This window comes from Rhincodon typus, chromosome 7, assembly GCF_021869965.1.
Source record: "Rhincodon typus isolate 14 chromosome 7, sRhiTyp1.1, whole genome shotgun sequence".
NCBI lineage: Eukaryota > Metazoa > Chordata > Chondrichthyes > Orectolobiformes > Rhincodontidae > Rhincodon > Rhincodon typus.
This window is the reverse complement of record NC_063338.1, coordinates 10035634-10097814: the sequence shown is the minus strand read 5'-3', so window position 1 is coordinate 10097814 and position 62181 is coordinate 10035634. Positions and strand designations below refer to the sequence as shown.

Below are 62181 nucleotides of genomic sequence, written 5' to 3'. Positions count from 1 at the left end.
CTGCTGTGTTCATCCAGCTCTACACCTTGTTATCTCAGATTCTCCAGCATCTGCAGTTCCTACTATCTCTGAAACAATGCTATATTGGAATTGGGCTAACTATCATAGCATGGTTTTCCTTCTCTGCTCGTAGAGGAAAAAACGGAGGCAGAACACTGCAAAGGGTGTCCATCAGTAGAACACGATGTCAGGCCAAGCCACAAATAGCTCTTGGGTCTCACCTCACTCCTGGGTTTGCCACTTTCCAGCCAGAGGATTGAGAACCAGAAGACATAAGATTTAAGAACGAAAAAAAAAATGGTGCCACGAGGAAAGAAATTTTACATAAAGAAGTGCTCGAGAGAGTGTGACGGCTTTCAAAAAAAAGGGAATTAGATAGAGAGAAAAATAAATAAACAGAACTGTGGGAAAGGATTGAGACTGGTTAAATTACTTTGGCAGAGAGCCAGCATGAACTCAATGGGCCGAATGGTGATATGATAACATCATTTTATGCAACCTCTAGAGCAATTGCAGTGCAGACCCTGCTGCTAATTATAGCAGTTTTTGAGGTGGAAGGCCATGTAGTCATGGAGCTGGGCCAGAGTAAGCAAGATGCTGCAACTGTAGAACTCTTTTGAATCACAGCCGACCTTGCATGGGGGAGCTAGTGGCAGACTAACACAGGCGTCTCCCACACTTCTTCACTTCCCATATGCCAGTGGCTGTCTGTGAAGGGCCAGAAATCAGCCCCGAAGATTGTCTGAGGAGGGGAAAGGGAACTTCAGAGCCTTCTCGAAGGGCTCAGAACTCGAGTGTCCACCATTGAATCAAGCAGCTCAGATTGGCTGCCCATCAGTGATGGCGCAAGTGCTTGGGGGCATCCTAACACGTCTCATCCCAGAGTCGGGCAGGGACACTGAATACCGGCTTACTATCCTATGTCTGAACCATAAAAAGAAATAGGTAGTTGGAGACCTGTATGCACTATGGATGGGCACTCTCTCAACTCTGGTGAACTGAGGGACATAGGAACAAGAGACCATTCAGTCCCTCAAGTATACTCTACCCTTATTCAATTAGATCTGAATCTTAACTTCATTTACTGACCTTGGTTCTCTTAGCATCCTTGCCTAACATAAATCCAACAATCTAATTTCCAAAGTGTTCAACTGATGCCCTCAATTGCTTTCCTGGGGGGGGTTGGGGGGGCTTCAAATTTCAGTTTCCCATTGAAGAAATATGAAGTTGTGCTTCCTGATAATATCCACTTGCCGTTGGTGACGCCCCCACCACCCTCGCTATCCTACAAACTCCTTGGATCCTCTTAAACGCCCCAGTTTGATCCTTGCTACACCTCCTTACCCAAACCTACACAAGCTTAGTCCATGCAACCTGTTGTCATAATTTAACCCTTTTAACCCTGATACAATTCTGATATATCCTTCCAGGGGTACAGTGCTCAGAACTGACTGCAGAACTGCGTCAGAGTCTCACCAGATGCAACTTTAAAATTACGTTCTGCAAAGAAGTTGCAAGTTGAGTAACTTGCGACACCCCACATGGGGATAACAGTCAGTGAGGGGTACTGTGGCGGAGCCTTATCCAGCCCCCACTGTTTGGGGCTCTCTTAGTGAAGCGCCTGACGGAGAAGCCCAGCTGTCTCAATACTATGAGCCTAAGAGTTTACCTTGGTCTGAGCAGGTTTCTGGTGAGCCAGCAGCTTGTAGATATTCCAGTTATTCTCGAAGCTCCTGTAGCAAGAGGGGAGAGGAGAGTCCTCTGTTAGGAATGATGGTCCACCGAGATGGTGCTCACAGGCTAGCTGTGATTCATTAACTCACTGGGGAAAGTGGGGGTAGCTTAGCCCTTCTGGTGCATGTCTGAATGTTCACATCTATAGACAACCTCATTTTATTTTTGTTGATGGTCGTTATCAATTGACAGCACAGATTTTTCATGGCAATGTCATGCGGGTATCTGGCCTATAGTATAGCTGGATACAGAACACATCACCCTGTATATTTCTGCATTAGGGACAATCCAGAGCTGCAGCAGAAAATATAGCCACGTTTTTGCACAAAATCCCAGAAATAGCTGTGATCAGTAGCTGAGGGGGTAAATATTAGCCAGCACAGTGGACAGTATATTCCCGCTCCTTCTCAAAGAAGCCCCAAACGATGCCTGACGTTTCGGGTCAGGACACTTCTTCAGAAATGGGGGAGGGGGAAGGGGGCTCTGAAATAAGTAGAGGGTGGAGGGGTGGGACTGGGGAAGGTAGGTGGTTTGGTGATAGGTGGGTGCAGGTAGGCAGTGGTGGGGATTGGTAAGCTTGGTGGGAGGAGCGGATAGGTGGGAGAGAAGACGGACAGGTTGTGTCAGGTCAAGGAGGCAGGGATGAGAGGGAGGGTTGGTCATGGGATGAGGCTGGGGTGGGGAGATTTTGAAACTAGTAAAGTCCACATTGAGACCATTGGGTTGTAGGCGCCCAGGCCCATAGCCCAGTGGTCTCAATGTGGACTTTACCAGTTTCAAAATCTTACCCTGCCCCGGCTCAACCCATGACCAACCCTCCCTCTCATCCCTGCCTCCTTGACCTGATACAACCTGTCATCCACTCTCCTACCTATCTGCCCCACCCACTTCACTGACCAATCCCCACCACTCCCTACCTGCACTCACCTATCACCATCCCACCTACCTTCCCCAGCCCCAGCCCTCCTCTGTCTATTTATTTCAGAGCTCCCCTTCCCCCTCCCCCATTTCTGAAGGGTCCCGACCCGAAATGTCAGCTTTCCCGCTCCTCTGATGCTGCCTGGCCTGCTGTGTTCCTCCAGCTCCACACGGTGTTATTTCTGACTCCAGCATCAGCAGTTCTTACTATCACATACGATGTCTTGTGTCCACTCGAGGGGCCAACAGAGCAGGTTACTTTAAATCTGAAAGATGGTATTTCTGATAGTACGGCACTCCCTCATTACCGCACTGAGCGTTAGCCCGGATTTTTGCTCAAGGGACTGGAACCCAGAGTGGGGAGGCTGGAGTGCTATCCACTAAACCACGGTGAGACGTGGAGTGAAGCTCTTTTCCCAGTCACTAAAGGAACACAGTCTTTTCCATTCATCATAAAAACCGAAAGAACTGCGGATGCTGCAAATCAGGAACAAAAACAGAAGTCGCTGGAAAAGCTCAGCAGGTCTGCCTGCGTCTGTGAAGAAAATATAAATCAGAGTTAATGTTTCGGGTCCGGTGACCCTTCCTCAGTCCTTGTTGTTGTTCTTTTCCACTCATCGGTCCCTGAAGTGTTCATTAGAATGGCAACTGCTGGCTCACGCTGCTTAAAAAAGGAACCTTAATCCCCCATTATCCGATCACCTCTGTAAACCTCCTGTCACTGACAAAGCTGGGAGAAATGACCGAGTTGGGTTGACTGCAGCAGTATCTGCGTCACCTCAGCTTCCTCACACCACTCCGATCGGAATTTGACTTGGCCCTTGTCGATGGCAGACAGGCTTTGGGAGTCCAGGAGTTATTTTAACCGCAGAATTCCCGGCCTCTAACCGACGGTGACTCTCACTTCACCTTTGGAATTCGACCCTTCTGTCTAAGATGAAAGGGCCCCCTAGCACCAGGGATGAAGGCGAAGGCGTTCACTGGAGAGAGGTAAAGTAGCATTGATATACGAGGAGGAAGACTTTCACACGGCGAGTCCCAAGTTTGTGGCGCTCACTCCGCAAATACGAGCGCACAAAAAAAAAACTAAAATCGACCCTCCCTAGTGCAGTACTGGGTTGGGAGTGCTGCACTGTCAGACATTCTGTGTACCAGACGAGATACTAACTTTGCCTGCCCTCCCAGGTGCATATACATATTAAAAAAAAAAGTCCCAACACTTATCCTGAAGAAACGTTGGGAATTTTCCCCCAGGTAAAACGACCAACATGTATCCTTCGACCGACACCATTAAAACAGATTACTAGTCCACAATCACATTGATGTGCAGACGGGCTGCCATGTGAATGGATTTCTAAAGCACTGCACCTCACTGGCTTTGGGAGATCCCGGGTTTAATCACTACAGAAAAGCAAGCATGTTTTAATCTGTTGGAAGGCATCCAGGCTACAGATAAGAGAACTCCGAACTGGAATCCTTACCTGCCACGAAGAACGATGGCTTCGTCAAACCTCTTCTCGTCCATTGCTTTCTGAACGTCCTTGGTCTTCAAATGAAACAAAAAGGAATCCTTGAGAAATGGCCCCCATCTTTAGCCAAAACATTCAAAGTTAAACGTGCTGTTGAATTGTCGAACATGTCGATTCTCCCCTCCCCCAACCTGCTCTGCTGGAGATATCGACTCTTGTTGGCGAAGTTTCACAGATAATCAGCCACTTAAGTGGTATTGGACAAAAAAGAAAATATGGAGGGCACCGTAGACATGGACATCGACATGGCCTTCCCCCTTGAATGGCAAAGGAGGAAGCAAGCAATTCCTCGGTGAACTAAAACCCACATTTGCAGCAAAATTTTAAACCATATTCATCATACGCTGTACCCATTCGTTATCATCAACTCTGAAATCTGCAGGCCAGAGGCCCATAATGTTCGATCACAAACAGGATTGCTCCCCCGACACCCTATCCCCCGAGCTACTGACTTTCCCCTCACTAGCTCGAGAGAGTCAAGGTCACCAGAAACTCTGGAGTCCAGCCTCGAACCCTGAACTGTAGCTTATTACCACACCACTTCAAGTCACTTCAAGATGAGGATTTTAAAATAAAAATTATGTTCAAATCCATGCCCTCTCCGTCCATTCTCCATGACCTCCCGCAGCCCTACATCCTTCAACATTAATTCATTTTTGGCCTTTAATGCATTTTTGAATTTTTCACTCCGTCATCGACAGCCTTCAGCTCCCTTAGCCCTAAGCCTCAGAATACCTTATTTGAAACTCTGTCCTCCTTTAAAACTCTCCTTAAAACCTACCTGCTTGACCAGGCTTTTTGATCACTTAACCCTAAATATCTCCTTGTAGTTCAGTGTCCAGGTTTTGTCTAGCAACACTCCTCTAAAGCGCCTTGGGATGTTTTACTGTGCTAAAAATAGGTGCTATATAAATGCAACTGTTAATAAACAGGATATCATGGGAGCTTGGCTTCGTTTGTTTATAAACATAACAAAAAAGAACCCTTTAAACACAACTGCTTAATCCCACCACCTACCAAGATGACACATTGCGAGCACGAGGCCATTCAGCCCCTTGAACCCGATCTGCCATTCAATTTGACTGTGACTGCTCTGTAGATCAACCTTAATTATGCAACTTGTTACATTTTCTGTATTATTAAATGCCATCAAAAAAGTAATGCTTCTAACTTATATCATTAAGAAGAGAGGCATGTTATCAAAGCTGCTCAAAATCAAAATAATCGCAAGAACTCATACTGGAGAGCACCGCTGTTGGGTGACTGCTTGGAATTTGGCATTTTTGCTCTCATCCTGATGAGGAACAAGACACAAAACTTTGGCAAAAATCTCTTCTTTCAACAACACTCTAAGTTCTGCACTACCAAGCACTAATACCATGCTTGAAATTTTCAATGCCCCCACAATCTCAACAGCTTGTGGAGCGCAGAGTTTCAGGTTTCTGTAGCCCACGTGTGAAGAAATATTCCCCCGATATCACCGCTGAATGGCCCTAGGTTTAAATTTAAGAGGTCATGTACCCTTGCTTTGGATTTCCCCACCAAACATACTGGTTTTCTTCTACCTTACTTATCAAAGTCTTTAAAGTATCTTAAGCAGCTCAATCTGATCCAGTTTTAATTTTCTGTCCTCAAGCCTAGTCTAAGTTACTGCTCCTCATGATTAGTCATTCTGGTGAACCTCCAGCACACATCCTCCAAGGCCAAAACCTGCTTCCTGAGGTGTAATAACCAGAACTGAGCACCATACTCCAGACAAAGTCTAGCCAGAGCTCTGTACAGCTGTGATACAACTTCCACCCCTTCGTATTCCAGCTCCTGTGCAATAAAGACTACCATTCCTTGATGCCTACACAGAAGCAAAATACTGTGGACGCTGAAAGGAGATCAAAAATGCTGCAAATAACTCAGCAGGGTTAACGTTTCGTGTCAATAACTCTTCCTCAGAACAGTTCTGGTGAACGCTCAGCGATCTGAAACATTAACTCTTTCTCTCCTGAGCTGCTCAGCTTTTCCAACATCATCTTGTCCTTATTTAGTTGTGCCAGTCCACTGGCTGGAAGTGACGGACCGCGCCCCCCCCCCTCACCACCCTCAGTCTCCATGCTCCTCTACAGTTATAAGTTTCGGACTAGAAAATAATCCGATCTCCCTTCCCTGTGGTCAAAACATTGGCGGTGTCACTAGGTAAGTGGAACAGAGATTTATCAAGACAATGACTGGGAGGCCGGGGGAAGGAGGTAGCATCAGGTTAAAACACAATTTGCAATAGGAGACAGGAACTTGCACGTCAGCTGCCAGGCAGGAAACCTCAACAGGGATATGCCCGAATACCTACCAGCTGCACACACTCCATCAGTGGCAGCCGTAAGGCCTGGTTACCGGAGAGGCTGACGACACAGGATGACGTCTCCGGCGAGGCATCCAGGAGTGTGAGTACAGCTTCCATTCCCATCTTGCTGCTCTGAGAACGGGACAAAGAGAGAAAAGGACAAGATTAATCAGACAGTGAAGGGGAAATAAGCAAAGCAAGGAAGGTACAGGAGGACACGTTGACAGGGAGGGAACATTTCTGTGGAGCAGGAATGGCAGAAGGGGTCCAATGCCACGTCCTTGGGCTGCACATTTTATAGAAAGAAGCAGAAATGCTGAGTCCGCAGATAGTCTGCAAAACAGAACCAAGTATACCTGAAGAGCCTTGGCAATGACAGCGACGCTATTTAGAAATAAAAGGGACACATCACGCACTGTGGTTGCAACATACTGCAAGTTATTCAGCATTACATTTCAATTTTTTTTTTTTTTAATTCTTCAGTCAGAATTTAGAAATATTTGTGTCTGACCACACTAGCGGTTGGGTGTTAGTGGGGGGGAAAAGGAAAACTGTCCGATCTCATTCCATAACTTTGGCAGAAATCTTGGGGAAGGAAATCAAGTAGTTTGTTCCGTTAAACAAACCTCCTCCCACAATTAGCCCCATCCCAGGAAATTTTACACCCAACACTTTCCTTGACGCTGTAAAAGTTTCTTTACAGTTCACATAAGCAGCATGGGCTGAATCTGGTAACTTGGATAACACTGGAGCTTATGTTGGACCCACTTTATGCCGCACACCATCTCGAGGACAACTAGGTATGCACATTAGAGGCTGGTCCAGGAGAAACTCCCAAAATAAAAACCCTGCCTAACAGAGGCCAAAAAAACTTTCCTCTTGATTTCCTCAGGTTTTGATGCTGATGATAAAAACACAAAGGTCTGCAGAAACATCAAAAGGGACACCAATAAAACGTCCTGGAGGATTAGTCTTGCTCAACTACAATCCACCAAGGCTCCTTAGACAACAGCTTCTAAACTTTTGTCCTTCTGGATGGTAGAGGTCATGAGTAGCAGACACAGTGACACCAACATCTGCAGCTTCCCCTCCAACCTGCACACCATGCAAAATTGGATCTGTATAACTGTTCATTCAATGTCACGGGGTCAAAATCTGGGAACATCTTCCCTAACAGCATTATCCCAACATGTGTCTCTATACCACATGGACTGCAGCTGTTTATGAAGTCAGCTCACCACCACCTTCTCAAGGTTGGTTACGGATGGGCAATAAACGCAGATCTTGGCAGCAATGCTCAAATGAAATGAATACTTAGCGGAGTTGCCTTGCGTTTTTTTTTTGTTTCTTTTCTCCTTACATCCTGGTGAGGCACCCAAAATCCCACAGGTAGTTTACCTGTCCTGGAGTGGACACAAATCTCACCATGGGCCACAATTTTGAAGAGTTTTGCCATTATACCGAACACTCACCCTCAACCAACATCACTAAAGCTAATTACCTTGCCATTACTTTTAAAGGGAACTTATTGTGCATAAATTAGCTGCTATGCTTTCTGTATCACAACAGTAATTGTTTTTCCAGAAGTACTTAATTGGCTGTAAAAGCACATTGGGACATACCACAGTTGTGCAATTTGCAGTATAATTCAAGTCTTTTTTTCCTATTATGTCACTCCAGTTAAAGAAACAAAAACTTGATTTGCATATACAGTACCTATCACACTCCAGGTGCCCTCATGCATAATATTACAGCCACTGGAACTTGAGTCACTGTTGCTTGATCGGAAAACTTGGCAACTAGTTTATACCCAGGAGGATCTCACAAGCAGCAACAGAATGAATGATCTGTTTGGACCAAGGGATGAACTTTTGCCAAGATGTTCAGAGATGCCCCCCTTGCTCTTCTTCAAAATTGTGCCAGGAGGACAGGCTGGGCATTAGTTCAATAGCTTATCTTGGGAGAACAGCACATCCAACAGTGCAGCACTCTCTCAACAATGCACTGCAGTTTGGCTTAGAGTACCCACTGGACTGGCTTTGATCCATAATAGGAGAAGGTTCCTGACCAAGTTCGGCTGACAATTGCGGTTAAACTGAGCGCAGTTCCGAGCTCCAGATGGGGCACAGAGCTCTGACCATGGCACATGTTATGCCACTCAAGTTCCCAGTGACTATAATATTATGCATCAGGGCACCTGGAGTGTCATAGGTACTGTATATGCAAACCAAGTTTTTGTTTCTTTGATCATTGGAGTGACATAATAGGGGAAAAAAAAAAAAAGCCTTGAATTGTTCTGCAAATTGCACAACTGTGGTATGTCCCAATGTGCCTAGTGATATTATGGCTGGGCTGTTAATCCAGAGACCCAGCTAATGTTCCAGGAACCCGAGTTCAAATCCTGCCATGGCAGATGGTGGAATTTGAATTCAATTTAATAAAAATCTGGAATGAAGAGTCTAAGGGTGATGGTGAATCTATTGTCGATTGTTGGAAAAACCCATCTGGTCCACAAATGTCCTTTAGGGAGGGAAATTGGCATCGTTCCCTGGTCTGGTCTATATGTGACTCCAGAGCCACAGCAATGTGGTTGACGCTTAACTGCCCTCTGGGCAATTAGAGATGGGCAATAAATGCTGGGCCTAGCCAGTAACATCCTCTTCCCACAGAAAAAAAAAAAAATCATGCAGCAGTACCACAAACAAGGCCGGCATCCATGCCACCCTCTTTTCTCCTTTTCGCCACCTTCCCATAAGGCTTTGAAGTAATATTCAGAAACAGTTTCACGGGCATCTCCCACAGGCATCCATTTCTAACCTAAGTCTCAACACATCACAGCAGTCAACTATTAGGGACAGCAGAGCAGCATCTGATCCCAGCCTCAGCCACCGCCTGCTGCTGGACGCCTGGGAAATTGAGGACCCTCACGGTTTGTTTCCCTTTCCAAGCAGTGGCTCCCAAGGTGAAAATCACTGTTACACAACTATTATTGCTCCCTTGCCTGGTGTCAAGCATAGGTCGGAAGTGGAGTTGAAAACCTTTTCTCCTAGCGACTCAGTCAGCTGTTCGGGAGGGGATCACGATAGGAGGTTCCCTCCGCGGAGGGTCAGAGTAAAACCCAGGCTTACCAGAATTCGATCGAAGGCCGAGGGCGTGCCCCCTCGCTGCACGTGTCCCAGGACTGTGACGCGTGTATCAAATCCGAGACGTTTGGAAACGAGCTGGGAGAGAAAGAAAATAAAGAAAGTGGAAACGGTGATGGAGGAAAATAAGGCACAGGACTTGAGGAAATAGTAAAAAGGCATTTAGTAAACCTTGCACCTCACGCTCACTGAAATTTCATTAACACAGGAGACAAAGGAAACAAATCATGTAATCCAAGGGGGAAAGCTTACACCCAGAAAGGAGTGCTGATTTGAAATGGTAAGAAAGTCCACCATCCCTGTCTTCTCAAAGAAGGATTTATAAAAGCACATTTCTGTTCAGATCAGAGAGGGTGCGAGTGTTTAGTTAGGTAGTCTGTGCAAACCTCAGACTATGCGTTAACACGATGGGGCTCTAACCTGCACCCTGCCAGTCAATTTAGGGCTGGGAATTGTTTATGTAAGTTCCAACACTGAATTGGATCAGACAGCCCGATCTTGATTACTCCCCTCTCTGGCATTAACCTATTGCAGAGATCGCTGGATTGTTCCTGCTCCAGTTCCAGTGTCCACAGAGCTAGGATTCCAGCTTTGCATTTGCAGGTGTACACAACATAGCACTTTATTCCATCATATTTCACTGATGGAATGGATGTTACAAGTGAGCTTCTTTCAGTTAAGCAATCTGATGTGTTGACAAGGTGAGATATTAAGCCGGGAACAAAGCTCTCTTGATGGTTCTGCCACTTAAGACACAATGCATCTGTCTGCAAATTTATATACATTCTGACAATGCAAAATAATCCAAAGAAGGTGTACAGAAAATACACAAATGAATTTAAATACAGAATAGCCAAAGACTGGCATCACCGCTGTTCTTCATAGAGTCAATGATTCAATTTGCACCAAATCCAGGCTGCTTCATTTTGTCTCAATATCTACGAGAAATGATTTGTCTCATGCTTTAAATGGCTTGACTCTGGTCTCTGTTCCTAGATCTGGTATTTAAAATAACAAGTGCATACAGGAACACATCTTGGGACAGGACATACCTGATGCATGTCACCGCTGCTGTCACAATCACACATACATGCTGATTCTCTCGTACATACCTCTTTCACGTAGTTGGAGCTGATCGGATTTCCTTGCCGGTCCATTGCTCCCTCTGCGAGGATGATGATGTTCAGCCTGGAGCCTCTGCTGCGACTCTGGAACAAGGACACACGAGGTTCGGCGGTGAGTTTTCAGTACCAGCTATGGGTCAGTGGACAGCACTCTCACTTCTGTATCACAGGGGGTGAGGATTCACAACCCCCTTCCAAAGACTTGAGCAGTGGGGCCTTGCTGACCCAGTGATAGTGAAGGAGGGTTACACTGTCAGAATGGAAGCCTTCCAACCCTGTCTGCTGTCCCAAACAGATTTACAAAAATTCTGCTGAACTCTTATCGTCTGGCCAATATTTATCTTGTTTTTGTTTACAGGACCTTGCTCTGTGCAAAGTGGTTCCTGTTATCTGGCGTTCCAACAGTGATTGCACTTCAAACAGTAATTAAGTGCCTCAAGACACTTTCCAGCTTCCAAGGTCACAAAGGATGCAACATAAATGCAAGTCTTTCTTTCTTTGCTGCACTGGACCTAACCGTAGGACTGCTGCAGACTACAATTAGACCCTTTGCAAAAGCGTTTACTCCAAGATGCAAGAAGCTATATTTAATGGATTGCCCATGTCTCTAAAAATTAACCAATATCACAGGACATCATTGAGTACATTTAAGACTGAGATAGATAGATTCTTGATTATCAAGGGGATCAAGGGTTACAGGGAGAAAGCAGGAGAATGGGGTTGAGGAACTTATCAGCCATGATCGAATGGCGAAGCAGACTTGACGGGCCGAACGGCCTAATTTCTGCTGCTATGTCTTATGGTCTTATCCAGATATACCAACATTGCTGCAAGAGGACAGGATGGGAGACTGTCAAAAGGAAGTCTCTAAGTGAAGCGGTTTCTCAAAGACAAGACTGATTCCCCCTGCCAAGGGTCAGTCAGTCAGTCAGTCAATCTGATGATTGCTCCTCGGGTTTCATTAACATAAATAGTGGAAGCAGATTCAATAGTAAATTTCAAAAGGGAACTGGAGGTATAGTTGAAAAGTAAAGAGTTGCAGGAAACGAAATTATTTGGATTTTTTTTTCAAAGAGCTATAAGTCACAATGAGACAAATAGCCTTGCTCTGTGCTGTATGAAGCCATGGAAAGAATAGCAGGAAAATTCAGTTCAATACAGAAGTGAGCTTATAATCTTGTGACTACCAGCTGGGCTTGTTGCTGAAGTATTTTTCCCCCCACCAGCTTTACATTCCTTGTGTTTCACAGCACAAGAGCAACATCAAATGGCTCACCAACTTTTCACTCACTCTTTGGAGTTTGGAATTTAAATGTGAGGAAACTCACGCAGACATGGGGAGAATGCGCAAACTCCACACAGACAGTCGCCCGAGGCTGGAATTGAACCCGGGTCCCTGGTGCTGTGAGGGAGCAGGGCTAACCACTAAGCCACCGTGCAGCCTGAGTGGCAAGATACAGTAACAGCGTCAGAGAACGTAACCAACTACTGATCTGTTACTCTCTCTCAGACAGTCAGAAAAATAAATAAAAAACGACGCACCGGGACAGTCGACACAATAAGGAGCAATCCCTCCTCGTCAGTCTTTGGATAATCTCACTGAATCCTTTAAACCCACCCGAGAGGACACGGAGGGTCTAGATTTATTCCCATTTGAAAGTCAGCTCCTCGAAGAGTGCAGCACTTCCTCAGTACTACTTTGGAGTGTCAGCTAGAATCTGCACTAGTGAAAATCACTGTCTCCTAGTTACAGGCAACTGGAACTAGATCCTATGGATGATCCATTAAGCAGAAAATGATACAACATAAAACAAGAGATTCAAGGAATGGCAGCAAAGGTTTGAACCAAAAAGCAAATAAAAGTTATGGAAGTGAGGTGGATATGGCGTAGGATTTATAGAGTCATAAGGCTTTGAGACAGACCCTTTGGTCCAACTCATCAGACATCCCAATCTGACTTGGTCACATTTGCCAGCATGTGGCCTGTATCCCCCTCTATCCTTTCTAATCATTCGCCCCTCTGGTTGCCTTTTAAATGTTGTAATTGTACCAGCCTCCACCACTTCCTCTGGCAGCTCACTCCATACATGCACCACTCTGCGTGAATAAGTTACCCCTCAGGTCCTTTTCAAATCTTTCCCCTCTCACCTTAAACCTACGCCTCTAGTTTTGAACTCCCCTGTGCTAGGACAAAGATCTTGGCTATTCACCCTATCCATACCCCTCATGATTTTATAAACCTCTAAGATCATCCCTCAGCCTCCGACGCTTCAGGGAAAAATGGCCCGAGTTTATTCAGCCTCCCCCTACAACTCAAACTGTCCAACCTCAACAACGTCCATGTAAATCTTTTCTGCTCCCTCTCAAATTTAACAACATCCTTCTTATAGGAGGGCGACCAGAATTGTATGCAGTATTCTAAAAGTGACCTGCGCAGCGTCCTGTACAACTGCAACATGACATCCCAACTCCGATACTCAATGTTCTGACCAATGAAGACAAACGTGCCAAATGCCTTCTTCACCACCCTGTCTACCTGTGACTCCACTTTCAAGGAACTATGCACCTGCACGCCTAGGTCTCTTTGCTTGGCAACACTCCCACAGCCCTACCATTAATTGTCCAAGTCCTGCCCAGGTTTGCCTTACCAAAGTGCAACACCCCATATTTGACCAAATTAAACTCCATCTGCTACTCCTTGGCCCATCTGATCAAGGTCCCATTGTATGCAGCGATAATCTTGTTCACTGTCCACTACACCACCAATTCCGGTGTCATCTGCAAACTTATTAACCATACCTCCTATGTTCACATCCGAACTATTTACATAAATGACAAAAAGCAGTGGGCCCAGCACCGATACTTGTGGCCTACCACTGGTCACAGGCCTCCAGACTGAAAAGCAACCCTCTACCACCACCCTCTGTCTCCTACCTTCTCGTCAATTTTGTATCTAATTGGCTAGCTCCCCCTGGACCCCATGTGATCTAACTTTACTAACCAATTTTATCGCTTGGAACCTTCTCGAATGTCTTGCTGAAGTCCATGCAGATGACATCTACTGCTCTGCCTTCATCAATGTTCTTTGTCACCTCTTCAAAAAAAAAAACTCAATCGAGTTAGTGAGACACGATTTCCCATGGACAAAGCCATGTTGACTATCCCTAATCAGTCCTTGCCTTTTCAAATGCACGTAAATCCTGTCCCTCAGTATTCCCTCCAACATTTGCCCATCACTGATGTAAGGCTCACCGGTCTATAGTTCCCTGGCTTTTCCTTACAGCCTTTCTTAAGCAATGGCACCACATTAGCCAACTTCCAGTCTTCTGGCACCTCACCCATGGCTATTGATGATACAAATATCTCAGCGAGAGGCCCAGTAATCTCTTCCCTAGCTTCCCACAAAGTTCTCGGAAACACCTGATCAGGTCCCAGGGATTCATCTACCTTTACTCATTTTAAGACCTCCAGCACCTCCTCTTCTGTAATATGAACTCTTTTCAAGACGTCACTGTTTATTTCCCAAGTTTCCTCACTTCCATGTCCTTCTCCACAGTAAACACTGACTCAAAACATCTGTTTAATATCTCACCCATCTCGTATGGTTCCACAGACAGATGGCCACGTTGATCTTTAAAGGGACTCTATTCTCTCCCTTGTTACTCTTTGGCCTTAATGTTCTTATAGAATCTCTTTGGATTTTCCTTAACTCTACTTGCCAAAGCTATCTTGTGTCCTCTTTCTGTCCTGCTGATTTCCTTAAACGTATTCTTACTGCCCTTATACTCCTCTAGTGATTCACCCGATCCCAGCTGTCTACAGCTGATATATGCCTCCTTCTTTTTCTTGACCAGAACCCGAATTTCTCTAGTCAGCCAGCATTCCCTATAGCTGAGAGAATAGTAAGAACTGCCGATGCTGGAGTCTGAGATAATACAGTGTGGAGCTGTAGGAACACAGCAGGCCTGGCAGCATCAGAGGAGCAGCAAAGTTGACATTTCGGGTTGGGACTCTTCTTCAGAAATTCCTGCTGTGTTCCTCCAGCTCCACACTGTCTTATCTCTATTCCCTATAGCTGCCAGCCTTGCCCTTCGCCCTAACAGGAACATACTGCCTCTGAACTCGTTATCCCATTTTTTAAGGCCTCCCACTTCCCAATCGTCTCTTTACCTACAACTAGCCTTTCCTAGTCATCTTTTGAAAGTTCCTGTCTAAAACTGTTAAAATTAGACTTAGTCCAATTTAGAACTTCAACTTTTCAATCAGTTCTATTCTTTTCCATAATTATTTTAAAACTAATAGAATTACGATCACTCGCCCCAAAATGCTCCCCACTGACAACTGTGTAACTTGCCCTGTCTTATTTCCCAACAGAAGGACAAGTATTGTTCCTTCTCTAATAGGTGCATCCACATATTGAATAAGAGTTTTCTCGTACACACTTAAATCCCTCCCCATCCAAGCCTTTAACACTATAACAGTCCCAATCTATTCTTGAAAAGTTAAAACCCCACCATTGCAACCCTATTATTCTTACAGATATTGGAGATCTCCTTACATTTTTGCTTCTCAATTTCCCACTGACTATTGGCAGGGGAAAGGGGCCCATAATACAATCCCAACAAGGTGGTCATCTCTTTCTTGTTTCTCAGTTCCACCCATATATCTTCACTGAATGATCTCCCAGGAATATCCTCCCTATTCACGATGTAGAGTCCTGAAGAAGTGACCCAGTAAACACAAGTACAAATCCCAGTACAACAGCCTGAGAATCTCAATTAAAATAGCCGGAATTAATAGCTAGTATGAAGAAGTTTTTAAAACATCAACTGGTTTCCTTTAGAGAAGCAAAGCTGTTGGCCCTATCCAGTTTAGCCTATATCTACTTCCTGTCCCTCAACAAAGTGGCTGGCTTTTAATCTCTCCCTGAACTAACCAAATGAGAAGAAGTTAAATATGCATAGTCAAACCAGCAGGACCAGTGGTAATAACATCAAAAAGCAATATACAAAGTGCCTAGAACTATTTTGTGCAGACTGTCGAGGATCTTTTATGGTCCTCGTTTGGCTGTTCAAAGTTAGGAACTGCAGAAATCGCCAGGCATGTTCACAGAAATCACAAGGTCAAAAAATGGTTCTATAATCCTTACTTCTCCAAGTCTCTTGCAAATGATGTCCTCCCAGCCATCCTCTGGAGGTGCCTCTGGAATAAAGAGCCAGTCTGCACCAGAAGCCAATGCAGACACCAGTGCCAGGTACCTGCATAAACAAGACAACAGATTGGTTTGCATGGCCAAACAGCCACTGAAAACCATGACTTATGACAGAACATTATGTAGTTATGGTGAATTGCCGCACAGTAACAGGTGATTCAACTCCAATGGTCTATGCCAATTTTTAAAAATGCAAGTCTCCCTGTAAATGCATTAATGTTACTCACCTCAACTATTCCATACGTTAGTGAGCTCCACACTGTAACCACACCTTGTGTAAACTAGTTTAACCTTGAGTTTCTCAATTAATTTATTAGTGACCATTTTATATTTACAGCGTCAATTACAATCTCTATTACCTGTGAAAAATCTCTTCTTTTCAAGGACTCTTCAAACTTTTAAAGACCTCTATCTGGTCACTCCTCACTTTTCTGCTGTTTCAGAAAGTGAGCCTCAGTCTGTTCAGTCTTTCCTGATAATTGCAACTTCTCGGCTCATGTGTCAACCACGTAAACATGTTTTAAACTTGCTTGGAACATCCATGATCCTTTTTAATATGAAATACAGTAACTCCTAAAGAGTGGTCTAACCCAGGGTCTGTCCAATTTCAGCATCATTGTCTCTGCCTTGTAATTCTCCCTCTTTGGGAATGAACGCCAATACTTGCAATGCAAAACAAAAAACACAAGATGATAATAGATAGATTAGATTCCACATGTTCTGTGCAGGTGGTCTTTCTTCCTTTCTTAGTGTGGAGGACCAGTAGAATTGGTATCAGCTTCATTGGCACACCACCATGAGGTCATTCCAAAGCTCAAGAACCGCTGTGGTGGCATACTGGCACTACAAATTCCTAATGTGCAACACCACAAGCATGCGCTTATATGGGGATTGGTTTAGAGAGTCCTCTTCCTTTCATTTCAAAGATGCACTGTAATAACTTTTAAAAATTATCAGCATTGGAACGGTTAAGAGTTTGACTGTTAAAAGAATCTGCCACTTACCCACAGTGCCTGCCCATGACTTCAAGCACAAACGTTCTCTGGTGGCTGCAGAGTGAAAACAAGCAGATTACCACAAAATGAAAGGTTATTTCATTTTAAGCAGCTCAAATCTCAAGTTGAATTGAATTGTTACATGGCTGTGACAAGCAGGCCTTCCCTAAAAGAGGAGCACTGTGAAACTTTTGCCAGTTCTCCAGCAAGCAGACAAGACCTGTCACCTCCATTCTTTTTAAATTCACTTGTGGGACATGGGCGTCGCTAGCTGGCCAGCACCTACTGCCCATCCTAGCTGCCCTTTAACTGAACGACTTGCTAGGCCATTTCAGAGGGTAGTCGAGAGTCCACATGCAAGCCAGACTAGGTAAGGATGACCGATTTCCTTCCCTGAAGGACATCAGTGAGCCAGATGGGGTTTTTCCGACAAATGGCGATTATTAATTCCAGATTTTTTTTTATTAATTGAATTCGAATTCCATCATCTGCCATGGCAGGATTCAATCCCCGGACTCTCAGAACATTAGGTGAGCTTCTGGATTAAGAGTCTAGCAATAATACCGCTAGGCCATTGCCATGACTACACTTTAAAAAAGGTTTTTCATTGGCTACAAAACACTGAGGATGTAAGAAGTATACAATACAAAAGTTTTCTTTACTGAATTAACCATCATATTTAAAAAGAGAAAAAGAGGATGTATATGTAACAAGCAATCACAATGGGCGAACAGCCATACCCCGAGTTGCAGTGAGACCAGCCAATTTTGCTATGGACTAACTACACGTACACAGTTCAAATAACAAGACCTTACAACTTGGGTGTAAAAGGCTGGATAAATATCAAAGGTCATATTGTCCTTCAAACCCATAGTGACTGCTGAAACCGTACACTGGGTCACAGTTGACAGCAGTACATCAGCTTTCATTTCAAAACAGGGTATTCTTTTCAACATCGGCCTGAATAGTGCTTTTCTCAAAAAAAAACTTAAGTTTATTATCTGTAATAATGGCTGTTGACTTGCTGGCTTAATTCCTCATTCTGACTGATACAAATGTTACAAAGTGAGTGATAAAGCAGATGGAGTACTGCAGACATGCAGTTTGATCAGGCTTATCTGAAATGCCATAACACAGTGCTTTGGATTAAGGGCACAATAAATTGGATTAATCTTTGATGAAGTGAGCACTTTCACAGCGCAAACACGACGCACTAGCCTGAAAGTGCTTGGTGCGTAATTAGGTTCAGGATGTCACACACACAAAATTTTGCGTATAAAGCAAACTTGAAAAGGTGAGAGTTTGGGAAGAAATAGCAAAAAGAAATATCAAGGATCAGGTTCTCACATAAACCGTTAACACAGTTCTCGGGTCTTGTAACAACATGTTTTCATATTGCATCTTTACATGTAAAGAGACATTAGGACAGGTGACGAAAAACCTGGTCAAACAAGGTAGTCTTTAAGGAGGGGTATTGAGTACAAGAGTTGGCAGGTCATGTTACAGTCGTATAGGACTTTGGTTCGACCACATTTGGAATACTGTGTACAGTTCTGGTTGCCACATTACCAAAAGGATGAGGATGCTTTGGAGAGGGTGCAGAGGAGATTCACCAGGAAGTTGCCGGGTATGGAGGGCGCTAGCTATGAAGAGAGGTTGAGTAGATTAGGATTATTTACATTAGAAAGACGGAGGTTGAGGGGGGACCTGATTGATGTCTACAAAATCATGAGAGGTATAGACAGGGTGGATAGCAAGAAGCTTTTTCCCCCAGAGTGGGGGACTCAATTACTAGGGGTCACGATTTCAAGGTGAGAGGGGAAAAGCTTAAGCGAGATATGCGTGGAAAGTTCTTTACGCAGAGAGTGGTGGGTGCCTGGAACGCGTTGCCAGCGGAGGTGGTAGAGGCGGGCAAGATAGCGTCATTTAAGATGTATCTAGACAGATACATTAATGGGCAGGGAGCAGAGGGATACAGATCCTTGGAAAATAGACGACAGGTTTAGATAGAGGATCTGGATCGGCGCAGGCTTGGAGGGCCAAAGGGCCTGTTCCTGTGCTGTAATTTTCTTTGTTCTTTGAGGGTCCTGAAGGGGAGGGAGACAGACAGGCAGAACAGAAGAACTGGAAACTAGCAAGAGAGATCCAGAGTTTGGGGTTAAGACAGCTGAAAGCACAGGCATCAGTAGTGTAGTGATGAAAATCAGGGCTACTCAAAAGGATTGCAGGGATCTCAAAAGGGTTGTAGGAATGAAGGAAGTTCTAGACGTGGTGTTTGAATCCCTCACCCCTCCCTCTGACAAGATTTGTAATTTGGAGACACTGCGGGAGAACAGAGAATTTACCCGCTATACCTTGGGAGGTGCTTGCACCAAGGGCAATCCATCTGGAGTGAAGGAGCCAGCAGCAAAAACACCAGAAGCACAATGCAACTGTGGTTAGTGTATGTCACTTCTAACCAGACTCGTTGAGGAGTTGAGCAGTTTGTGGGCCAGGTGCTGGTTTTCACTCCAGCCCAGCGTGCGTGATACAAGACTCAATTTCCCCTTTGATGCTACTCATTATTGGAGCCTGCTGCTGTGTGAAGCAAATAGAGCCCAGGATGTTGCACTTTACGGGAGCTGATTCGGAGACACCATCCACCTCGCTCTGTGGCGGGCGTTTTGATGTAGTTATCAGTTCAATGCCGCCTGACTCATTAAAAATTGGGTCCAGATCCAACATGTGCAAAGATTGTGGAACACTCACAGTTGGCACAAGAAAAGAGTTCACCCAGATATATAAGCAGACAGCTCTCCTTAAAAGGGGCACGATTTTATCAATTACTTGAAATAAAAAGGCATCTTGTTAGGAACATTTTTAAAAAAAACCCATCACCCAGCAACTTCCTGAACAAGAGCATTGTTCAGCCTTGTATTAAGTTATACTCATCAGATCTACCAGTGTGACTCTCGTTCTGAGAGATGGAGGAGGTAGCAATTTGTGCTTGGAGGCTACAATTGAGAGGCTTTGCAGAAAGGAAATGTAAACACTGTATTCTCAGTGTTTGGCCTGGGTGGACTCTTCAGTACAGCCTCATCAAAAGAGAAGAAAACCCTTGTTTAGATGGAAGCTTAAGACTATCTGAAGAGGTGCTGAGAGTTTTAGCCAGCATTTATTCATCTGCTGGTTATTATGAAGGCTTGCTCCAAGCAATACGCTACACTAATGCTGTCCCAAAGTCTCTTCCTGCTTTGACATACCTCTGTGCCGTAGTGGTTATGGCATCAATCACTTCCGTAATTCGGTGGAGGGCAGAGTCTGTACCGATAGTCATGTCTGTCCCACAGAAGTCGTTGTCAATCGATCCCACCATCCCAACGATGTTCAGGTGAGAATACTGCTGGGAAACCTCTTCTGTGATTTTACCTGAATGACAAAGAGAAAATATATCAGCGCTACCTTTAAAACTGTTTACCTAAAGGCATCTAGTCACATGCCCATTTGGAGTTGCTGGTTATTCAAGAGGCAAGGATCACTTACAGTGCAACTCTCCAGTCGCTGATTATTCAACAGTACAATTATTTACTACTTTTTACACAACCGGGGTGGAGAAAAAAAAACCTCTGCAGGTCTTAGCTAGGGTCAACACAACACATTGCTGCGAAAGCCACATCCCTCCTGCAAACTCTTCTGAAATGTACGGTAGTGAAGTCAATCCAGGACTGGGCTCCACTGGGAGCCCTTAGTGCTTGAATAGTCTGTCAAAACTCATTTATCACTTGAAGGGTATACCCATGGGATGACTGTAGCCAGCAAGGAATCAATGCCTTCAGAGAGAAGGCAGGGAATTAATAGAAAAGCAAAGCAACTGTTGAAAAAACAACAGGAACTTGACGTAATTACGCTGCAAGTAATCTTTACCCTGCTGAATAGTGGCGTAAGCGCTGGCAGATAAGAAGTTGACTTCAAATGCATGATTCCCTCTCTACTTAAATGTTTCATTTAAAGTCTTGGAAAGAATTACCCTTCTGTACTTTTGCTCCTACTCCTTTCAGCATGCTTACCATCGTGCAACTGTTCTCAGACAGCTGACCTGTGACCTTGTCCTTCCAAAGCAATGTCAGTCGCTCTGGGTTACTGCTGCAAGGAACAGGCAGCATTCAACGCCTTTCATTTCACCACTGGCACAACACAGAAAAATGCAGTGAGGGAAGGAGGGTTTTCTTTATTCATTAACAGGATGAGGGTGTTGTTGACCAGGCAGCATTTATTGCCCATCCCTAATTGCCCAGATGGCAGTTAAGAGTCAACCACATTGCTGTGGGTCTTGAGTCACATGTAGGCCAGACCAGGTAAAGATGGCCATTTCCTTCCCTAAAAGGACATTAGTGAACCAGATGGGATTTTCCTGACAATCGACAATGGATTCATGGTCACTATTAAATTCTTAATTCCAGATATTTTAAAATTGAATTCAAATTCCACTATCTGCCGTGGCAGGAATGTTATCTGGGTCTCTGGAGTAACAGTCCAGCGATAATACCACTAGGTCATCACCTCCCCTTTCACAGTGGACTATGAAAGTGTTGATATTCCATTTGAGAGCCTGAACAGAGAGAACCAGCAAGACATGGACTGTGTCAGCCACCAGGTCTAAGCCCAATCCTGCTCCCATTGAATGAACAACATTCTCTATTCAAACTGGAGGTTGAAACAAAAGTCTGAATTGTTAGAAAATAAACTGAAGATACTTGCATGAGAAAAAAAGAACATCAAAGTGGTATGAGGAGCAAGCAGGGAAGTGGGAATTATATTAAGTTGTACATATATATGAAACCTCCAGTACCGAGCTGATAAGGAAAATGTTCCTTCTCCGTGCAGGATCAACGGATAATGATTAGGACCAGGAATTTTAGCTTTAAGGCCCTGACATTAACCTCTAGTATCTCACCTGTTGCCTTGGCTCAGATCGGCAAACTCAACGCAGACCCTATGATGTTGTAGGTTATGAGGTTCAGACTTACAATTTCCCTCAACTCAGGGAGCCAGGAGGATTACGTGGACACAACTTAGCAGGGGTACTTCTACAGTCACGTTTTAAAATTTCTTTACCCAGGATGGTGATCCTTAATCAGAGTGGGGATTACGATATGTTGCACTGGTTGAGGTGAACAGCATTTTAGTGGAAGCTTGATGGTACGCAAAGAGAAGTAAGTAGATTAGGATGTTAGAGCTAGATGATGCATGAATCGTAGAATCCTTCCAGCGTGGAAGCAGGCCATTCAGCCTATCGAGTCCACCAAAGAGCATCCCTCCCAGACCCACACCCTACCCTATTCCTGGGCCCTCTGGACAATTTAGCACAGCCAATCCACCTGACGTGCACATCTTTGGACTGTGGGAGGAAACCCACGCAGACACGGGGAGAACGTGCAAACTCCACACAGACAGTCGCCCATGGCAGGGATCGAACCCAAGTCTCTGGTGCTGCGAGGCAGCAGTGCTAACCACTGAGTTTAAGAGGCTCATGTGAAGTGTAGACACCAGGCTGGATGGTCTGCTTGAGTAAATTATGGATCACTTCATCGATTGTGTAAGTTCCCCTACTGCCTCATACAGCAACACTGGATGTAACGTTACTGACTAGACAATGGCGCAGATAATGAGAATTCCTAAAACTGCCAGGAACGTGAGATGAAATATTAAACGTGTGTCTACCTTCATTGCACGTTCGTCATTCTAGTATATACTTTGCAGGTTTTTCTTACTGTTTTAAAAGGCACTCACCCTCTTCAACAAGACTTGCAAGCAGGTCACTCCACTCTGTCCGGAAGATGTTGGCCCCGGTGAGACTGCCATCTCCTCCGATCACACACAGGTTGTTGATGCCATTCTGCACCAGGTTGTAAGCTGCTGCCTGGCGACCTTCACGGGTGCAGAAACTCTTGCATCGGGTACTGCCAATGATTGTTCCACCCTGCCCATCAGATGGAAAAAAACATTCCGGTGAAAACAGAGCATTATGCCTGACAGAACTGGGAGTCTCAAACCTGGCTTATCACTTACAGAAGGTGCAAACAGAAACAGTTCAGACTCATGCAAAAAAAAAAGGGCTGCTGCTGCACCATGCGGCTTTGGGTCAGGCCAGTAATGATAATTTTAAAGAAAGAAAAAGGTGCCTTTGAACTGCATGACTTCAACGCTGTTCCATTCTTTACCCAAGCTTCAAAGCTCACTTTACCTTTTCACCAATATTCGCATTAGCATAACATGTCACCGCTCTTAAAAACTAAGGCATGGTTGGAAGTCAGCCTTTTAACTTAACAGGCAGGCAATTTGACAGAACGCAGCAGATTTTTTGCTTGCCATTTTCAGAACGCTGTGTCTCACAGACGCGCTCCTCGCCTCTGCGCACGGGGTTCCAGGCTGGTTCAAACCGGACAATTCATGATGTGCTGGCCAGCTGGCCCCCTTTAAAAATGGACATCAGCATCAACTTCCAAAGCTTTTCAGACGATGCAGCGTGGACCAGCATTCTCAGAGACACAGAGGGGCCCATCCACACTCCAATTCACGTGCGCACGGTCAATCTGGTCCTCGAGACACCCGCAAATACAACTTTTAGCTGTTCAGGCAGAAACTATTTCAAACACTCTGCAACAAAAGCAAACTGTACAACCACCCCAGCTGGATTCCTCCAGGCGGGTATACAGAACTACAGCATACGCCAATGACTCATCTGTTCAATGGAGGTTACCACTGACGAATTATTTTAGCTTCTTATTTGTGCTGTTTTGGTTAAAAGATGCTGTTCTGTGGTGAGTAGAGTTACCAAGTTAGGAATTAAAAAGCCATTTTCACTCAGTCAATGGAAGCACGCGCTCAAAAGAAAAAAAGCAAAGTTGCCATTTACCAGCTTCTCTACCCAAAAAAAGTGAGGCTGGATTGCAGCCACATTAGACAGATCATACAAGCAGCACCAGTACTACCCCAACTAAGCCTGCAAAGGTGCAAAGCAACCAATGCCAAAAAATAGAAGCACCTTACCCCGTAGGTGAGAATCCCTCGCTTACAAGGGAGAATGGCTCAATTTCATAATGAAGGGAACCTGAGACAGAGATAGGTCATAAGATGTACCAAGAGAGGAAGTAATACAGAAGGCGGCAAAAAGAAAAGCACATTCACAAGCAAGCATACTCGAAAGGAAGACGGAGGCACTCAAAGAGCTGGCTATCTAACTCGTAATGAGGTTCACGCTCATGTCACAACCAGTTGAATTCTTCAACTCCATTCACCGTTCAGATGTCAACATGAGTTGAATAATCAAACAGACCACATTAATCCTGAATATTGCACATCCACTTGTGGTTATGCCATCCAGCGTTCACTGAGCTCACTGTGGCACACGATGGCTGACTAAGTAAGTGAAAGGATTAGATTACTGGAGAAAGATGGTCAGGTTGTTTAAAATCAACGTAATCCCAAACACAGCCGGGATACAGGCCGACATGGCCTGCAGCAACTTGGTTGTGGTTCTTCTCCCATTTCACTTCTTTCGTGCACGCTGCCATTTCAAGCACCTAATGCTGATTACGATCATCAGAACTCTCAATTCTCTCAACACTCGAGTTCCTGCTCTCAGCTGTGTGATCGGTGAAAGAAAGGGTTTCTATGTGAAGATATCTAATATGCCAGGGAGATTGCAGGCAGATTGGGATAATAGAACCCAGCAGGAAGTCACTGCATGCACCTCCTAATGCCTGGTTTGAATGTGACAGTGGTACAGCTAAAATTTCAGTTTTCACCATTGATGATGAACAACAGAGCCCTTCGGTGGGAGCACTAATCAAGATTAGTTGACATGTCCTTTGGGACAAAATGCCACTTCATTGCAAACTTGGATTTCAAGTACTACAGAGTACCTCAAGTGCTGCTCTGTCCTAAAAACACTTCCCTTTGCAGCGATCCAAAGTAATATGATTTAAAGGAAAATTTGGTCACTCATAGCAACTGTACAAAAGTCCTTTTTCTAAATCGGGCTTGACTTGCACGAACCCTGAACAGGAATAGAACAAAGAGCTTACCAGTTGGATGATATTTGAAACACTGTCCCAGTCTGCCAACTTCAAGTACTCTGCACCAGTAACGAGCCCCTCGTAACCCTGCAAAAAGGAAAGATGTGTCTGTTACAGCATTGAGCATTCCAATTCTGGTTCAGCCTTATCTGTAGGATTGCATTCAATTCTGGGCACCATGTTTTGGAAAGGGCATGAAGGCTTTGGAGAAGATCCGGAAAAGATTTACAAGAACGGTTCCAGTGGTGAGCGACATGGATAAATTGAAGTAGCTGCGGTTGTTCTCCTCGAAGCAGAAGGCCAAGAAGAGATTTGACTGAAGTATGCAAAACCACAAGGAGTCTGGGCAGCATAGAGAGCGAGAGAAATTGTCCTCACGGTCATAAGGATAGAGAACGAGAGATTTATGGTGATTGGCAAATGAACCAAAGGTAACATGAGGAAACGCTCGTTATGCGTCCAGTGGCTTGGATCTGGAAAGCAAGGCCTGAAAGTCTCATGGAGAAAGATTTAATCATAGTTTTCAAAAGGGAACTGGATGAATAGACAGGAAAAAATAATATCAGGCCTACGGGGAAAAGCGGTGCAGTGGGCCTAGGTGAGCTGCTATTGAGGAGAAACAGTACCATCAGAGCAGGTGAAAGGCCTCTTTCCATGCTTTAACCATTCTGACTTCAAACATTCAGGTCCCAAATTCTGGAATTCTCTCTGCATGGCTTTTAACAAACTCCTTAAAATCTACCTTTTTAATGACCTAGAATCACCTTAAGTAGCTCAGTGACAATTTTAGGTCGGCAAGCGCAGTAATAATGAGCAAGTGAGATTTGGAGCGAGTTAATACATTGGAAGCAGAATCTTTTGAGGAGCACAATTTTATGCAGGTCAGACACTGGGAGGCTGACAAGGAGAACACCAAAACCGTCAAATCTACAAATTAAAAAGCCATGGATGAGGATTTCAGCAATGGGTGAGCTACAGGACGGATAGCGTCAAGTAATGCTACGCAGGCACGTGGCTGGGAGACTCAATGAATGATTTCGACCTTCGTAACAATAAATTCCACAAACACCTCACACTTACTGTCAGAGGCGACGATAGAGGATGCAGGGAAGGGTGGTTTAAGAAGATGGATTGTAGCAGAGACAAGAGGTTTTTCTTGGCATTCCCGAAGTAGCTTTGAGTAGCGAGTTGTTTTACTAATGGAGAGCATTGGCCGATATGCTTTCAAGTGGTCCAGCTAAATGGTGAAACAGGTTGTACGATAAAAGACATGCAAGTTTGTGTCACTCATGGTCAAGGGAGCAGAGATCAGGGGATACCAGAATTGAAGGTGAGAGAAAGTAATAGTTTTTTTTTTGTGGGGACGAAGCCATTAAGACTATGGATGTGATTCATTATATCAATAGCTGCCAAGATTTGAAAATGAATTGAAGGCCGAAGCCAAGATAGTTGGGGATTTGAGAGTGCAGTGGGTAATGACTTGAGGATGAATACAGACCTAACTATTGGATTTCCCCAGATAAGAGTTTAGTTCAGTTGGTATTTATGGCGTTATTTCCCAAATAATAGAAACAAAGTCCAGATAATAAGCAATGATGCCATCAGATTTCGAAAGACTTTGAATCCTCCAACAAACCAGACTAATTGAGTTAGATATTGAGCCGAATCTTGTTGGAACAGAACTGCAAGATGATAATAGTGCAGCAAGGACTACAGGCACACCCGGAAACCTTAGTGAATCATGGGTTCAACATTATAGCTCCTGATACAATATGGTTTAAGGATTAGAAAGAACCAAGAAGAATGACAGAGCAGAAAAGATTTGAAAAAAAAAGAGATAGAAAACAAAATACAAGGAATTACCCTCAAAACCTGACTTTTTAAAACATTTAAAAAAAAATTAAATTGAAGTGTTTAAACTCTTCACTTTCTGGGCCAGAAAGCCAAGCTGGAATTAACGACTGAACTATATTTAACAACACCGTAAGTTCCACTGAGATTATTAGGCTTTTCCTTCTGGAAATTCCTTGTTTCCAAGATGTAGGCGTTGCCGGCACAGCCACAATGCTATTAGGGAGCTCTAGGATTTTGACCCAGCAACAGTGAAGGCCTGGTGAGATAGTCAGCATGTTCTGTGATTTTGAGGAGGACTTGCAGATGCTGGTGTTCCAAAGTGTATGCCACCTTTTCCATTCCATATGGGAGACATTGCAGGTTTGGGAGGTGCCAAAGGAGCTGCGGCAAGTTGCTGCAGTGCCTCTTATAGAGGGTACACACTGCTGCCACTGTTGTTGGTGCAGAGAATCGATACTTAAGGTAGTGGATCAGTCGCCACTCAAGCAGGCTGATTTGTTCTGGATGATGCCGGACTTCCCGAGTATTGTTAGAGCTGCACCCATCCAGGCAAGTGGGGAGTACTCCATCATATTCCTGACCAGTGCTTAGTCAGCAGTGGGCAGGCTTAGGGGGGGACAGACGATGAGTTACTTGCCACAGAATTCTCAGCATCTGACCTGCTCTTGTAGCTACAGTATTTACATGCCTGATCTAGTTAAGCTCCTGATCAATAATAACTCCCACAAGGTCAATGGTAAGCAATTCAGTGACGCGCATGCTGTTGAGTGCTAAAACGAAACGGCTGGTACGACGACATTAGTTACCAGGCAAAATCCACTCCTGTGCCAAACAACTGTGATGCAAATCAACCAAAAAATTCTGGAAGTTCGTAACTCTCTGGGGAATCTCCTAATCCCTTCAGCCTGCTGGTCAATTTGGGCATTATTAACAGTGTGCACCGTTAACATGCTGTCAGATTCCAGCAAAAGCTGACCCAGGATAATTCTATAAAGGAACAAGGAATCAAAATTGGAAGTGCTGGTTTAACATGTACATACACAGGAAGAGAGGTGGGAACTAGAACGGAAAGCCTTTTAAAAGAGCGGCAGGTAGCATGACAGAAAGATTGCGTAAAAATCCAAGGAATTTATGCGGTTGCTGAACAAAGGTCAAACACACACGGAGAGGTCAGTGACATCATTATGAAGGGTGAAACAGAGATCCCGAAGGGACCAAGGTCAAAACGACAGGTTTGTCCCAGAAATCAGGAACTTGCAAGGGAGGTGTCAAGGGGACTGAAGTTATCCAGTCTATGAAGGTATGATGAATATTGACCAGTCAAAGTTCAAAAACGAGGGAGTACAGGCTAAGAGAAAACTAGGCAATTAGGAACAAACAGTCCCACAGCACTTTTCATGTCCTCAACATGTCAAAACACTTCACAGATAATGCACTGGTTTCAGTGAAGTCACTACCGACTAGATAAATGCTAGATTCTGTTCTTGATTGCTTCCTCAGAAGAACAAAAGTGAGTTTGCACAAGGATCATATCAGGCTTGGCTATTATGACGTGTTTTCCAGTTTCATGATAAAGAAAGGTGATTTAAATAGGAGATTGGAGGACGAAAGAGAAAGAGACCGAATTTTTAAAAAAAAATCAGGACCAGAACATCTATTACGACTAAACTGTATGCTGTGTTTTAACCTTTGGTCTAAACAGTTCCTAAAGAGCTTCTGTTCTCAGCTTTACATTTCCCTATAATCAACCTCGAAAGAGGATAAAGAGAGCAAGGCCAAGCCACCCATACTCACTTTAAACAAATAATCAGATAGCACTTGGATCTTCAATATTAGATAAACAGGACAAAAAGGGTACTAACCTCATACACAAAATAAACATCAGCTCCCACATAGATCCCCATCCGTACCACTGCACGCACTGCAGCATTCATACCTGCAGGTGACAACTACAATTAGTTTGAATAACAAAGGGTTATGAGAAGAGTTAAAATTGTGAGGGATTTCAAGATGGTAAGGTAACGAGAGGATGCAGTTTTAATGCAATTGGTAAAAGGAATGGGGCAGGGTGGGGAGGTGAGAAGTTTCGTGCTGCAAAGTATTATATATGAATGTACTGCTTAAAAAGGTAGTTGAAACAGATTCAACAATAATTTTCAAAAATAAATTACATAAATAATTGAAAAGGACAATTTGTTTGTTTCTGAAGGAATCTTTCAAAAGAGCCAACAGAGGCACAAGGGTCGAATAACTCCCCTGTGTGCCGTACAAATGTATATATAGTAACTATTATGTGCAACGTTGTTGTTAAAATGTATTGGCATCAATATAGGAAAATTCCACATAAATCAAAAGTGCTTTAAAGTACTTCCTATGCAATGCTTTTAATGCATGGTTGCAAATTGTACCTAGCCATCAGATCTGGTCTTGTTAGAATTTCACTTTATGTTATTCAGCTCAACATAAAGAGTTTGAATTGGGGAGGGAGGTTGATTTTCATAAGATAACGTCTGGCCAAAGTGAACTGGGAGCAGCTACTTGTAGGAAAGTCCATATTGAAGCATTCAAAAAGGAAGTGGTGAAAGTGCAAGGCCAATAATGTTTTGTAAAGGTGAAGTTTGAGACTGAAAATTCCAGGAAACTCCAGATGTTGAGGAATGGATAAAGGTAGAACAGTAGATACCAACAGCTCCAAACACCAGAAGCCCTAGAGGCAAGAAGAAAGGCAGGGGGTTACTTTGTATAATGTAGAAAAGTAGGAAAGCAAAAAGGGTGTGTGAAAAACACTAGGTGATAAAGCCCAAAGGCATTTCACAAATATATTAGTGGCAAAGGGAGCTTTACATCTGGAGTCACAGTATAGAAGAATAATGTGGACATAGACCAGGGAAGAGGATTGTGAACAAATTACTATAGAAAGGGAGGATGTATTAATGGTTTTAGTCAGCTTAAAATTGGCTAAGTCCCTATAGTGCTGTGGGAGGCAATGAAGTAGATTGTACGGACCTTGACATTAGTTTTCAAATCCTCTCTGGAAACAGGAAATGCCGGAGGACTAGAGGACGAATAATATGGACCCATTATTCAAGAAGGCTGGTAGGGATAAACAAAGGAATTGTAGGCAAGTTTGTTAAAGGGGAACTATTGGAAAAAAATCTGAGTGTGAGGCCTCTTCTGTAGTACCGTGTCTAGTTCTGGTCACCCAGTTATAGGAAGGATATTATTAAGCTGGAGCAGATTCAGAAGAGATTTACCAGGATGTTGCTGGGTATGGCAGGTTTGAGTTATAAAGAAAGGCTGGATAGGCTGGGACATTTTTCACTGGAGCGCAGGAAGTTGAGAGGTGACCTTATAGAGGTTTATAAAATCATGAGGGGTATACATAAGGTAAATGGTAGGTGTCTTTTCCCTAGGATGAGGGATTTCAAGACTAGGGGGCATATTTTTTCAAGGCGAGAGGAGACAGATTTAAAAGAGACAGGAGGAGCAATTTTTGGTTTTACAGAGGATAGGTCACGTGTGGAATTAACTCCCTAAGGAAGTGGTGGATGTGGGCACAGTTATGCTTAAAAGGCATTTAGATAAGTACATGAATAGGAAAGTTTTGCAGGGAAATGGTCCAGGAGCAGGCAGGTAAGACTAGTTTAGTTTGGGATTATGTTCGGCATGGACTGGTTGGACCAAAGAGTCTATTTCCGTGCTCTATGATAGAATTAGTTTTGACTTGGAGATCCAAGGTTTAATCGAGAATAGTCAGCATGGCTTTGTCAAGTCAAGACCATGTCTGGTAAGCTAGATTGGAGTTTTGCAAGGTGACCACGTGTGGATGAGGTTATTGAAATGGATGTCATCTACATGGATTTTGGTAGTGCTTTCGACAAACTCTTGTGTAGGATACTGGTCAAGAAGGTAAGAGCCCATGGGATCCACAGCAATTTGGCAAATGGGATACAAAAATTTGGGATGTGGCAGGGTTGGTGCAGTGGAGGTTCACCAGGACATTGTGTTACCTGGAGCATTTCAGTAATGAAGATATACTAGATAGGCTGGGGTTGTTTTCCTCAAATCGGAGAAGATGGCAGGGTGACCTGATTGAGGTGTACAAAATTATGGGAGAATAGAGAGGGTAGATAGGAAGGAGAAGGAGTCAATAGGGTGCTGCTGATCTGTAACTGGCTGTTTAAAAGGGTGGTAGAGGCAGGAATGATCACAACATTTAAGAAGTATTTAGGTCTTCGCTTGAAGTGCCATGGAGTACAAGGCAATGAACCATGTGCTTGAACACAGCACAGGTGCTTGACAAAAGGGATGGACATGATGGGCCAAAGGGCCTCTTTCCGTGATGTAAAACTCTATACACACCCTCAGCCGAATCCAAACTGGGGAGGTATGATTGTTAATATTAACAATTATTAAATCACAATGCATCGAGTTATGAAAGGAAGAATTGCATTAATATGACGCTTTAAGATATCTCTTAGAAAGGGTTCCCAAAATGCCAGGAATTAAAAATCAAGCAAAACGACACTTATGTAGTAAATAGCTGGAATTTTTGATCTCAGCACAATCCTACAAACCTTAATCAAATGCACGGCAAGTTCATTTGTTCTGGTCCTACAGGCTGAGGGAGAAATGTCAGTCAGGATATGATACAGGAGGCCATTTGGCCCAATAAGTCCATGCTGGCTCCCAATTGAGCTATTTCGTCAGTCCATTTTTGCATTGACAGCTGTTTGTCTTTTGATATAATTTTAAATTAGGGAGCAGAAAGGAAAAAAAAAAATCGACAGGAGGATAAAAAGGAGAAACAAGAGTGTAACCAAACTACGAACAAAAACAAAGTTGCTGGAAAAGCTCAGCAGGTCTGGCAGCATCTGTGAAGGTAAAAAACAGAGTTAACGTTTCGGGTCCAGTGAACCTTCCTCAGAACCAAACTATTAGGGCCTCATGACAAATGGGGATGGTTGATTCTAACTATGATTTCATACCTCATGATACGAGGTTCACAAAATAAACATCCTCGCACTCTGGTACTTGAATGTTCAATTATGATCTGAACCGATTGATGCATTCCCTATCGCATAATACACTGCTACCTTCAGGAAATATTTTGTGGAGCAATTATGTATTTTAAAAAGTACTTTATGATTAAGTAATTCAGAGAAGGGCCAAGGTTCTATTTCAGCACAAAGCTACGATCCTTCAGATCTTGCAGTCTGCCTGCAGTGAACTGCCTAACATACTGAGGTGAAGTTACTGGACTGTTACTTATAGTGCTGGTACTGATGAGAGCAACATGAGCTGATGAAATAAGGAAGGAAATGGCGCAATATTGAAATGTGTGGGTGATTTACTATATTCTAATTTATTATATTGCTATCTGTGATGCTAAAAACAGCCAATTGTATGCTTACCAGGTTTGAGTTTTCAAAAAGTCTACTGATCCAGGAGCAACATTTTTTTTTGAACTTCATTCTGTAAAATCTTCTTCCCAACCTCTTATCTAGGTCAACTCTAATAGTTAAACCATTCAGCTTATGTTAATTGTGATTCGGAAAGCTGCCATGCCAACCAGTAAACTTGCTTTTCAGAGACTTAGCATAGGTGCGACTTTATAGTAAGTGCTAGTTTCAGGGTGCTTCCTTATCATTAACCCCAGTGTAAGGCATCAACATCAATAACTCATTTGAACGTTGTTTTTCAACATATTTTCAGATATCGTTTCTTTGTGACCTCACTGCGTGGGATAGTTGTGGAAACAAAAGATTTGAATGGAGGCTGCAAGCCGTAGCACTGGGAACACTGGGTATTAAATACACAATTTAATGGTTGATTTGCACTGCATTGTAGCCAGGCTGGCCTCAAACTTAGTTTTCTCTGGGGCAAATGAAAACACAAGCCTGTCTGTCAAGGCCTGTAATCGACATTTACTGCTAGCGGACTGCATAAAAATTCACCCAAAGAGATGGAGAACGTTCTAACTAAACTTTTTAAATTATCAAACGAAAGTAGAAAAAAAATCCAGGATTGAAAATTGAACGCACTGGGGGCAAAGGAAACCACTGCAGCGTCATCTGTGGCTCAGCATTTCAAACTTATCCTTCAGATTCAAAATCTTGTCTGTTCTAGTCCCACTCTAGAGTTTTGGAGGGTGGGTTGGTGATGGTTGGGAGCAGAGGGGAGGGATTCAAGAGGAAGAGGAAGGGCAGGAGACGGCTCTAAGCGGGTGCCCACCTTCCTGATGACAGGACATTTGATCAAGTGCTGAGTGCCTTTCAATGAGGGACTGCTTCATCCCCTCCCTCCGCAACTAAATTACAAATCCCACAGGGTGCGTTTGTCAGTCTCCCTGCATGACAAGTTCTCCTGGCTGCAAATGACTGAAAGTACTTGGGTGGGAAGACAATCTTGAGGAGGGGAAAAGTGTACTGCAGTCCAGGATGTAGGCAGTTTAAAAAGAGAGTGAAGAATACTAGGCTAGGGCAAGAGGCGGTGTATGCAAACAAGGGTTTCACTGCCAACGGATGTGAAGTATGGAAGTATGAGGCGATACAAAGATTCGGGGAAATTAGATCACATCTGCCCTGACCATCGAGTTTTTTGATTAGATCACTGATAGATACTCCTTATCCATCTTGTCAATGTTATCTGGAAGAACTTTTGAGAAATGGCAGTGAATATTTGGATAGTCAGACCCCCAGAAAAGCTGCAGATGTTGGGACCGTTGAAATTTGAGACTAAACGAAACAGGACACTGATCAAGTCTCTCTCTAAATTTCTCAAAAATAGCTAGTAGGTAACTTCACCTGATGAAACTCTCTGATAGGAGCATCAGTACCTTTGAGAAATGGTACCAAAAGTTCTTTGGTAAAAGTTACAATTGCTGTATATAAGACAGTTGCATTGGAGGGAAAATGTCATGGACACAAGTTAAATGTACTGACACGCCAGACAATACCCAGCAATGGGAAAGATGACAATAGAAATAACATTCCAATTACAGAGCTCCTACTCAATTCCAAAGATCAAAAGTAAATACAGAAAAGGCAAATTATACTTGGCTCAGTAGTTAGTATGTTCACAGGCACAACATTCCCAGGTTCAATTCCCACTCTGGGGCTTGAATGCAAAATATAAATGGAGACTCCATGCAGTAGTTTTTTAAAAAATGATTCATTCATGGTATGTGGGAATATTGCCAATCCATAATTGCGCAGACGGCAGTTAGGAGTCAACCACATTGCTGTGGGTCTGGAGTCACATGTAGGCCGAACCAGGTTAAGAACATTATTTCCTTCCTTAAAAGGACATTGGTGAACCAGGTGGTGTTTTCCAACAACTGGTAATGTTTTCATGATCATTAGACTTTTAATTGCGGATTTTTATTAAATTCAAATTCAACCATCTGCTGTGGCAGGATTTGACCCCAGGTCCCCAGATATTACCCTGGTCCCTGGATCATGTCTAGCCATACTATGATTAGGCCATCACTTCCCCATTAGTAGTCAGGGAACACAGAACTAAAGCTAAACTGAGGCACCACGTGCCCTTTCAAACAGACATAAAAGATTACATGGTATTTCATATTTGAAAGAAAGCAGAGGAGTTCTCCCTGATGTATTAGCCAATAGTAGTTTTTCAAGCAATGTAATTTGACCTGATTACCTGATCACTGCCAGGTTTCTGTTTCTGGGAGTTTGCTACATTACCACAGCTACAGTAAAGGTGATTTGGCTGCAAATTACTTTGTGATGTTTTATAAATGCTATACAAATGTAAGCACTTGCCTTCTGCAGCAAGTGCGTTAAAAATGGCAAGCATGATTATGAAATGTGCCTTGACTCATCAATAACTTCTCAGAATGTCCTTCGCATTTTAGAAGTTTCTGGAAACTTACAAAAAAAGCAGACAGGTCAGCATGAGGTTGAACTCAGAATTTATGCCACAGTAATCTCACACTTGCTAAAGTTAGTTCATTTAATAGCAGTGAGATTTTCTTGGGGAAAAGAATAAAGGATAGGTTAGAAATGCGACAGATTGAATGGAGGTCAGCAGGCACGAGAATGTACATTTGTATTGTGTCCATACCCAGAATGTAAACTAGAGCAGGGATGAGTTGAAGTTATAACTCCAAGACTCAAATAGAGCCGGCAGCTTCAAAGAAACATAAATGAGGTGGACCTTGTCTGAAATTAGCTTTGGCCAAGCACATAGACTTGAAAATATGAGGTTGCATGTCGAGAAAAGAAACACACTTCTTACTATCTCCGATGTCAGAAGTGCCGATGCTGGAGTCTGAGGTAACACAGTGTGGAGCTGGAGGAACACAGCAGGCCAAGATGCTGCCTGGCCTGCTGTGTTCCTCCAGCTCCACACTGTGTTATCTCACACTTTTAACATTGGTTGCCTGGTTTCAGAAATGCCACAACTGGTTACTTGCTTCTTTTAAAATATGATTCATATACTTGAGTTTTGAACAAGAGGAGATCTAATTGAGATGTACAAGATGCTAAAGGGAATTGATAAGGGGGGCACAGAGAGGATGTTTTCTCATTTGGGGCAATCTAGAACAAGAGGTCAGTTTATAAGGGTTAACAGATTTAAAACAGAGATGAGGGGAAATTACTTCTCTCAAAAGGGTTGCGAATCTGTGGAATTCACTATTCCAGAGTGCAGCAGATGCTGGAACATTTGGATAAGTTTATAAAGGAGATAAGTTGAAGAATTATGGGGAGTGGCAGCAGAAAAGGGGAGTGGAGGCTTAGGTGAGATCAGCCATGACGGTATCGAATGGTGGAGCAGGATCGGCAGGGAGGTGGGGGACTGAAGTCCCTACTCCTAGTTCATATGGTTCACCTGGGCAGATGGTGGTAGCAGCAGCAGCAACAACCTTGAGTAAATTCTTGGGGGAAGCAGTGTAGAAATCAGTCTCCTACTGAGTTGCAGCAGTCTGACCCAGCACAATGAATGTTAAGTCCCGAGGAACACAGAGGAATAAAGGGACCTTGGTGCATAAGTTCAAAGATCCTTGAAGGTGTCAGCACAGGTACATAGGGTGGCGAAGAAGGCATATGGGATGTTTGCCTTCATTAGCTGGGGCATAGAATATAGAAGCATGGAAGTTTTGTTACAACTTTATAAAACATTGGTTCAGCAACAAATGGAATATAGTGTGCAGTTCTGGTCACCGGGCTATCAGAAGGACGTGATTGCACCGGAAAAGGTACGGAGGAGATTCACCTTGATGTTGACTGGGAAGAAAAGTCTCAGTTATGAGGAGAGACCGGATAGACTGGAGTTGTTTTCCTTGGAGCAGAAAGTGGCTGAAGGGAAATCTGATTAAGGTACACAAAACAACGAGAGGCATAGACAGAGCAGATCGTAAGAACCTCTTGCCCGTGGCAGACGTGTCCGAGATAAGGGGGCACAAGAAAAGGTGAGGAGCAAGTGGTTTAGTGGAGATCATAGGGCGAAAAAAATTCACCCAGAGGGTAGTAGAGATATGGAACATGCTGCCTGAGGGAGGCAGGTACTCTTACAACATTTAAGAAGCATCCAGGTGAGCACTTAAAATACCAGGGCATGGTAGACTATGGACCAGGCGCAAGGTAAATGGGGTTAGTATAGTTTGGTGCTTGTTGGTCCGCACAGACATAATGGGCCAAATGGCCTATTTATGGGTTGGCGAATCCTAGCGCACGCGTGAACGGACAACCTGACAGGCAGCACGTCCGTCACCACGTGACTCACCCGCCATCATTGAAACTGGCAATGAAAACAAGGGGTGATTTTCTTTTTCAATGTTAAAAACTATCAAAATACGAATCGGTTGGATAATGTACAAACTGAAACAAAAAAAAAAATCGTAAACGGCGGAAGTAGTTTCCAGGTCACGGGGGAAAAAAAACCCCTTCCTCCGTTCGAACCGGCGTGTGCCCATATCAATGATGGCGGGAGCCCGGAAAAAAAAATATTAACGGCTGGATTTGACCGTTGGGCTCGAGCTCTGTCCGTTAGAGTTCAAGGAAAGCCAGAGGCAGCGGGTCAGTCACATCTTTAACATTATTCACTTAGTAAGTGGGAGATTTTTTTTTTTTTAAAAGGAAGGACCCAATCTGACACGAAAACTATAAAACGAAAGGCCTGGCCAGGTGGCGGGGAGAGGACTTTATATGAAGGCACTATTAAAACAAAACCCCATCAATTCTCAATTACCTCTGAACTGAACCCGACCTGCACAGACCAACCATTCCCCAAAAGCGGATAAACGTCGAATTATGGAGTAAACAAAACCTGCTATCCGTTTCTTTTTTTAAAAAAAAGCATGAATCGCTTCAATGGCGACCATCCCACTTTCCCCATCCTCCGGATGACTGAGAGAAATTTTAAAGCTTTTTTTATTCCCCCGAAGGGAAAATGCAGTCTTTAATTCGTCACTTAGCCATAATCCCGGTGCTTTTATTTATTGTATGTGAAAATTCATCCTGTTCGATATCTCTCTGATGTTTTACCTGGGGGAGGGGGTGGCGAGTAGTGGATGAAATTGCCGGTCACGCCCGCACATTGCTGCTGCGGCGACCTTAGTACCTGATTTTTTTTTTGTCCGGGGACGTGGGTGCGGTAAAAACCAAACCTATTGGAAGGAGACTGTAAACATGTTACCTTGTGCATCTCCTCCGCTGGTTAGCACCGCGATGGCTTTGCCGGCGCCTCTGCTCCTCAGTTGTTCCATATCCACTTGTGCCATGGCGTTCCCCCACCTCTTTTCTGGGGTTGCAGCCGATTCCTTTTTTCCCTCTTCTGCCGACCTCTCCTTGCTTTTGGGAAGGTTTCCCCTCCTCCCCGCTTCACCGTCTCCGATTGCAGCAGTAAAGTCCCTTCCAACAGCTCAGTGAATGCAAATGACCCCAGTCAATTAAGGCTTGCCCACATACAATCTGTGCTTCCTAAACTCCTCCCTCACGTCCCTTCAGCCTTTTCTCAAGAAAGAAAATGAGGACACTGCGCAGCCAGAACTCTAATCGCACTTAACACTGTTCTTTCCATGGACGGATATTTCACCACTGGTTTGAATATTTTAATGTTATACTTGTAAAAAAAAAGTTATTGTTATAGAACTTTGAAAATATTTTGGCTTTTTTAAAAAAAAATCAATTCATCTATAATCTATAACTATGTATTAAAAATCAAGGCTTCCAATCTCTACACAGAAATATACATAGCTTTTTAAGATATGAAAAGGATTGAACAGCCTTCGACACATGTATCATGTTGTATAAGGGTTTATTTAGCAATGCTAGTGATTTGCACATCCAAAAGATCCAGCATCTGCAGTTCCTACTATCTCTGATATAATTTTAACCCCACTGCGAAGCCTCTTCTAAGGAAAAGCCTTCCTGCTCCTATGATGCTGCTTGGCCTGCTGTGTTCATCCAGCTCTACACCTTGTTATCTCAGACTTTCCAGCATCTGCAGTTCCTACTATCTCTGATACAATTTTAACCCCACTGCGAAGCCTCTTCTAAGGAAAGCCTTCCTGCTCCTATGATGCTGCTTGGCCTGCTGTGTTCATCCAGCTCTACACCTTGTTATCCAAGCTGTTGAGATACTGTTTTAAATGTATTGTAAATAAAAGTGTAACTACAAACAAAAAAAAATGTTGTGTCTGCATTCCCTGGGTGAATGTGTAGGTTAATTTTGGAACTGATTTTTCCTTCATTTTGAAGTTGCACTTTCATCCTCCTCTTCTAATCCAGAAGCAAGTCTGATGACAGATTTTAAGTGTGGGAACTTGAAAAGCAGCAATATTTAACCTCACCTTCGATTTAGGACAGGCATGACTGACTCTGGCATTTGTCCTTTATAGATTGGGTCCTTAAAGCTCTGATATTACTTTCAGGGGTAGGAATTATGGATGTTGCCTAATACTCAAATAAGTAACAAATCCCATTGCTTGATGCTTATTAGTAAGAAAGAACTTCCTACCATCTAGTGCCACAACAAGCCTCAAACATTGCACATTAATTACTTTGAAGGACATTCATTCTTATTATGGAGGTGAACATGACAGTTGTTTGGTCCAAAGCATGATCACACAAACAGCATTGAGTTGAACAATAAGCAAATCTTTGGTGGCATTGATTAAACTGAGGAATGTATTGGTTATGTCAAACCTACTGGAGTAGTGTACTGTAAATCAAGGCTGGCTATTTCTGGAGTCATCGCAGAAATGTGTAAAGTTCCCCAATTTATCTGTCTTTTAGACTCAGGTTGATAGAAAGCACAGATAAGGTTTCTGTATGTAACAAGTATTAATATTTATGACAAATAAATAGATTCTAGCTATTGGTAGACAACGATGAACTGTTGACATATAACTCTTAAGAGTTAAAACTCTAATCCTCCTTATAAAATTTCTCATACACAGATATACAGACAGACACAAAAAAAGCATGGGTATAATAGGCAGAGGGAAAGACAAGGAAGGTAGCTCAATCTCCCGTTCACATGGTTGGCTGAGATTATCCTTTTGGCTTGTAAGGACCTGCTGCTCCTCAATCTTCTTTCTCCAGGTACTTTCATTTGCTCGCAGGAATCACAGGAAACAACTGGTTCATATTTAGAAGGTCTCTGATTTTACTGCTATGAAAAGGACAGCTCCTTTCTTTTTGGAGAGCTGATGGTTTCTGACCAAACTTGGAATCACAAGTTGGGAGCAAATTACAGGCTGGAATCTGTACTGAAAACAAATGCTGGAGATCATGGCTAGTCAGACAGCATCCGTGGAGAGAGAGCAAGCTAACATTTCAAGTCTAGATGACTCATCATCAGAGCTGAAGTGAAGTGTGGAAGGGGCAGCATTTATACTATAGTTTTGGGAGGGAGGGGTGGTCATGGAAGTTGTGGAGGTGGTAGGTGTGGAGTGCTGATGGGGCAAATATGTTGATAGTTCAGATTAAATGATCAGAATGTGAGAATGGCAGAACAATGGTCTGTCTAACTGCCAGATTTGAAAGAGCAGACAGTCTCACTGGGATGGGAGGAGGGGAGAAAGGACATGGTGACAGAGAATTGAGGGGAGAGAGGGCATGGTGACAGAGCATTGCCGCATGCCGAGGACAAACAACGTCTCATCTTCAGACTAGGCACTGCTTAAACAAACAGCATTTACAATAAGTGTCAGGTATCTTGCTTTTAAAAAGTGCTGTAATCCTTTTTGCAATCATTGTTTTTTAAAGCAGTCCTTCTCAGCAAACAAAAATGCTCAAAAATTGAAAAATACACTCTTTACAATTAAGGGAACAATGAGAAGCAAATGGCATGTATTCAGAAGAAAAACCCTATATAAGAAAGGAGAAGGGTGGCGGACTGAGTAATCAACTAGGAGAAAGGAAAATAAGGAAGGAAAGCATAATGATAGAAGAGGACAGGGGAACAAGCGAGGGGATGAATTTATACACAAGGAGTAAGTGGCTATCTGAGCATTTCAGACATGAGGAGACTATTGTAAAACACTAACTTCATTTCCACTTCTTGTAAGGGGGTCTTTGGATGTTCATTCTTCTGCTTGTAGCCAGCAAATTAAGATAGGGCAAGGGTTTCAAGGTTTGCGTATATATGCATTACTTGGAATTCTCAGAATTCACACTGCTCTTTTAATTGGAGCGGACAGGAAGATTAGAGTAGTCTGTCTATCATAGGAGGAGTCCCATTTTTGTTAATGAATCACAGAATCATTACAGTATAGAAGGAAGTCATTTGGCTCACTGGTTCTCTAAATCATGTGACTTGTGATGAATGTGACTTATTACAGGGTTACTCAAAGGCACAAAATCATGACATTTTTAGGATCATTCTCTGAATATATCAGTAAAATATTAGTAGTACCCATTATAAATATATATTGCTTTCATCCTACTGCCACTTGTTGAAGCAAATTTTTATCACAATGAATCATAGATTCACTTTCTTTCACTGCTGTTTGAACATTAGCATAGGAATCTGCAGTTGGCTGCAAAGCAAGCGTGTTTCCTGCTGTCCTCAAAGGAAGCTACCTGCAAATAACTAGTAATCTACATGATAGGATTTGCTGTTTGAGGGTTTGTGACAGTTTAACTCTGTTGCACTGTGGCCAGAGATTGAGTACATGTCTTGGCATGAAGCAGTAAATAATATCAGCAAGTAGGTATGCAGTCAATTGCATTAAAGCATTCATGTACAGAACATCAGGAAGTTAAACCATTGCATCTCTCACTTTTAATTTACATTTTTAAGATAGTGAAAAAAATGATTATGATTAGATTGAAATTGAATCTAAACTGAAGTTAAACAAACATCCAAGAAAAGGACCAATGTAATTTGGTTTAATAACTGCATCTTTTTACCATAATGGACAAATTTACTATGGGTCAAATATAAATATTAGCTTACCAAGGCCAAGGGGGATGTTTAGCAGTAATTATGTGGGAGCAATAAGACCATTAGACACAGGAGCAGAATTAGGCCTTTCGGCCCAAGTCTGTTTTGCCATTCAATCATAACAGATACTTTTCTCAACTCCGTTTTCCTGTCTTCTTCCCACAACACTTGATCTCCTTACTAATTAAGAACCTATCTGTCTCCGTCTTGAATATACTCAATGACTTGGCCTCCACAGCCCACTTTGGCAATGAATTCCAAAGATTACCACCCTCTGGCTGAAGAAATTCCTCCTAAAGGGTTGTCCCTTCAATCTGTGGCTGTGCCCTTGGGTCCCAGTCTGTTCGACAAATGGAAATACCTTCTCCACATCCACTCTACCCAGGCCTTTCAGTATTCTGTAAATTTGAATAAAATCCTCCCTCAGCCAGAGTCCACAATGTTCCTCATATGAAAATCCCTTCCTCCCAGGATCATTCTTGTAAACCTCCTCTGGATGCCCTCCAATGCCAGCACATCCTTCCTGAGATATGGGGGCCAAAACTGCGCACAATATTCCAAATGTGGTCTGAACAAAGCCTTATACAGCTGCAGCAGTACATCCCTGCTCTTGTATTCTAGTCCTCTTGGAATGAATGCTAACATTGCCAATTGAACCTACATGCTAATCTCAAAAGAATCCTGAACTAGGACTCCCAAGTCCATTTGTGCCTCAGAATTCAGGTCTTTCTCCATTTAGAAAAAAGTTTATACCTCTACTTTTCCTACCAAAGTGCATCCTCAAACTTTTCCTCATTGTATTCCATTTGCCACTTCTTTGCCCTCTCTCCTAGCCTGTCCAAGTGCTTCTGCAGCCGTCTGCTATCTGTCCTTCTATTTATCTTTGTACCATCTGCAAACTTATTAACAGAGCTGTCAGTTCCAGATTGTTAATGTCTGATGTGAATAGTTGTGGTCCCAACACAGACCCCAGCGGAACTCCAGTGGTCACTGGCTGCCATCCTGAAAAAGACACCTTTATCCCTATTCTCTGCCTTCTGCCAGTCAGCTAATCCTCTATCCACGACAATACCTTTCCCTAACATCATGAGCTCTTACCTTATTTAGCAGCTTCCTGTGTGACACCTTGTCAAAAGCCTTCTGGAAATCCAAATAGATCATGTCCGCTGGCTGCCCTTTGTATAACTTGCTCATTGCCTCGTCAAAGAATTCTAACAGATTTGTCAGGCATGACCTCCCCTTGACAAAGCCATGTTAACTCAGCCCTATTTTACGATACACTTCCAAGTACTCTGCAATCTCATCCTCAATAATGTGCTCTAAAATCTTACCAACAGCCAAGGTCAGGCTCATCGGCCTATAATTTCCCATCTTCTGCCTCCCTCCCTTCTTAAACAGGGGTATTACATGAACCATTTCCCAGTCCTCTGGGACCTTTACGGATTCCTGAAAGATCATCACCAATACCTCTACAGTCTCCTCAGTTACAGGTATTTCTCATTTAACGCAATAGTTGTGTTCTTGTGAGACCTTGCGCTGTAGAAAATCGCGTTATAGAAAAATTGCTATAGAAAATCGCTATACCTGTACAGCAGAAAGTTCGCATTACCTAAACAGCGTCCACTATTCATCAATTGCATTATAGCCTATTTGTGTAAACGAAACACGCATTATAGCAGAAATAGTTGTATATCCATCAGAACTCAGGGGTGTAGTCCATCTGGCCTGGATCATTTGTCCACCTTCAGACCTTTCAACTTCTCCAGCATTTTCTCCTCTGTGATGGACACTACACTCACCTCTGCCTCATGACTTTCTTGAAGTTTTGGTATGCTGCTGGTGTCTTCCACTGTGAAAACTGATGCAAAGTACCTATTCAGTTCCTCAGCCATTTCTTCATTCCCCATTACTACTTCTCCAGCCTCGTTTTCCAGCAGTCCAATGTCCACTCTTGCCTCTCACTTACCTTTTAGATATCTAAAAATACTCTTGCTGTCTTCTTTTTTATAACTAGCTAGTGTGATGGTACTAGGCCTTTATGAGAAATGTGTTCTGTGCTGTTTCTCTTGCAGAGACATGTTGCCTCAGTGGTGCAAAATATCTGCTTCAGACAGGCAGATGGTAAACAGCTTAAAGTAATCCCTGGGTTTTTTAAATAAAATTAGACAAAAGAAGCATGAGTAGGCAGGGTCAGGATTCTCACAGACCCAGGAAGATTTTTAATTATGCTTTCAGTTAGTTAGTGAGAAGATGCCTTATGGTAGCTGAGCTGTGGGCTTAAGTTCTCTGCTGAAGTGAAGCCTTCGACAGCGAGGTTTCCGTTAAAAATCTAAAGGGGCAGATTGTTTCTTTCTTTTGTATTGGAGAGAGAAAGCATGTGAGAATCATAGCTGTTTTGCTGAATTGCATTTTTGCCAAAGAGTGTGTTTATGGGATGCTGCCTATATCAGAACACTTGATGATTAGTGGTTTAATAATACATTATCTTATTAAGTATTTCAGTAGAGTTAAGGTTTTCCTTAAAGCCCAGTGGTGGACCAATCAAATCACAACTGGAACACATCACCTTACACTTCCCTTTAAATAAATATAAAAGTTTGGGTCCAGGCTATGTCCTTACAAAACTTTGCTGGGGCAGTTTGGGGTGGGGGTGGGGGGGACGCGTGGTGGTGGTGGATTGGTGGGGGTGTCTGGTCTGGTCTGATCTGGTCCGTAAGACAAGCTTATTTTCATATTTCATCTTCTCCCTCCTATTGCTTTTTAAGTGATCTTTTGCTGGTTTTTAAAGGCTTCCCAAATCTCTGGCTTCCCACTAGTCTTCATCACATTGTATACCTTTTCTTTTGCTTTTATTGTTATCCCTGACTTCCCTTGTCAGCCAGGGTTTGTTCATCTTCCACTAGTATGTTTCTTCTTCCTTAGATGAATTTCTGCTGTGCCTCCTGAATTAACCTCAGAAACTCCTGCCATTGTTGTTCCACTGTCTTCCCTGCTAGGCTACCCTTCCAATCAACTTTGGCTAGCTCCTCCCTCATGTCTTTGTAGTTACATTTCCTCAATTGTAATACTGTTAAATTTGATTCCAGCTTCTGCCTTTCAAACTGCAGGGTGCATTCTATCATATTATGGTCACTACTCCCTAGGGGTTCCTTCATCTTAAGCTCCCTAATCAAGTCTGCCTCATTACGCATCACCTAATCCAGAATTGCCTGTTCCCTAGTGGGGTCTATCACAAGCTGACCCAAAATAACCATCTCGTAGACATTCCACAAATCCCTTTTCTTGAGATTTGGTACTAACTTGATTTTCTCATATTGAAGCCCCCATGATTACTGTAACAGCGCCTTTCTTATTTCCCTATTTAGTCTCCTGATTTATTTTCTTCCCTGCATCCTGACTACTGCTAGGCGGCCTGTACACAACTTCAATCAGGCTGTTTTTCCCTTTGTGGTTCCTCAACTGTACACACACAGATTCTATGCCTTCCGATTCTATATCACTTCTTGCTACAGATTTAATTTCATTTCTTACTAACAAGGCAGCCCTTCCCCCTCTGCCCATCTGCCTGTCCTTTTGATAGGATGTGTATCTTTGGATATTTAGGTCTCAACCCTGATCGCCTTGCAGCGATGTCTTGGTGATACTCACACATTGTACCCACCAATTTCAATCTGTGCTACAAACCGATTTACCTTGTTTTGTATAAAGTGTAGGCTTAGGCACCAACAGGCTGCTCTGGGAAAGAATAATATTCTGAAGTTAATATATTACTAAAACTCAGTTATAGTTTATTCAATTATAGTATAGACAGTTACAGATATTTCATAGCAGAAAGAACAATGTAAAAACATAGAAAATAGTGCAGATGAAGGCCATTCAGCTCTTGAAGCCTGCTCCAAAATTCAGTACGATCATGGCTGATCATACAACTTTAGTATCCTGTTCCTGCTTCGTTTCCATACCCTTGGATTCCTTTAGTCCTAAGAACTATATCTAATTCCTCTTGAAAACATTCATTGTTTTGTCCCTATAGTTATTGTAATAAGGTCAGCCAGCTGGACCCCATAGAATATGAGTTCTCTGATTGGGGCTGTTAATCTGGTCGAATCAAGGAGCCCTGGCTGACAAGTAAAAAGGTTGAGTGTCACAGATACTGACACTCTGGTGCTGGCTCTGTATGAGACAGTACTATAGTCAAGGAGTGTTCACATGTAAATAAGGGGTGAGTTGGTAAACAAAGGGTGACTAGTGTTTTATGCTTCAGAGGACAGATTTTTATTTACAAAATCCTGAACTTGCAAGGAATTCATGACTGGAATAACTTGTCAGATCAAGTTTTACCTACTTTGCTTCATTCATCTCTTAGAAGTATTACATCTTGTTGGGCTCACATAAAAACATAAAGTACTGGAGAAATGCAGCAAGCATGATGGCATCTCAGAATACAGAAACAAAGTTAACATTGAGGGTTCAACATGACTGTATTTTGGAGCTGAAGAAGTGTTATATTGTACTCAATAAGTTAACTCTAACAAGTTTTCTTTCCGAAGATGCTGTCAGACCTGCTGAGTTGCTCCAGCATCTCTGTTTTTATTTCAGATCTTTGGCAGTATTTTGCTTTTCTTTGAGTCATAGGGACTGATGTTTATGATGGTCAACTGTGCTCCAATGGTCTGCCTCTGTGTAATTCTGGGCAGTGAGTGCAGCTCAATAGGCTTGGGAGGAGTAGGTGGTCAGTTGGTGGTACAATGCTCAAAGCAGAGCTAAACATAAGGAAAAAAATAGATATCATGTTTATAGTCAAAGTAGGCCAAGTTAGATTGTTGCTGCAAGTGATATTTTGTGCGAGAAACAATGAAACGAAATGCAGAAGAAAACCTATCGAGAGATAGTTTTAAACTGTGAAACAAATGGGTTATATATTATTTGCTTTAGTATCAGTGAAATCTCATGCAAGATTTGAGAAAGTAAGTAGCAAAAGATGAATCAAACAATAGACTTACAAACCTTGGATAAACAAAGATTCAGTGAGTATTGAGTAATTTTTCATGCAATGCGTTAGACTTCAGCTCAGTTACTGCAATTAAAGCCTAAAGTTGTTAATTGTTTGCTAGTAGGGTAGAAAATTATTAACCAGAGATTTATTAGATTATGAAGGATTTTGATAAATTAGAAAAAGAGAAACTGTTTCTGCTGGCAGCATTAACAAAAAGACAATAAGCTGTTATAAATTAGAATATTTACTTGAAATGGTGTTGGAAGCAGATTCAACAGTAACTTGAAAAATGTAATTGGATAAATACAGAAAAAGAAAAATGCAGGGGAATAAAGGGAAATGAAGCTAATTGGATGGCTCATTCAAAGAATAAGCAGAATAGTCTGATTATTCTCCTGTGCTGCGTGATTTCACAGGTGATCAGATCCTGTGATGTAAATGTATGTCTTAACCTTTTAGAGTAAGATAGTTGGAAATGTCTTGGAGTACTACTTTTTAGCAAGAATCTTTTTTTTTCATTTGCTTCTATGCTTTCTAATGTGAGTAGGATTCCATTATTTATGTAATTGAGACCTTATGGTGAATTTTACTCAGTGGCAAATCAAATTTAAAAGTTCAAGAGGTGATTTGTCCCCCCCTTCTCTTTCCATGGTCATGTTTTTGACTGAATTTTTAAAATTCATTCACGGGATGAGGACACAGTTGGCTAGGCCAGCATTTATGGTTCATCCTGAATTGCCCAGAGGGCAGTTAAAACAACCATATTGCTGTGGGTCTGGAGACACATGCAGGCCAGACCAGGTAAGGATGGCAATTTCCTTTCCCAAAGGACATTAGTGAACCAAATGGGCTTTTCTGACAATCGACAATGGATTCATGGTAATCATTCGACTCTCAGTTCCAGATTTTATTCTATATATTAAATTTAAATATCAAATTCCACCATCTGCCATTTGACAGTCATATTAAATGTATTTGTAGACTTAATGGGGAAAATGTAAGAAGCTGGATAGATAAATAGGAAACCGTGCATGTAATATGAATATATTAACAGCAGATATAGATTTGAATTTCATTTGATAAGATACCACATGTTCGGCTACTTAAGATAAGAGCCCATGGAGCTGGGGTGATATATTAGCAGGGACAGAGGATTGGCTAACTAATAGAAAGTAGAGATTTGGGAGTAAGGAGGGCATTTTCCGGATGGAAACCTGTAACTCGTGGAGTGTCACAGGGATTGATGCTGGCGCCCAAATCTATGTTTGTGATTTGGATGAAGGAAGTGAATATATCCAAGTTTGTGCATCACACAAAAACAGGTGGAAAGGCAAGTCATGATGATGACACAAGGAATCTGCAACAGGATATGCACAGGTTAAGTGATTAGGAAAAATGTGGCAGATGGAATGGAATGTAGGAAAATGTGAGGCTGTGCTCTTTGGCAAAAAGAATAGAACTGCTGCATATTATTTAAATGAAGAAAGACTGCAAAAAGCTGTTGTATAGAAGGATTTGGGGTTCTAGTGCATAAATCAAGAAAAAAAGTAGCATATAGGTTTAGCAGGTAAAAGGGAAACAAATGGAAAATTAGTCTTTATTTCATAACAAAGGATTATAAAAATAGGGAGGTCTTGCTATACAAGGCACTAGTTATACCACAGCTAGAATATTGTGAACATTGTGAATATTGGGCTTCTTATCTAAGGAACAATAGACCAAGGAATAAGACAATTCAGAGAAGGTTCACGAGGTTGATCCCAGTATAGAGGGATTTTCTTATGAGGAGAGGAGAGTTTAGAAAGATGAGAAGGACCTTATATAAACATATGTGATTCTTAGGGGTCTTGACAGGCTAGATGACGAGAGTTTGTTTACCTTGTGGAAGAGTCTAGGACCAGAGGGTATAATCTCAGAGTAAGGGGTCACCATTTTCAACAGAGATGAGGAGAATTTTCTTATCTTGCAGAAAGTAATCAACATGTGGAATTCTTTACTGCAAATACAGTCAAGTCTGTGTTGTTAAGTATATTTCAGCTAATAATCCAAGGATTATAAGGAAAAGAAAGGAAAGTTGAGCTGAGGATGATCAAATCAGCCATGATCTCATTGAATGGTGGAGTAGATTCAATGGGCTGAATAGCCTAGTTCTGCTTCTACATCTAATGGTCTTATGAGTCCCTTAAGCACCAGCCTAAGAGAAGAGTGAGTATTGCATGTTAAACAGGGGTAAAGTTTGTTCAGGGTAAAAAGATTTAGCATTGGCACTAGTGGGAGAGCAGAACAGTGCAGTATACCGCAATGAAGCTCACTTGGGTGGTTCCTCATTGAGATCCTGATGTCTCCACATGAGTAATCACCCTGCTAGGGCCAATTCTAGTATTTTGTCTTCATATAGGGTGAGGAGCCTACTGTTTGCCACCTTGCTGCTAGTCTTGAGAGATAGAATCATGGAATCCCTACAGTGTGGTAGCAGGCCCTTCGGCCCAACAAGTCCACACTGACCCTCAGAGCATCCCACCCAGACCCATCCCCCTATAACCCACCTAATCTACAGACCCTTGAACACTACAGACATTTTAGCAAGGCCAATCCACCTAACCTGTACATCTTTGGACTGTGGGAGGAAACCGGAGTACCCGAAGGAAACCACATAGACACGGGGAGAACGTGCAAACTCCACACAGACAGTCGCCCAAGGGTGGAATTGAACCCCGGGTCCCTGGTGCTGTGAGGCAGCCGTGCTACCCACTGAGCCACCTTGCTGCCCTATAGTGTAGTTGTGAGATATGTTTTCTTATAGTGAGACAAAGAGAAGAAGTTAGTATGATAGATGTGATGGGAGAGGAGTTAGTAGTAATTTAGAGGCAGAAGAGGTGGTAAGGTGTCCCCAGTGAGTGAGTAGGAAGCACAGAGGCAGGGAGGGTTAGTGGTTTGAGAGGATGAGGTGGTGAATGCTGTTGAGTGGACAGGCTGCATGCACTAATGAGAGTTGCAGAACATGAGTCTTGGTGAGAGTTCTGTACAGTGGCGGAGTCAGAGTGAGTAATGGCGACCCTGTGAATATGAGGTGGCACAGCGAAAATATGGCACTTAACCTTACAGAATGCAGAAGGTCATTAACCTTCCTTTGGCATTGTTGCGTGTTGCGCTTGACTCTGGAAAGTATACTGACCCAGACTATTATCTCTCTATGGGCTGTCTGGGACTGGTATTGTGACCTCCTTTGTTCAAGTGGAGGAAACTCCCCTTCTCTCAATGAAGAGCACGTCCAGATCTCTGTCTACTAAATGGGGTGCCAGTTTCCCTTTCTGGGCTATATCTTCAGTGATTAGTGTTGAACAGCGCACAATGAGGGAAGTTCCTTGTTTGCAGTGGCTGAAGTGCTGTAGATTTGGAATTTAAATATGTCACTAGCATCATGCAGGTAGCAAAGTCTCAGTAGTGGTGAGCAATTCCATCATTCTTGCTGCACGATTGCATCAGCTGGACATCTAAATACTGACTATGTAATTAAGGGGCTGAAGAGCAGAAGAATTGGGATGGGGAGGGTGGTGGTGTGGGTGGGGAGAACTATCAGTAATGAATCTCACCAGAAAAAAACACTTCGCCAAAAAGTGGGAAAGATCAGTCCATTGGTTCCACAAAATAGTTACAATATTTCAACATTTTGAAAAACCAAATTATAGAATATTTTAAACTCAAAAAGCACTTGCTATGAAGAAAATAACCCACATATGTCTATGATAAAGAGATAACAAGGTGTAGAGCTGGATGAACACAGCAGGCCAAGCAGCATCAGAGGAGCAGGAAAACTGATATTTTGGGTCTAGACCCTTCTTTAACCCCACATATGTCTATGTTGCTTACAAAGTATAGAAAAACAAAGGTTAATCAAGGGTCGACTACATAGATTTGTTAAAGGCATGGTATTAAGCAAACTCAGTCAATCTTTTTGAAGAAGTGAGTTGTGATGATTTACTGCATACTGATGCTCAGAACATAGTGACAATAGGATAAGGGTTAGGTTTAGGAACCTGTTATTTAGCGAGATCATGCCTGATCTTCATCTTAATTCCCTACTCCCACCTTGATTCCATTTCACACACACACACTTAACTAGCAGAAGTCTTTCCATCTTTAATGCATTAATTGACCTAGCATCCATATTGTTTTGTTTCCTAACTTGAATCTTGAATGACCGGTTCTAATTGTAAGGCTATATCCTCTTGTTCTAAATTCCTGTACCAGAGAAGTAGTTTCTTTTTTCAAACTCTGGTCACTTAGTTCCGATTGTCAACATACCCATTAATTTTAATGCAGAAAACTGGTAGGTTGGATTCAAATCATTCTGAAAGTTCATTTCTAACACATCAACTTCTTGGCTTTGTGGAGATGAGATAAGGACCAAGCAGCCAACGTTTCTCAGTCAACAGGTAGGCAGTTCCAATTTTTTAATGAGGTTGGCAACCCCAATCTAACCATTTTTGTAGTTTTTACCAGGACTGGATATGTTTCCTAGGCCTGAGGAAACCCAAAAGCTGAAGAGAATCAAGGACAATTTCAGGGAGAAGCTTTATATCATCTGTTGTGTGTCACATGTGGCTGGACTGTTACACTACTTAAAAGAAAGACTTACATTTGCTCTGAAATCTGGAAGTCAAGTTACCCAGTGGAGACGCCGTTGAAAAGGAAACAGGACAAAAGCATGTCAATGAACTTGCAGGACTGAGAATCAACTGCTATCTACTATTATCAGAAACCTCTTATCAGAAATTTCTGAAGAAAGGTCCCGAACTGAAACGTGAACTTACCCCTCCATACCTGTAAACTTTCACAATCAGATCTGCGTTCTAAGCAACAGGAAAGCTACCTACCTGTGGACTCTGCTGTACCATTCCCTACCCAACCAAGGAGCCAAGCTTGTCGATCAGGTTGGCTTTCAGACAAGAAACCCACTAAGTTAAAAATGTACACATAGTCCTTTTTGTTCTCAACATATATATTTGGAATTGGGTCTCAGGGAAGCAATCATGAAACTTGTGAACCACAGAAAAATATGAAGGCTGGTGAACATGTGGAGCACTTCTAAAAAACTCCAGGAAGACATCAGTCATTTATTGGAGCTCAGTTTTACCAGCTGTATGGTGATAGGATGGAAGGCCAAAAGGTTGGTGAAATAGTTTGGGAAAGATCTGGTGGCATGCCCAAAGTCTTCCTGCCATTATGCCATGTTAACAGCGGCAGGAAATCTGCCAGGTGGCTTAACCACCTTGAGTTCACCCTTCCCATCAAACGCCAGTACCTGACTTTGAGAGTGCATAGCCATCAATGCAGCTTGTTCCTTCAGCTCCAGATCTAGTCCCAGTAATGTCCACTGCTATTGGTGGCATTGGTAAGGATGCTGAGCTAATGGCTATTTGTAGTTTATACAGCAAGCCCTGTTCTTAATAGGACAACAGTCTCAGATGCAGCCACTTGATTGACTGCTGTCAACAGAATGCAACTCTGAGTCCTACAGAAGCAGGGTCACCCCAATTCAGTTGTCCCAGGTGGTGAGGCTTATTCTCCCTGTGCTTAACTCCAGCCTTGGAGTGGGCCAGCAGATGCAGTTTAAGCAGATAGATATGCCATGACAATGGATCATGACCCTAGATTACTTAGGAACGCTTGAACTTCTAAATACACCATGTGCTTTTTAAAAGAGACATGCTGCCAAAAATGGCTGAGTGTGTAAATTCAGTGTCTGTCTCACAAAGCCCTGTGAACCCGTAGAATGTCATACCTGTATAGTGTCAGCGAAACTTCAAACAGAGAGACTTAAATGGAAGAGATAACAAGAGGCTGACTACCCCTCTCAGCAGAAATCATATACTATGTATTATGACCCAAACTGCAGACATGTTTATGTTTCACTCTTCCAGAAATATACAAAAAAGGATTAAAACCCAACTGCAGCCACTGTGCGTGTTACTAGGCTGATGTACTTGTGGAGACTAAGTGCTGTCAAAGTCACAGCTTACGCACAGCTGTTGGATACATCTTGCAGCAGGTAAAAGAAAGACATTTGCTCTGAAATCTGGAAGTCAAGTTACCCAGTGGAGACACCGTTGAAAAGGAAACAGGACAAAAGCATGTTAATGAACTTGCAGGACCGAGAATCAACTGCTATTTACTCTTATCAGAAATTTCTGAAGAAAGGTCCCGAACTGAAAAGTGAACTTTCCTGCTCCTCTGATACTGCCTGGCCTGCTGTGTTTCTTCAGCTCCACAGTGTGTTGTCTCTGACTCCAGCATCTGCAGTTCTTGCTGGGTCTGAATGGTTTTTATATCTTTTTAACTGTTATCATTTTTCTTAATTCAAATTTCTAATCTATGTGCATGTGTGTTGCATTTTATTGTCTTTTCTTGCAGTTAGTAGTTAATAAGTTCACCCTTTAATTCAAGAAAGCCTGTGTAGCTTAGCTCCTTTTAAAACTTAAGTACTTTGGATTGGGTAAAGAGAGCCTTTCTAAATTAACCTTATTGCAACTAACCTAGAGAGAGTTTGAGTTAAGAAGTGAAGCCAGTTCATCCGTCCTCCCCCAGGGACCATAACCATAAGTCCGTCCAGAATCACAATGAACTTGGGACCTGCTTCTAAGGATCAATTGTAATTGATGCAAGATCATGGGATGTTAAGAGAAAGCCTCACGTGCTGTTCCAGGTGGATGTGTTAGATTTCATGGTACACTTTTAGGAAGCTGTAGTGATAGAGTTACTGAATTAGTATTCCAGAAACCTAAGCTAATATTCTAAAGATATTGATTCAAATCTCACCATGGCAGTGGTGGAATTTAAACTTAATGAATAAATCTGGACTATAAAGCTGGCCTCAGTATTGGGGCCATCAAACTATTGACGATTGCTGTAAAAACCTAACTAGTTCAGGAAATATACCTGCTATCTTTACATGGTCTAGACTATATCGGACTTTAGATCCATAGCATTGACTGTTAGCTGTCATCTGCAATGCCACTAGCAAGCCACTCAGTTCAAAGGCAATTTAGCATGGGGAACAAATGCTGCTTTTGCTAATGAGCGCACATCCCATGATAGAATAAAAAGACTATTTTGAAGAAGTGCAGGACAGTTCTCCAAGAATCCTGGCTGGCATTTATTTCTTATCACTACTTCATTACAAATATCGCGAAAACAGATTATCCAGTCAATAGCACAAGACTATTTTTGGGCCCTTGCTACTTGGAAATGAGCTACCTCATTTCCTACATTACAACAGTGGTGACCCTATAAACACATCGTGGACTGCAAAGTAATTTGTGATGTCCTGAGAATGTGTAATTATAAATCATTAGTTTCTTGAGACAATACAGTTTGGAAGAAGAAAGACAGTGAATATAAAGAAAATAGAACAGAAGTTAAAAGAGTGTGGATCAACATAGGAGCTTTGAACTTCAAAGATTTAGTTCCTTTGAAGTACAGAGAGAATAAATCCAATAATTGCTCAACAATATTTTTGATATAGGTCATAGTGAAATAGGGTACAGGAGTGAGGATAATTTTGTACAGTACAAAATATTGGTTAGGATTCAATTAGATTACTGGCTGTAGTTTTGGGTGTCCTGTTTAATATTCCTGAAAGGATATTTAAGTTCCAGATGATGTGGACGGAAGAGGAACCATGGTTTGATCAGCTTGCAGCATATTTCAAAAATTGATTGTATTTCAAAAATTTCCACTTTAAAATTAAGGCCTGGAATGAAACATGACACCACCATGTTCAAGTCTGTAATTAATCAGTCATAATGCCGCTTTCTTCTTAGATATACCTTCTCAATCTTCCTATGTCATTATATTATTGTGAATAAATAATTATTAACAATTAAGTAATTTAAAATTGTTTTAACCACAAATTTCTAAAATTAAAAAAAAAGCTAAAAAGCTGTCTGAGGTACAAGTTATTTTGATAGTTTGTGTCAAGGAAGACTTGTAGCTGACAGAGTGAGAGGTCCGCCCTACAGCCAAGGAGGCAGTAGGAGGTGATGGCCACTTATTTATGTGACCATGTATGCACAGACACTGGTTTGCAGTGCTATTTCACTGAAACAGCATCTGCCAGAAACAAAGACAGAACTGCCCACATAATCACTGTGAAGTAATTAGAAAACAAAGAATTGCGGATGCTGGAGGTCTGAAACACAAGAAATTACTGGAGAAAGTCAGCAGGTCTGGCAGCATCTGTGGGAAGAAAACAGAGCTAAATTTCAAGTCCAATGACTTTTCATCAGAACACTGTAGGATGGTTTCAAACTGCTGAGTGTCAGCTCACTGAAATCACCCGTATGGAATGTCATTACACAAGGAAATGCTTGACATCTCTTTGGGATGGTTAAAAAAAGATTTGATCTGGTCAATTGGCAGAGTGCAGGGGGTCAGCTTTGGTTGGGGCCCACATGAACCCAGAACCAGTGCTCCCCTAATTTTCAAGGATACGGTATGTTCTCAGCAAGGCCCTGCACAACTGCAACAACACATCCCTGCTCCAGTATTTGAAACCTCTTGCAATGAAGGCCAGCATACCATTTGCCTTCTTTGCTGCCTGTTGACCTTCAGCGACAGGTGTACAAGGACGTCCAGGTCCCGCTGCACACTCCCCTCTCCCAATTTAGAACCATTCAGGTTGTAACCTGCCTTCTAGTTTTTGCTTCTGAAGTGAATAATCTCACATCTATCCAAATTATACTGCATTTGCTATTGATTTGCCCACTCAACCAACCTGTTGAGATCATGTTGAAGGATCTCTGCATCCTTGTGAACTTGGAGATGTTACATTTTGTTCCCTCATCCAATTCATTAGTATGTATTGTGAACAGTTGGGGTCCCAGCACCAATCCGTGGCACCCCGCTAGTTACTGCCTACCAATTTGAAAATCATAGAATCCCTACAGTGTGGAAACAGGCCATTTGGCCCAACAAGTCCACACCGCCCATCTGAAGAGGAGCATCTCACCCAGACCCATTCCCCTACTCCTGATTTCCCCATGTCTAACCCACCAAACCTAAAATCTTTGGGCACTATAACATGGCCAATTCACCTACCCTACACATGTTTGGACTGTGGGAGGAAACCCACGCAGACAGGGAGAATGTGCAAACTCCACGCTGACAGTTGCTCAAGGCTGGAATTGAACCCAGGTCCCTAGCGCTGTGAGGTAGCAGTACTAACCACTGAGCCACCATGCCATCTGTAAGGATCCATTAATTCCTACTCTTTGTTTCCTCTCTGCCAACCAGTTTCCTGTTCATCTCAATACACTTCCCCCAATCCCATGCGTTTTAATCTTGCACACTAGTCGATTATGACTAATATGTCCATTATTATTTGTCAAATGCTTTCTGGAAGTCCAAATATACTACATCAACTGGTTCCCCCTTGTCGACTCTACTAGTTACATCTTCATGGAATTCCAACAGATTTGTCAAGCATGATTTTCCCTTTTCTTGTGGAATGGTTTTATTAATCTCACTGACTGAAAAGTATGTGGGATTAACTGGTTTGAACTCAGCAAGTTATTAATCCCACAGACTCAAAAGTATGTGACTGGTTTGAACTCACTGAGTTATCAGTGAAATACCTCTGATATAATTTTTTTACAAATAAGAATTGCAAGCTTGTACGTTGTACCTAAGATAGTGCTGTGTGTGGCAACATTGAGCATATTTCACTGCCACCATCTGCCCAGGTGGTGGCCAGCTTTGCCAGCCATCTTGGTATGGCCAACACACACTCTGGAAGGAGACTGTGTACTTGAGGTAACATTCCTGTTTGCAGTTTATCCTGACTTATGAATTGCTCTTTGTGCTCAATACTTAATGAGCAAATGTGTCTGGAGGCATGATGAATACTTCCATTTGCAGTCCTTCCTCTTTTTTTCCAGATCAAAATTCTGCTTCTTTGATCACCTCGTCACTAGGGCACAGACCCGCGCCCCAATCATGCCCATTCCTTCTACTCTTTATTCCTTTAACACATTCTCTAAAACCTATTTCTTTATGCAGTCTTTGGATTAGCTGTTTCTTATGTGTTGCAGAGTCAAATTTTGTTAAGCCATATTCCTATGAAGTGCCTTAGGACATTTTACTACAATATAAGTGCTGTGTTGCCCAAAAAGCTAATTAATTTACGTCTCTGAAACAACAATTTCATTTTCAACCCGTCACTCCTGTCTTTGTTTTAATTGATTGTCAGGATAAGGGCATTACTGAACATTATGGTGGCTCAGTGGTTAGCAGTGCTGCCTTACACACTAGGGACCCAGGTTCAATTCCACCCTTGGGTGACTGTCTGTGTGGAGTTTGCACATTCTCCCTGTGTCTGTGTGGGTTTCCTCCTACAGTCTAAAGATGTGCTGGTTAGCTGGTTTGGCCATGCTAAATTGCCTGTAGTGTTTAGGGATGTGTAGCTTAGGTGGGTTATAGCGGGATGGGTCTAGGTGGGATGCTCCAAGGGTCATTGTGTACTTGTTGGGCCACAGGGCCTGTTTCCACACTGAAGGGATTCTGTGATTTATTTCATATCCCTTGTTGCCTGTGATAATGTTGTTTCTCCTTTTAGTTTGATACATCTGATTGGCTAGCCAAGTCCTTTCAAAGGGCACTTTTTCCAAATATACTTCATTCATAAAAAGTTTTAAAGTGGATTACATGTCTGTTCAAACTTGACAATGACATTCAACGCAAACACTATATGTTAGCACTTTTACAATTGCAGTTAATTACAAAATTCTGTACATGTCAGCTGTACAGCCCAAGGGGTTTTATCCAGTTTTCAGCCCTCCATTGTACTATAGCAAAAAGGCCTTAGACTTTACCTTTAACCTTTACCCCATTGTAACTGCCCCAAGATTTAGTGTGTCCCTCATCATGTAGTCCTGGACTTTGGAATGTGCCAGCCTACAACACTCAGTCATGGAGACCCCTTTGTACTGGAAGCCGAGTAAGTTTTGGACAGACTAAAGAGTGTCTATCATCAAGCTGAGGATCCTCCAGATGCAATTAATGTTTGTCTCAGTGTTTGTCCCTGGGAGCAGCCTGCAAAGCACAAAGTCCTGTTACAGAAATACTTGTATTGTACTGGAACAAAAATTACTGCAACTCAGCCCAGACCTCCTTTATAAAAGTACCTTCCAGAAGGAGATGGGTGATAGTTTCTTGACCACAGCTGCCACTTTGAACATAGAGTGCAGTGTTGTTGAAACCTTAGGCATGCATGAAGTATCTGATAGGGAGGGCCCTTCTCACCTTGGTGCTTGTTTGAATGTTCTGCCGATGAGGCATTCTGCCAAGTGATCATGACACTTTTGTGTAGGAGCAAAATATGTCAGCAGGTTACTTTCCCTAAAGCACAAAATTGAGTGCTTTTTTTTGTCAGTGCACACTCAATGGACTGAAGGGCCTTTTCTCTACTGTATGTTTCTGTGATTCTGTGACCCAGATGGGTTTTTCGAAAACCTGACACTTTCTTAGATACTCTTCCTGATATTACATTTTTATCGAGAGTTATTTTTAAACTCTTTGAACTTATTTGAATTCATTCTCTGGATCCAGTCTTTGCATTACTTGTCTATCACCACTAACTCCACCACTGACATTGCAGAAGCTACCTCATCTTGATTCTCACTTTGAACTATTGCGGTTTATTGATTGACTTCTGCAAAATACAAGATGATTCAATTCCCACTGACATCCACAAACAGGATCAATAATGCACTGATCCTGAATTGCTGAATGTCTGTGCAAAATATTCAGCATCTAGCTGTTAGCTCTAAGAAGTACAACATGGCTCATTTTCCCTAGTGAACCAAAAAAATCCTTAAGAATTTCCTTTCTGAAATAATGCATGAGATCTGGCTGAGTTACTAAGTTCTTGTCTGTTGTTTCAAACTTTTTGTATATCTTATTTTTCTATGCCATGTGCCTTGTTTCAGCCTCATTTCCAGAATCTCTCACTTTCTGCTTGAGTCTCAAAATAGCGTTATTTGAAAATGCCTATATTAGAGCAACTGGATTTATTAACATGCACACACTTCTGGGTGAATCATACTTACTGTTATATTGGTGCAAACATTGGCACGCATGCAGTAAACCGCGTCTAACAGTATACAGAATAAACAGATCATGGCATCAACAAGTGTGCAATGCTAAGTTGCCAACAAGGGTGCCATTTTCACATTGAACATTCCAACGAATGCCCTTAACCTCACACAATTGAACACACATTCAGCAGCAGGAAAGAACTCCAACCAGTGCATGTTAAAGGGATCATCAATTACTGAGATAACAAGGTGTAGAGCTGGATGAACACAGCAGGCCAAGCAGCATCATAGGAGCAGGAAGGCTGACGTTTTGGGCCTAGACCCTTCATCCAATTACTTGTGGGATAGTTGCATTTTGATTTCCACTCGCTGTTCCTTCTATTCTACAAGATTTAGTACTTTTGATTGTTGCAGACTTCAACAGCAATTTATGTGGCAGTTACTGAAGCACTTTTAGCTCACTTCAAAACTTTTGCACGAACCAGGAGGCCCCTTGAAAGTGGACAAACATAGAATTGTTCTCAAAGTATGTTCCAGAGAAATATATGGTCTATCACAGTCCTCCTGATTACCTGAGGGCTGATCCAAAAAGCAGGTCACTGATGCAGAATGTCATGGCTGAAGAGATTTGATATTCAAGTTAGAACCTTCATTCTCACCACTGATGGCATTACACAACTAATGTGACTTCTGACATTGTAAGTACGAGTAACAACTGTATCATTTTATATTTATGTCACTGTTACAACACACAACTGCAAAATTGGGTTTTCAATGCCTGTAGGGTTGAAAACAAGACAAACTGGCTGACCACGGAGCCTACCATGAGAGTGAGGTACTCAAGCTTGGAACCAGACACCACGTCATCGATCTTCCATCAAAAGCAGTGACTTTCTTTATAGAGTTGTAGAGATATATAGCATGGAAACAGACCCTTCGATCCAACTAATCTATGCCGACCAGATAGCCTATGTAAACGTGGTCCCATTTACCAGCATTTGGCCGATATCTCTCTAAACCCTTCCATTTCATGTATACATCCAAATGCCTTTTAAATGTTGTAATTGTACCAACCTCCACCTCTTCCTCTGGCAGCTAATTCCAAAAAGCGCCATCCTTGGCATGAAAATGTCACCCTTCAGGTCCTTTTTAAAGCTTTCCTCTCTCACTTTAAACCTATGCCCTCGAGTTTTAAAATCCCTGCTGTGGGAAAAAGACCTTGGCTATTCACTCTATTCATGCCCCTCATGATTTTATAAACCTCTCTAACTTCACCCCTCAGCCTCCGACACTCCAGGGAGAATAGCGCCAGCCTATTTAGCTCTCCCTCTAGCTCACATCCTCCAACCCTGGCAACATCCTCATAAATCTTTTCTGAACCCTTTCAAGTTCCACATCATCCTTTTTATAGGAGGGAGACCAGAATTGCACGCAAAATCCCAAAAGTGGCAAAACCAGTGCCCTGTACAGCTGCAACATGACCTCCTAACTCCTGTACTCAATGCACTGACCAATAAAGGCAAACATACCAAACGCCTTCTTCACTATCCTATCTATCTGTGACTTCACTTTCAAGGAACTATGAACCTGTACTCCAAGGTCTCTTTGTTCAGCAACACTCCTTAGGACCTTGCAATTAAGTATATAATCATTCCAGCATCTGCAGTTTTTTTATCACCACAAGTCCTGCCTTAATTTGCCTTTCCAAAATGCAGCACCTCACATTTATCTAAATTAAACTCCATCTGCCACTTCTAGGCCCATTGGCCCATCGAATCAAGGTCCTGTTGTACTCTGAGGTGACCTTCGCTGTTCACTACATCTCCAATTTTGGTATCATCTGCAAACTTACTAACTATACTTCCTATGTTCACATCCAAATCATTTATAGAAAGCGTGAAAAGCAGTGGACCCAGCACTGATCCTTGTGGCACACCACTGGTCACAGGCCTCCAGTCTGAAAAGCAGCCCTCCACCACTACCCTCTGTTTTCTACCTTCAAGCCAGTTGTGTATTCAAATAGCTAGTTCTCCCTGTATTCTGTGTGATCTAACCTTCCTAACCAGTCTTAATTCTGATCAGCTTTTTGGCAGTGGCAAAGGAAAACAGGGAGAGTAAGACTGCAAGGTGACTCATGGGATCTTTTTCCCTGCCTAAATGGACTGCAGATGAAAACATCTGAGAAGTACTGCACTAGTAGGCATTTCTCTTGCAATGCAATGCGACTTGAAGAATGAACAGAGATTATGTGGAGTGGGAAAAGCTGTTAGAAGAGGGAGGAGAGATAGGGCCAAAAGGATCTTCAGTAGGAGACGACATCAGCACAGGGAGTTTAAGGAGCAATTCTCTACTGAATCTTGATGAGGTCTGTGAGTCAGTGAAGATGTCCCCACTGAAATCTGGCATCTATTTCAATAACAACTGCAAGCACATAACAGGGCAAGGATTTGCATTGCTATCAACTTATATAATCATAGAATGCCTACAGTGTTTGAACAGGCATTTGGCCCAACAAGTCCACACCGACCCTCTGAAGAGCATCCCAACCCCCTGCCCTTGCATTTCCCATGTCTTTAGAGACTTTTAAGCGAATCTTGGATAGGCACATGGAGGATAGTAAAATGTAGGGTATGCAGGGTAGATTGATCTTAGTAGGATAATAGGTCGACACAACATCGTGGGCCGAAGGGCCTGTACTGTACTGTTCTATGTTCTAACCCACCTAACTTAAACATCCCTGGACACTATGGGCAATTTAGCACGGCCAATCTACCTAACCTACACATCTTTGGACTGTGGGAGGAAACCAGAGCACCCGGAGGAAACCCACGCAGATGCAGGGAGAACGTACAAACTCCACACAGATAGTTGCCCAAGGGTGGAATCAAAACCGGGTCCCTGGTGCTGTGAGGCAGTGGTGCTAAACCACTGAGCCAACCATGCTGATCATTGCAACGAGCATTTATACATCTAGCCCCTTCTGGTCTGGAATTTGAGATGTTTGCAAAATCTTGCAGTTTACCATCTACGTTTCAATAAGAAAGATCACTTAGACTCTCTATTGAATAACAGCAAACTACATTTCATTCTCCATCTGCCAGAAAGAGGCAGGTGGAGAAAGCACATAGCACAGGAATGTATTTCTGAGGGTTGGAGACAGAGATTGGGAGAGTTTCTAGTTCTCAAACTGACCCCTGAGGGAGGAACAGTAGCTCTTTGCAATTTTACAGGTAAACACCCTTGTTTGATTCCCTGTCCAATTAGAGAGGCTGGCTGGACTCTAGAAACTGGACAACTTACTAGCTTGGAAGGAGCAGCTGGCTGCAAGAAAGGGTAAGTAACAGGGGAGAATAATTCAAAATGTAGGTGGCCTCTGTCTAACTTTTTAAAACCTTAAATTTATAAAATGAATCTTATAGCCAGACCACTGCTGGTGTAGAGAAGGGGGAGGTTGGGGAGCCTGACCACAGGGTGACTTCAAAGGCAAGAAGGGTATCTGCACCCATCTGAGGTGCTGGCCCCCAGCCTGGCACTCGGACACGCTGCTTCAAGTCACCTGAATGGGTCTGGCCACCTCCTGGAACCCTTTAACTGGCCTCAATAACTCCTGAAGAACTGTGTTGGCTACCTCCAACCTTCGCAAAAATGGCAAGGTGAATAAGGAAAACTGACCCATCGCCCGTAAGGCTATTTTATCTCTGGCCCACCTCTGATTGAAGCAACAACAGGCGTGCTTAATTCTGCCAGTGGCTTCATTTGGATTGCAGGCTTCTT

The 62181-nt window shown here is 42.7% G+C and overlaps 1 protein-coding gene across 1 annotated transcript; it reads right to left on the bottom strand.

The window, feature by feature from the left end:
* Positions 1–1621: 1621 nt before the first annotated feature.
* On the bottom strand, positions 1622–37889 carry LOC109911438 (ATP-dependent 6-phosphofructokinase, liver type-like). Its single transcript, XM_048599332.1, has 12 exons — positions 37561–37889; positions 28761–28834; positions 25054–25131; positions 22757–22946; positions 20230–20395; positions 16997–17041; positions 15930–16038; positions 10769–10864; positions 9642–9734; positions 6520–6645; positions 4134–4198; positions 1622–1733 (listed from the first exon to the last, which is right to left on the bottom strand). The coding sequence occupies exons 1-12, from the start codon at positions 37643–37645 to the stop codon at positions 1658–1660; spliced, it is 1203 nt and encodes a 400-aa protein (XP_048455289.1). The 5' UTR covers positions 37646–37889; the 3' UTR covers positions 1622–1657.
* Between the last annotated feature and the right edge of the window lie 24292 nt (positions 37890–62181).

Bases quoted from the DNA above. Each gene is read 5' to 3' on its own strand.
- LOC109911438 (XM_048599332.1), bottom strand. From the start codon at position 37,645: ATGGCACAAGTGGATATGGAACAACTGAGGAGCAGAGGCGCCGGCAAA. The intron at 10,865-15,929 runs GTAAGGATTATA...TCCTTGTTCCAG, and splicing joins TTTGCAAGAGACTTGGAGAA to AGTCGCAGCAGAGGCTCCAG. The intron at 6,646-9,641 runs GTAAGCCTGGGT...TCCCGTTCTCAG, and splicing joins CGGCCTTCGATCGAATTCTG to AGCAGCAAGATGGGAATGGA.